Genomic DNA, 69,308 nt, shown 5'->3' on the forward strand with positions numbered 1-69,308 from the left:
GCTTGGGGGTGGGGGGAGAGGAGATATTCTCCTTTGGGTGGCAGGGAAGACTGGGGAAAGCCGAGAGGATGAGAGCTGTTGGAAGAGGGAGTCACGTTTACTGTCTGTCCTATGGTGGGTGCTGCGGAAGGTCTACGGGTCCCCTGGGATCTCCTTTCACCTCCCGCCCCCCCCCCACAGTCCTGTGAGTTATTCGCCATTCACCGTTCACCGGGAACCTGCAGCCCAGAGGGGCCGAGTGTGGAGGCCGGGTGTGGAGGCCGGGCGCAGCTGGCGAGTGGATGGGCAGGATCAGACCCGTCCTGTAAGGATCGGTCTGACTCTGGCGCCCAGGGTGTATCCCTTACCCTGCCACCAGGACCCACAAATTCGGGACACCCCCCTTTCCCTAGAGGCACAAGTTTACCACGGGTCCTATCTCCTGGCCCAGCAGGAACACCCTAAAAGTTCCCTCGCAAGTGCAAAGCCTTTCCGCGCGGCGGGGGAGGCGGCGGCGACAGGGCACACAGTGGGACCGCAGCGCGGGCGCCGGGCACGCCGGAGGAGGTGTCTCGCGCCCCTGCCCGGCGGCCGCCCGGGCTGTCCCACGTCTTGGGGGGGCAGCGCCGCGGGGCTCCGCGCCATGACATCAGCCCTGGTGTGGTGCGGTGTGCAAAGCCCACTGGTTGGCGTGGCGGGGGACACGCCTTCCCCGGAGCGGAACAAAACGGCGCGCGGGCCGGGCGCACCCAGCAGCCACTTCCGAGAGCGCCTGCCGCCCGCGCGCCGCCGAGCCCGCCGCCAGGTGAGTGCGCCCGTGCCGCGCCGCGCCGGCTTCCCGCCCGCCCGCCACCGGCCCTAGGGTCGCCCGGCCCTGCCCCCGCGCCGCCCGCGGCAGGGGCGCCTGGGCACACGCCCTGCGCCTCCCGGCCTCTCCCCCGCGCCGCGCCCCTGGCAGCTGCGAGGAAAGTTGGAGGGAAAGTGGCGGGGTCCTGGGGGCCGTCGCGGGCAAGGAGTAGGGAGAAATGGCCACCGTCAGCCTGGGCGGTGCTTCTCTTTCCAGAAGGCGCTGGGTCGGTCCCTCCCCACCCGGAGCTTCCTGGACACAGTTGGCTTCCGCGTGCCGCTGACCCAGGGCGACCCGGCTCCCGCCACCCGCCGCCTGCAGGTCGGGCAGAACAATTGGCGATTCTGCAGCCACTGACGCTCATTGTGTGACAGAGATGAGTGCATCCGTGCCACCCCTGCGTCACCCTCCCGTTCTGGGAGCAAACGGGGGGGGGGCGGGGGGAGGGGGAAACATCTGGCTCACGGGGCTGGCCTTGGGCATCTGTGCCCCTGGGTGCAGGTGTGGCGACTTCCTTCTTCTGAAAGAGCCTGATGGAAACCTACCCCCTCCCCAAGTCTCTGTCCTAGATGGCACCACTGCAGGAACCTGGAAGATCCTGCAGTTGATGTTCTGTGGTCTCGGCCCTTGCAAGCTGGGGAGCAGACAGGGGCAGGTATTGAGCACAGTTGAAAGCAGGTGTTTGATCTGTGGGCACAGGCCTGAGAATATTCCCCAGGCTCCTGGCGCGGGTGCTGTTGTAATCTAATCAGGCTGTGGGTCCAGGCTGGGAGCATTAGCCTGGGCTCAGGGCTCCAGAGAGCCTTGGGCTCCAGCCACCCATCCCCTGCTCCCTTGGGGTGAATGAAGGGGCAGGCCCTCCGCTTGATGACAGGGCCCCGCCTTGGTATACTGTCACCAGTGGCCCTGGGGCAATCCACTGGGCTCTGGGAGAAAGTATATCAGCAAGAGGTGGCCTGGAGTCTTGGTGAGAGACTGTTTGGGAGGCAAAGTTGTGACTCCTGGGTTTGCCACTTAATACACAAATTTCCTTGGACAAGTGACTCCACTTCTCAACTTCTTTCAGGGGTGGTACTTGGGGAATGTATTGCAGGAGGCAGTAGTTCTCAGTCACTGTCTTCTTCCTTGTCCTCTCCACATCCTTACCCTTTTTCCTGGAACGTGGGGAGGCTGGAAGTGCCAGCTGCCTCTCTCTGTCCTCTCAGAGTGCAGGTTGAGGACTTCCCCCACGTGGGACTGGGGACAGAGGGCTGAGCTTCCCCTGCTCCTGCTCAGCGGCCGCCCCCTGACTCTGCAGCTGGTCTGTCTTCTGAGAAGTTCTGTGCTCAACCCTCCGCTGCTGCTGGGCAACTTTCATCCCATCGTCGTCTAAATCCAGCCTGCTGCTGCTCACGGTCTCCCAGTGAATGACCCTTTGCCTTAGAGAGGATATCCGGGGCAGGGGCAGTCAGGCGGGGAAGGAAGTTTCCCCTGCAGAGGGTGTGGTGTGGGCCAGGGAGTAGGAGGGGAGCACTGTCTGCAAGACCCGAGATGCCCAGTACATGCCCAGTACCGAGGGTCCGGGGAGGATGCCCACCAGCTCTGAAATTGGCTGGCTAACAAAACGAGAAAAACAAAGGTGCTGTGGCCTCTTTGCTTCTGGTCTGCCCTGGCGCCTTCCTTCCTGGCCCAGGTAGTTTGCTTTTTTAATTGCACACATCTGCCTCTGGAGCTGGCAAGTCCTCACTGGGTCAGAGTTGCGGCCTGGGAGTGTGGTGACACTTGACTGATGATCGGTAAACATTTGGTGAACGTTTACTGGGGCGGCAGCAGGCTTTTGGCTGAGTTGCTCTCCTGGACATTCGTGAGCCTTGCAAATAGTGACTGGTGTACCGTGTGAATAGACTGACGAGCAGGTGAGAGGAAAAAGGCATAGTTTTTATTCACTGTGAATCTCCTGGAAAGGGAAAAAAAATTGGGAAGGCTTTTCTGGTAAGTTGCTAAAGTTTTAGATGTTTATGTAAGCCCAGCTTTTTGTGAAAAGTTGGCTTGCTAGAGGACTATAAAGAGGCATGCATTAAACGTTTTGAGATCCTAAGAGGTGCTTGTGAGAATGAAAAGACCTTTTCCTCCAAGTCGGCCATTTACCATTGCTCAGGCATGTTGGCAAGTATCACAAAAGACACGAAAGTGAACAGTGAGTGTAAAAAGTTGGCCTTTCCTTAAGATAATAGTAAGCAGATATCCGCACTTGCTGCGTGCCAGGCACTGGGCTAAACTCGTCACGTGTTTGATCTTGGACAATTTATGAGGTAGGTATGGATGCTGTCCATTTTGTAGATGGAGAAACTGAGGCTCCGAGGTGGTGGCTTGCGATTGCAGCTGGTCGGCTGCGGAGTTGCCATTCAAACGTCTTGTCGGGCTGACTGCTTCTAAAACCCACGCTCAGTCACTACCTTATTTCTCTTTGCACTTTCTCTACACTTCCTTTTTCCAGATCAACTGCTAGGGAAATATCTGCCGTTTGTCAGCTCTATAATAAGGTGCTTTACAGCGGCTCATAAACTGTTTAAGGAAGAAGTGGCTTTGCCGGTTTTAAGGTGGTCGGAGCAGGGTTAGAACTCGTGACGTCTAGGTTTTCACTCTGCTGCATGGCCAGGGAGGAGGAGAGGTGACCCCTGAAGTTAGTTCCCAGGCCCCAGTGGATACACTGGCACTAGATCTGATACATGTTTGAGCCTCGGGGCAAGGTTTGCAGGAAAGAAAAGAAGCCTGGAGGAGAGAGAGAGAGAGGAGGGAGGGAGAGAGAGAGGAGGGAGGGAAGATATGGGAGGTGGGGGCGGGAGGGCGGAGTGGAGGGGAGAGAGGGGGTCTGGGTTGTGACAGGAGCCGCCTGGCCTGCCGTTTCTAGTCGCCAGGAATTTATATGGTCATGACGTGTCTGTGTTACGCAGCTCCCCAGGAATTTGTCTGACGCCAGCACTGAGCAATCCCCATGTATGGTAAAGTGTGTAAATACGGGGGCAGCTAGCATTTCCAGACGGCGCTCCCAGTGCCTCCCGAGGGCCAGAAGGCAGAGTCAGAGTCCTTGAAGGTGACAAGGGAGGAAGAAAGTGAAGGTTCACAGCTGGAGCACCGGCTCAGCCCCAGCCTGGGCCACCAGACCCCCTGCACCTCCCGAGCCCCTTTTGCCCCTGGCGGTCTTTGCTGTGTGGGTGGGGGCCTCCCCAGGTGTCAGCTGCAGGTGACCTGTGTTTATACAGCCTAAGTGCTCATTTCTTTTCACTCTAAAAATTAATTTTAAAAAATCATTCAGACGTTTTTGTTCAGCATGGGATAACCAACTGTTACCTCTCTAAGTTAATATCATCCCAGAGAAAAGCAAAGAAATTCTATCTGTTCATTCATCTCTGAGACCTCATTATAATATAGGATTTCCTGTAATAGTTTCGAAATAATTAAAGGAGGTCCTAGACGCCCATTTCTACATCTGTTGACATTCAGACACCTGAGCTGCAGGGGCAGAGACCTGTGCTGTAGAAGGCGCTGGGACAAGTGGGGAAGAGGAGAGACATGCACTGCCCGTGTCAGCTCAGAGTCCTGCAGGGGCCACGGGGCGTGGGGCGTGGACTTGGAAAGAGAACACTCATGCCGTGGAGAGAGGGGCCCTGAGCTAGAATGACAGTCAAGTCCTGGGGTCCCATGGGGCTTGGAATGACCCATAGTGATGCTGGTTGACTTCCACTGACAACCAGTGATGCTGGTTGACTTCTCGGAGGTGAGTCACGTGCAGGGATCTAAAGAAGTCACGTGGTGGGACGCTGGGGCCAAGGCTGCCCCATCTCCCTGGTGGCCATTCCTCCCCCACGAGGGACCATGACCTTCAGGGAGGTGTGTGTCCTGGGTCCTCAATTGTCACCTCCAGAACATGGGCTCTGATCCTGACCAGCAGGGACCCCTCCTTCCCTGTCTGTCCTCAGCCGCTCTCTGGACGTGGGGGTGTGGAGGCCGAGGCTGAGCGGGGGTTGGAAGGGTGGCGGCACTCTTGCGCACCTGGCAGGTGCCAGACAGCGCAGGTAACGTGAGCAGTGGATAAACACGGACAGGTCTCTACCGGACCAAGTGGGCGGGGACTTAAGTCCTGTGCCTGTCAGCCGCCTTTGGCCCTAGGGAACAAATGACTTTGGAATGGGAGAAAGGGGATTTTTCCACTGGAGAGATAAAGACTCAGGGTAGATAAAGAGGCCATCAAGGGTTTGGAGAGAGCCGGCCCTCCTTCAGGCACTGGTGGCTGGCAGCTGAGGATCATTCATCTCTGGGATAGTTCCTTGAACTCGAAACTTGACCACATGGAGCCCGTCACCTCACCCCAACTTTGGAGAGATTGGGGGTGGCCGAGAGTCTGTGCCCTGTGTCTACTCCTCTCCTGCTGCTGTCAGAGCCGCCCTCTCGGGTCTCTCCTCTCGGGGCTGAGGATCTGGGGACAGCTCCTGGTGGGACGGCCGGGCAGGAAGGCGTGGGCAGCGGACTCCTGCTTCTGGCTTCCTGCCAGCCCCCGGGGATCCTGACAGTTCAGGTAAACAGCTGACCCGACCTTTCCAGCCATTCAGTGCAAAACTCAAGCTCTGTTCTTTGTTGAGATTATGGAGGCAGGGAAACAGGACAGACCAGAACTCAGACAGCATTTCCCGCTGAGAACGGAACTCCCTGAAGGGAACCCGCTGCAGGTGGATGATGTGATTGCAGAAGATAGTGAGGACTCTCGATGAATATGAAGACAGAGGTCCCTGCTTGTGGCCTCAGGTAGCCAGGGGGAACGAAACCCCAAAGAAGGGCAAGTAACTTGTCCCAGGCTCATTACCTGGGCCGGCAGACAAGCCAGGCACTCCTGGTCCTTATTTGGCATGCGGCTTCTCAAGCCTTGTTCCCTCCAGCTGTGCACTAGCTGGGAAGGCGAGGAGATGCCTGGCATCCTGGTGGCAGGGCCTGGCTGGGCCAGTCCTGTTGGTGGCAGTCGGAAGGCTGAGCGTTTGCAGCGTGCCAGCACTGGGCCACCTTTTCCACACACGCCCACTGAATCCTCAGAACACGAAGTCAGGGCCCTTGCACAGGCCATTTTAGAGACAAGCAAACTGAAGCTCGCAGAGCAAAGCGACTTGCCCGAGGTCATTCAGCTGGGCAGGGGCGAATCACGTCTCAGCCCAGCTCCCATTTCCTAACCACGAAACTGCACAGCCTGAACTCTGACCTGGGAACTTCTCTTGTCCCAGCCTCCTGCAGGGCCTCCTCCATCCCCCAGACCTGGAAAGGCAATAGAGAAGGAGCCCAGTGTCCCTCTAGGCGCTCCACAAATGGAGAAACAGGTTTCCTTTTAAGGCAATTCAACCTCCCCACAGCCCCGAAGAAGTTGGCCCTTGGAGAGAATGGGCCGGGCAGAAAGGAGGGGCGGGTGGGGAGGGAGCCCCGCCCCTGCGGGGAAGGAGGGGGCGGGGCTCCCTCCAGCTGAGACTCCCCACAGGTGGGTACCCTGGAGGGCACAGGGGGCCCAGCCACAGGGGCTGCCTGGAGCTCTCCCTGGCTGTGGACACGGCCTTTGTTCCTCAGCTCCAGGCTCTGGAGTCCTGTCCCTTTACTGGGTTCTTGAGGGGAGACCCACAGCCAAACGGCCAGGCTCAAAGGAACAGCCCTGCAGGGAGGTCCCGAGCAGATTTCCCTTCCTGGCAGGTCCTTGGGTTTCACTCCTTTCTCCGCCCATGTTCCTGATCCCCTGGGGCCCCTGTCGTGCAGCCAGGGAGAACAAGGGAGGCCTGTGCGAGCTGTGGGTCTCCCCAGAGGGAGAAGGGCTTTTGTGTCTGGGAACAAACACGGCTTGGAACTGGCTCCCAACCTCGTGGCTGGGGGGACTTTCCTCCCTGAGGGGTGTTCCTGGGGGCTCGAGTAAGTCTCCTGCTGGCCCTTGGGGTCGGAAGAGGAGAGGCCAGGGAGGAGAGCCAGCACGGATGTGCTGTGTGCCCACTGGGCGCAGCCACTCCTAGCTGTGCCAGGGCCACAGCACAGTGACTGGGGGCACAGAAGGACGCAGAAACAGTGGGACCTGCTTTAGAATCTCAGTTCTACCTCTTCCAGCTGTGTGGCTGCAAGCAAGTTGCCTGATGTCTAGGAGCCTTGTTTTTCTTATCTGTAAAGTGGGCACATATTCTTTGCCTTCAGATGCTGAGGGTGAACTGGGAGGGTGTATGTAAACTGATGCGTGGCAGGCATGTAGGCAGTGGCAGTCTGGCTGCCTTGGCTGTAGGAGTTTCACCAGTCACATGGAGTCACCTTATCAGAGGGAAAAGAGCTTCACCTGTGTGGTGTCATATGGCCGGACACATTGTCCCCAGAAGCTTCCAAAGCAGAGGACCCCTCACTTCTCACTGTCCAGAAATGGTCTCGGCCTACTCCTCGACCAGCCGCTGGCAGGAGAATGACAGTCCCATGACTGGCTTAGGTGACTCTGGCTCTGGCCCTAGACCTGGGGATGGATGGGGCCCCTCTCCTGGGTCACTGGGCTCCCTAAATAAAATCGGTGTTGTGTAGGAAGGACAAGGGGGAAATGGCTGATGGTCAGGCAAACAGTAACACACGTTGCTGTTCTTCTGAACGGTCCTCCCCGTGGTATAGTTTTGAGTTTTGCAGCCCTGAGTCCTTGTTCGACAAGAGCAGCTGGCCCCTGGGATCCTCGGGACACAAAAGGGCACAAGGTGGCCGGGCGAGGTGGCTCACGCCTGTAATCCCAGCACTCTGGGAGGCTGAGGCAGGTGGATCGTTTGAGCTTAGGAGTTCGAGACCAGCCTGAGCAAGAGCAAGATGCCCATCTCTACTATAAATAGAAAGAAATTAATTGGACAACTAAAAATACATAGAAAAAAATTAGCCGGGCATGGTGGCGCATGCCTGTAGTCCCAGCTACTTGGGAGGCTGAGGCAGCAGGATTGCTTGAGCCCAGGAGTTTGAGGTTGCTGTGAGCTAGGCTGACGCCACGGCACTCACTCTAGCCTGGGCAACAAAGTGAGCCTCTGTCTCAAAAAAAAGAAAGAAAAAAAGAAAAAGAAAGGGGCAGATGGAACAGAGGGACATCAGTGGCTGGAAATGGGGACTGGCCCCCAGACTTGGGAACTCGGCCCCCTGGCTTATCTGAGGAAGGCAGAGAAAGGACACGGCGGTCAGCGGTGAGCCGGCCCTGAGCGGTTGCGGGCGGATGGTCTGGAATCCGGAACGGGGAGAACTGGGCTGGTGCCGTGGGCGCTGGTCCACCTAGCCCCACCTGGGAGCGGACAGCGGACCCCAGCCCCGGCCCCTCCTCGGCACAGCGTCCCCCGCTCTGCGCACGGCACTGCCTGCGTGCTTCCCCTGTGCCAGGTCAAGCCTCCTGCCCTGATCACGTGTGAGGAGGAGGGACAGACACGGAGCTGGGCACACGTGAGACTGCGCGGCGAGCATGTCGAGTGCCGGGCGAGGGGTTGGCTACTCGCAGGCAGGGGGAGCCACGGACTCCTTTGAACAAGAGAAGACCCCAGAGGCAGGACAGCCTGTCCCCCCTGCGACAACAGCATCAGAGCCGGTCGCGCCCCTCTACTCGGCAGACAGCGTCTTGGGGGGAGCATAGTTTGGGGGACACATCTAAGGACAGGGAGGCGCTCTTCACATTCTAGGATTTGCGGTCGGATTCCTCAGCGATGGAGAAGATGCGGCACCACAACAAAAGTGGAGCAGTCAGGAAAAAGAACAAGTTCGAGAAAAAAGAAAACGAGTTCAGATCGCTCATGTTAAAATTGAGATACCTGTGTGCCCGCCTGGTGGAGACGCTCACCTGAAGTGAGCCTGGGCTCAGAGGAGAGGTCGGGGCCAGAGACATGGGGGAGTCTTGGTAGGGAGGTGACAGCAGGGGGTGGGATCGCAGGAGATTGGGGAGAGAGAGGGACCAGGATGGGACCAGGGGGAACCCCAACTTTTAGGATATGGGAGTGAAAATGCATCTCTCTCTGCTCCAACAAAGCCTTGCTGAAGACTCCCGTCACCTGGGTGATAGTCTAGTCTCAGTAACCGGTGGTGAGCCAGCTTCAACACCAACTCCCCCCCATTGTAACCTGCACACGGTTACCATGGTGAGCCAGCATCTCCAACACCACCACCCCCAGCCCTGATTGTAGCCTGCACACAGTTACCATGGTGAGCCAGCATCACCAACACCACCACCCCCAGCCCTGATTGTAGCCTGCACACGGTTACCATGGTGAACCAGCATCACCAACACCACCACCCCCAGCCCTGATTGCAGCCTGCACACGGTTACCATGGTGAACCAGCATCTCCAACACCACCACCCCCAGCCCTGATTGTAGCCTGCACACGGTTACCATGGTGAGCCAGCATCTCCAACACCACCACCCCCAGCCCTGATTGTAGCCTGCACACAGTTACCATGGTGAGCCAGCATCACCAACACCACCACCCCCAGCCCTGATTGTAGCCTGCACACGGTTACCATGGTGAGCCAGCATCACCAACACCACCACCCCCAGCCCTGATTGCAGCCTGCACACGGTTACCATGGTGAACCAGCATCTCCAACACCACCACCCCCAGCCCTGATTGTAGCCTGCACACGGTTACCATGGTGAGCCAGCATCTCCAACACCACCACCCCCAGCCCTGATTGTAGCCTGCACACAGTTACCATGGTGAGCCAGCATCACCAACACCACCACCCCCAGCCCTGATTGTAGCCTGCACACGGTTACCATGGTGAGCCAGCATCACCAACACCACCACCCCCAGCCCTGATTGTAGCCTGCACACGGTTACCATGGTGAGCCAGCATCACCAACACCACCACCCCCAGCCCTGATTGTAGCCTGCACACGGTTACCATGGTGAGCCAGCATCACCAACACCACCACCCCCAGCCCTGATTGTAGCCTGCACACGGTTACCATGGTGAGCCAGCATCTCCAACACCACCACCCCCAGCCTTGATTGTAGCCTGCACACGGTTACCACGGTTACTGAGCATCTCTGGCCAGTCCCAGGCTCTGCAGAGACACTCCTGTGCAGAGGACATGGCCCTGGCTGTGACTTTCAGCATTGGGGCATCTTTTATTCATCCTCGACTGCTCACCGACCATCCACGTGACACCTGTGTGCCCAAGGCCGTGCAGGGTGTAGGAACATGGTGGCGATCACCACCCAGACCCTCTTCTTGAGCTGAGGCCCATACCTCCAGCAGTGGGGACCGTGTCTCCCTCTATCCTTGACATCTTTATTTATTTTTCTTTCCTTAAAATGTATTATTATTATTATTTTTGAGATGGGTCTCACTATGTTACCCAGGCTGGTCTCAAAATCCTGGGCTCAAGCGATCCTCCTGCCTCAGCCTTCTGAGTAGCTGGGACTACAGGCATGCGCCACCATGCCCGGCTAATTTTTTCTCTATATATTAGTTGGCCAATTAATTTCTTTCTATTTATAGTAGAGACGGGGTCTCGCTCTTGCTCAGGCTGGTTTCAAATTCCTGACCTCAAGCAATGCACCCGCATAGGCCTCCCAGAGTGCTAGGATGACAGGCATGAGCTACCGGGCCCGGCCTCAGCTTCTCTTTTTATCCCCATTGAACAGATGTAGAAGTCGAGGTTCGGAAAGAGCAACTGCCTTGCCCGTTGCCCCACAGCCAGCGAATGGCAGGGTCCAGCCCCCAGGTCTGAACCAATACCTAGAGTGTCTCAAAGCTGGTCCAGGCTGCCTGCTCTGGACTTGCCTGGGGTGCTTGTTAAAAATCCAGATTCCTGTACCTCAGACACTGTGATGTATCGGGTTCGGGGTGGTGCTGCCAAATCTGATTTTGCAAACGCCCTCAACCTGATTCGAATGTGCTCTAAAGTGGGGAAACTGAGCCCCGGGTGCCTGCCTCCTGGTTTTTCTTAAAAAAAAAGACAAGTATTTTTTTTTTTTGTGGTGAGCTGTATTTTACATACAAAAGAGTGTATAAAGCCTATGTGTGCGGTTCAGAGAATAATTATGAAGTGAGTCCCTACGTGACAGCCACCCAAGTTAAAGAGGACACAGTCAGTGCCCTGGCAGCTCCCTGGTGACCCCGTCCCATCACGGTCCCTTCCCTCTGTTGGGGGTGGCTCCTCCAAGACAATGGTTTGTGCCGACCATCCCTTGCAGTAACTTTGCCGCCCGTATTTTCATCCTTCACAATATGGGTTTTGCCTGTTTGTGAACGTCACACAAACGCACTTGTGTTCTACCAGCCCTAGTCTAGCTGCTTCTTTCCTTGCGTGTCCTTCTGTTAGCTTCATCCATGCTGGTGCATGCAGGGGCACGAGGCCCATTTTTATTGCTACTGCAGCCTCCTTTGGAAAGCCCCTGTCTCATGCCGATCTCTGTCCTGCAGGGCGCCTGGCACAGGGCTGCAGACACAGCAGGTGCTCGGTGCATCTCTGTTGGTTAGACGGGGGAGGAAGCCCCCGAGTGAGAGTGAGAGGATGTCGCCCAAGAACAAGCAGGAAGAGCTCTGCCAGGCCTGGTCGCCCCCTCGGGAGTTGTGCCTTCGTCTTCCCCTGCTCGGTCTCTGCCTGCTGCTTTTCTGTCCTGGGCAGCCTGAGATGTTTCCGTCTCCCCCTGCAAAACTAATTCCCATTGCTGTGTCCCTTTCCAGAATGCCGAACTGGGGAGGAGGCAAGAAGTGCGGGGTGTGCCAGAAGACGGTTTACTTCGCCGAGGAGGTTCAGTGCGAAGGCAACAGCTTCCACAAGTCCTGCTTCCTGTGCAGTGAGTACCCCCAGGCCGCTGTTGCCGTGGACACCAGGACGGGGCCTGCCCCCGCAGGCTGGGCCTGTCAACACCCCGGGAACTGGTCCCCTGGGATGTAAACAGTTTGACATTTGGCTGCAGCTGCAGCTGGGGAGGAGAACACTTAAGGGCCTCTTTGTTCCATTCAGAAGCTGCTTTCTGAGGGCCGAGCTGGCGGGGTGGGGGTGGCAGGCGCTCAGGGGCCGGGAGCCAAGCTGCGAAGACTCTCGAAGACTCGGCTAGGAAAACTTTCCACTCGGCTCGCTCTTCTCGCGGTCTGTGCCACAGTGCCATCATTTCAGAGGAGACGCCTTTAGCACACCAGTGTCCCAAGGCTTCGCTGGCCTTTGTCCCTTTGCCTTGTTAAAGGGCAACAGAGGCCACGGCCTTACAGGGAAGCCGAGCCCCTTGTAAACCGGCCGTTCCTTCCCCTCCCTTCCCATCCTCTGGGACGAGAGGAGGAAGGAGCGCAAGGTTCTTTGAAATCCACTCTTAGCAATCCAGAGGAAGATTCGCTCCAGCAGCCCGCCGGGATGAGTAGGAAACCAGGCAAAAGACACCAAGCACCTGGCGGGGGTCAGGCCGGCCCAGGGATCCTGACTCCCTGACGCTGCCCCACTGGTACCTGGCCGGGCGATGTTTCCGGGACGTGGCAGCTCGGAGAAGCCTCTCCTCAGATTCCTAAATGGTTTGGTTCGCCGTGATCAGAGCAGAAGGTCTGGGTGAGAAGGAGAGGCGGCTTTAAAGCAAGGTCATTTTCCTTGAGAGCAGGCAGAGAGTGGGAGGGGGCAGAATGTCTTGGCGAACCCCTGGGTTTCAAAGCCGGTCTGATCAGGGTTTGAATCTGAACTCAGTTTTTATTATCTGGGTGATGATGGACAAGTTACTCAATTTCTCTGTGGTAGAGCTCTCCTATTATTATGGTAAAGGTAATAATACTTACCTCATGGGGTGGTTGTGAGACTTGAAATGAAAGGAGCTTGTAAAACAAATAAAGCACTTAAAGCGATTGTGAGTGTACAATAAATGATAAACACTCCCCTGACATGCACACGCACACACATGCACACGCACACATGTGCACATGCACACGCACACATACACACATGCACACGCACACATGCACACGCACACGTGCACACACTCGCACACAAGCACACATACACATGCACACACGTGCACACACATACACACACACATGCACACGCACACATACACACATGCACATGCACACATACACACACATGCACATGCACACTCGCACACAAGCACACATACACATGCACACACGTGCACACACATACACACACATGCACACACATACACACATGCACACACATACACACACATTCACACGCACACATGCACACACATGCACATGCACACTCGCACACAAGCACACATACACATGCACACACGTGCACACACATACACACACACATGCACACGCACACACTACCAGGGGATCCCTAACACGAGGGTGTGACACAAAGAAGACCTCCCTGGGGCTGAAGTCCCAGCCCACCTGGCGAGCAGGTCGCGTCCACCCCGCATCACAGGAGCAAAGTCAGGAGATCTGAGGTTCCTTCGTCCCCAGCTGACTCGAGCTCCGGAGTAGGATCCAGATGAGCCAAGGCCCACCTGCCCGCGCGTGTTCCCCACGTTCCTACCCATTGCTGGGCAGCCCAGCCTGAAGCCACCCAGCGCAGGGCAGCAGGGGCGCCACCCCCTGCCCAGCCCAGCCGGAGCGACAGCCCCAGCCCTGCGTCTGGTGGACGGAGAGTAAACAGGGTTTGCCGGAGCTTTCCTGGCGTCCAGCCTGCAATGGAGCCCGGAAACAGCAGCGTCTTGTTATCAGCAGTTCGCTGCTCTTAAGAATTTTCGAGCCGTTTATGTTTTCAGAAGGCGTAAGAGAGGGCTTGGTGCTGGCTGGGGAGAGAGTCCAGGCTGCCGGGGTCCTAAGGGCCCCTCTCTGCTGTCAGACGTTGCTTAATCATCGCCTAAAATTGTGCTGAGAGCCCTGCCTGCAGCGGCTCAGGGGGAGGAGGAGTCATTGGTGAGGGAAGCCAGGAATGCAGGGGGTGGCAGAGGAAGGAAGGAGCAGGGCCTGGGGCGGGCTGTGCAGAGTCAGGCCGGGGAGCAGCGCTGGGGCGGGTGTTATGTAATAACACCACGGGGAACAGTCTCGTTCTCCCTGGGGTCTCAGGGCCAGCGCAGTTCCTGGGTGTCAGAGCTCCAAGTGGACCCCTTGGCACCCCACGCATCCCAGCAGCCTGAGGTATCCACACCTTGCTTTTTTTCTAGTGCCTAGAACAGTGCCCGGCACATGGTGGGTTCTGGGCAATGGTTTATTTCTGAGTGGAGGGAGCATTATTTCTCTTTCTCAGTGCAGTGGGTGACAAATATCCAGCTTGAATTCAGGGCCACCCACAGCACCAAAGGCCTTTCCCTCCTAAGGGCAAGCGGCTAGCAGGGTCCGGGCCTGGGGGGCTGTAAGGGCCATCTCCCTTGTTGGCTGGGCCTGGGAGGGTCCCCAAAAGTTCTTCCAACCATGTGGGTCCTTGGCTCTGGATTCTACTTTAGTGCCCCTTCCCCGAGGATCTGGATGGACAGGAAGAAGACAGGGCAATGTACTAGGCATAGTCAGGGGAGAACCACCTCCCCCGGGCATGGCCTTTGACCTGGGGGCAGGGAGCGGGCAGGCCTGCAGCGACTCGCATGTCTCAGTTCCCATCGGCGGACGGTGGGGCAGAGGCAGGCAGGAGAGCTCAGCTCTGCAGCTGCGAGCCTGCCCTGAGGCTGTGTGTCCACCTCTGAGCTGTAACCGCTCCCTCCTCGGGCAGGTCAGGGTTGAGCAGCCGGCCCTGTGGACAAGAAGAGCCGCTCCGTACTAACCCTGTGGTGGAGGCTGATGGAACAGGGCTCAGAGGGCTGGCCCTGGGCCGCTCCCCAGGATCCCAGAGCGCCGGGACGCTCGCAGAAGCCCTGCACGCCTCTGACATCAGCGTCTCCACGCAAGGCTTCCTCGGGTTTTCACCCTCCCACCCACGTGCTCAGCCTACGCAGAGGAGCCGTGGGCTGGCGGAGAACAACCGCGTCTGGAAGTCTGGCTGGTTCTGGCCTGGCCCTGCTTGTGGGCCCATTACCTGAGCTTGAGCTTTTTCTGTGATCCTCAGTTTTCCTTCTAGAAGCAGAGAGAATCAGTCTCCACTTCCAAGTATTTCCTCTTCTCTGTATTTCCAAACAGCATCACGAGGCCCTGCCAGGGCAGGGGGCATCTGGAAGTAGATTTTCCCAGCAAATGCGATAGTGAATCCAATCTGGCTTTTTTTTTTTTTGGCTTACCAGGATTTGGTAGAAATTTATTTAGGCCTTCCTTCAAAATTGCGCTTGATTGAGTCTTTGGTGGGCCTTACAAGTGAGTTGAGGGTCACTTGGATGGAGGGGCAGAGGGCCACCGTGGGAGGACTGGGCCTCTGGGGGACAGGAGGCCAAGCCAGAGCAGAAGGGAGCAGGGGGCTCTTCAGCAGGGCAGCCACATGGAGGCTGTCAACCTGCAGGCCCTGATGTCTCCTCCAGGCTCAGTTCCTGGGTCTCCCGTTGGAGAAACCAGTCAAAAGAGAACCAGTCTGTTCCCCTAACCACTCTTATCTCCACCTTCTGCCTTCCCTCTGGTCTTGGAATTCCAAGTTCATTTCAGGTCATGCGAGGAAACAATTCCAGGCCTATTCCTGACTTCCCACCCTAGAAGGGAATGCTGGAGCCCGAGGCCTGTCGTTCCCTCTCCCTTCTTCCTGGGGGCCAAGCCCCAGGGGACGTGGTGGGAAGTTCCATATTTGGGCAGCCCAGCGGTGCTGGAATGAGATGGAGATCTCCAGGGCAGGGCAAGAGGGTCCTTATTTAGCCTGAAGCTTCCAACCTGGGGCTCGGGGTGAGAGAGGAGCTGGCAGGGGCCTAGACCCTTTAAAGGCAAGAGGATGGCGGTTGCAAGGAGCTGAGGGGAGAGCCTTCTGCGAGGGAGACAAGAGGCGTGGCTTCTCCCGTGGTTTCCGTAGGTTTCTATCTTCAGAAGGACACGTTTGAGGATGCAGTCTAACGGGGGCACATTGAACTCCAATGTCATAGAATATCATAGAACCAAATTATGGTTACCGGATGAGACCTAAAGAAACAGGTGGAGTTGAGAGGAGTATTTGGGGGTTAGAAGGAGTGATCTCTTGAGGCCTGGGCCTGTCCCTCCCCTCCCTTGTCTCCCAGTGGTACTAACTTTATATAGTACTAATGCGAGTGGCTGGCATTTATTATGGACCTATTGTGTGCGGGGTATTGCACTAAGTAGTTCACATGTAAGATCTTATTTGATTCTCAGAACCGCCTTTTGGGGCAGACATTATTATCTGCATTTACAAATGAGGACAGAGGCCGGGAAGGCAAAATACTTTGCCCGAGATCACACAGCTGGAAAGGGAGAGAGCTGGGATTTGGTTCTGGGCAGTGTAACCCTCCGTGATCCCAGGCTCTGAACTGTTTTTCTCCGGATAGCCGGGCACAGCTCCCCTCTGCGACTAACCCGAAGGTGTGTGAGGCCCGCAGGCTTTCTAGCTCATCCCATTCCAGCCCCTCATACCCCAGGAGTCAGGAATTTCTCCCCAGTGTCTGCCCTATTTCTTCATTTTGTGGCAAAATGATTCCTGAGATTAGAAAGTTCAAATCCATTTGTGATTGGCATGACCTGCATCGCATGTCTAAGCCCATCATGTGTGATGTCAATAAATGTTAAACTTTTCTTTTGGGTGGTATTGCTTCGCCTGCACCCCTCCCTCCAGCATGCACCGACCGTCTCTTCTGGATGCCAGTGTCGGAGGCAGGAAAACCCTGTCCTTCTTCCTTCCTCTCTTGATTCCCCTGTTGGGATACATGGTCTCGGTCAGGGACAAAGAACCTCAACAGGTGTCCCGTGGCTTAGGGCTAGCCTAGGCTGTTGCTTCTGAACCTGGGGTGCAGCCTGAGGAGGTACAGGGGTGCAAGGACTGAGGAGGGAGACATACACATGGATTCCTGGAAGAGGTTGCTTGGCCAGCATGCTGGAGTCAGACATGCAGCTGTCATGCCTCTGTCGCCCAGCCCGTTGGCCGCCCCACCTGCCTCCATTTCTGGACTGTTTCTGAAAGCTCAGGGACTACGTATGCTGAGTGCCCAGAGAGCGTCAGCTGCAGGGGCTTGCAGTGAGCAAGCAGCTTGCAGTGACCCCAGCTTCACTGCACCGCCCCTGCTTCCCCTCCGCAGTGGTCTGCAAGAAGAACCTGGACAGCACCACTGTGGCCGTGCATGGCGAGGAGATCTACTGCAAGTCCTGCTACGGCAAGAAGTATGGGCCAAAAGGCTACGGCTACGGGCAGGGCGCAGGCACACTGAGCACCGACAAGGGGGAGTCGCTGGGCATCAAACACGAGGAGTGAGTAGAGACCCTCCCGCCCTGTTCATGCGCTCTCTCCCCCCTGCCCCAATGTCAGACGTGTCTTCAGCCACTTTAGGTTAAGCAGTGCAAGGCTCAGAAAGCCACTATCTCAAAGGAAGTCACAGAGTACCCCTGTGTGCCAGGCTGCTGGAGGGGCTGGGGTTCAGGGGTACTGAAACAGGAGCTGTCTACACTGGGTGTGCATCCTGCGTTTGCATAAAGTTCAGAGCTGGGAGGGGCCCTAAGAATTACTTAGTCCAATTTCCTCTTTTTATGGAGGAGAAAACCCTGCCCAGGCTCAGGGACCTGCCTGGGCCCACGGCTAGGGGGCGTCTGAGCCCGACCAGGGCAGCACCGTGGCCACACCAGCCCTGTCATCTCTCGCCCCTGCTATGGGGAAGTCAGTTCCCGTGGAAATGATGCCACAGGGTGTCACTGAGTCCCCTCATCCCCGCCCCCATGGCACCCCCGGCCACTGGCCTGCAGTAAACAGTGGCTGCTGGCAATCGGCCTGGCCAGCTCCTCGGCCCCAGGGGCAGGACGGAAAGGACGGATCAGTTACCAAGATTCAGCCAAGGTCATTGCCCCAGTGGGAATGATTTGTCAGCAGATTTCTCCTGCAAAGAATCTGTAATAGACCAGCTACAGGAATGAGGGGCAGAGGAGGGCGATTCTTAGCAAATGAGGTGTCAGTCAAATGGTTCCAGAGTTTTTAAGGGGGCGACTGAGGGAAGTTTGATGTTTCAGTGGAGATAACATTGTGCTGAGCCTTGGTTTGTCCAGCTGTGAAACAGGAGATGACCCTAGAGGCCCTGGTGGCCCTAGCCTTTGTAACTCAGGTAGAGGGAGCTGCTGCTTGCCCTGGCGTGAGAGGAAGGTGGGCTCACAGAGGAAGGTGGCGCCAGCCCCAGCCGTGTTTCTCCGTCTGAGTCATCTCGCCTTCTCCACGCAGGGCCCCTGGCCACAGGCCCACCACCAACCCCAATGCCTCCAAGTTCGCCCAGAAGATTGGCGGCTCCGAGCGCTGCCCCCGCTGTACCCAGGCGGTCTACGCCGCGGAGAAGGTGATCGGCGCTGGGAAGGTACGGTGGCTGCTGCGTGTGACATGGCAGGGAGAGCGGAGGGAGACGTCTTCCTGAAATGTGGACTCCAGAACTTTGCAAGTGTCCACACTAGCTCTGCTTGGGGCAGCCTGGGCTTTAACCCTTCCCTTGTAGAGAAGGAGTAAGCCATTGTCCCCGTGGGCTGTCTGCACCTGTGCCTTCGAGTCTCCAAGGAGCTCATGGCAGCCATGAACAGTGACATCCCCAGCATCGATAGACGGCCTGGTGGTCAGTTCGTAGGGAGTTGCAAGGATCCGTCTGTATCTCTAGTGTTGGGGACTGCAGAGGCTAAGCGTGCACGGATGGACGGGTTTCAGAGGGTCCGCAAATGCCCTGAAATTATACGCAGAGTTCTGTGGGATCACATCGCTTTCTGGGAAGAAGACCCGTAGCTTTCATCAGATTTTCACAGGGATTTGTGATCCCCACTATGTTAAGAACTACCCAAAAATATACTTTCTGTTTCGTGGGATATAGACTCCCAATAGAGCTGGACTAAATGAGTTGCCCAGATCTGCTAGCTAGGAAGGGGCTAGGCCAGGACCGAGCCCAGGTTTGTCTGACTCGGAAGCCCCTGTTCTTACTGCTCTGACTACTGTTAACTCTACTTCGGGCCATGCAACCCCTTTGAACCCGCGTCCACAGCTGGAAAATGGGCAGGAATTGATCATCCCAGCACGGTGATGAGCTTGGACCCTAGACAAATGCTGGTCTGAATCCTAGCTTTGCCATTTACTAGTTGTTTGACCTCGGGCAAATTTAGCCTACAGCCTCCGTCCTGCATCCAGTGGGCCTGGATGGGGGAGGAAATGATGGTCCTCGACACACAAGGTGGTTTTAAAGAATTAAATGAGATGATGCCTGTATGTATGGTGCACGGTGTAGCACCTCGTGTGTGCTAGCACGGGCCAGCTGTTGTTATGGTTCTTGTTTGCTTTGGGGGGTTGTCGTGAGGTCAGAATGAGGATTGCTATTGATTAAAGGATGGAAACAAGGGACATTAATGTTATTATTATTATTTTGAGACAGAGTCTCACTCTGTCGCCCGGGCTAGAGTGCCGTGGCGTCAACCTAGCTCACAGCAACCTCAAACTCCTGTGCTCAAGCGATCCTCCTGCCTCAGCCTCCCGAGTAGCTGGGACTACAGGCATGCGCCACCACGCCCCGCTAATTTTTTCTATTTTTAGTTGTTTGGCTAATTTCTTTCTATTTATAGTAGAGACAGGGGTCTCACTTTTGCTCAGGCTGGTCTCGCACTCCTGAGCTCAAGCGATCCTCCTGCCTCGGCCTCCCAGAGTGCTGGGATTGCAGGCGTGAGCCATCGTGCCCGGCCAATATTATTATTATTAAGTTGGGTTTTTTTTTCTCTGTCTCCCCATGAGAATGGAATACTATGAAAAATACTTAAGAATCACTAGTTCTGTTATTAAGACAGGGTATATAAGGTGAAGTTAAGGCCGTACTAAGGAGAAGGATAAGAGAACCTTGCGTTCAAGTGGAAAAGCTGGGCAAAGCCGTCACCTCTATTGCCTGTGTCAAGAAGGAAATATTGAGAAGCTGGGAGTACTTTTAAGTGCTGTATGAATGAGCAAAGGGATTGAGCTTATTTAGAAGGGGGGGGGGGTTGCCTAGGCAGTGTGGTCTAGCCGGGATCCAGTCCTTCCCCAGCCTGGAGAGCTTGGGGGAGCAGCCCCTGCTTTACAGAGGAGGCACGAAGGCTGGTGACTGCTGAGGGTGCAGCTGGTGCTAAGGGGACAATTGAGACCCAGGTCCCCCCCACCTTAGCTTTCTGGACCCTACACTGTCTCTTGGGCACAGGAGGAGGGGCCAGCGTGCGAGCTCAGGGATCCAGTTTCCTTTCTTATCTTCTCGCCTGGACACCGGGCGGGCAGCTGGGCGGAGGGAATCTCTTTGCCCTTAAAAGGCCTTGTTTTTTTCCTGTCGGACTGCTGTCTGCCTCTTGCTTTTCCTGGGCTTAGCAGAGCTGTCTGCCTATCAGCCTGTTAGCCCGCTCGGCTGCTGCTGACGGGAGCTGGCCGCAGGGCAGTCTGTCTGTGTGAGGTCACATCACTGCACACACACCCGGGCCCCACTTGTCCCTGGGGGGCCTGTGTTGCCCTGGGGCACCTCTCCGAACCCCATGGGGCCTTCTGTGGCCTCCGGAGAAACCACACTCCTCAGGCCTTTTCCTGCAAGGATTAACGCGTTTCATAGGCCCTTTCTCCTTCCAGTGTAACACTAGCAAATGTTGACTCAGAGCCCCCCCCCCATGCCAGGCCCCACACACTGGTGACATCGTTTGATGCTCACGGCTACCTGGTGAGAGAGACGCCCACTGCCAGAGAGGCGGTGGCCTTTGGGCAAATGAAACACTCGGTTCTAGAATCTCAGAGGCCCGGCTGGTTCAGGAGAACCCCCGTTACACACGCCCGCTCCGTGGCCGGGCCTCGTGCGTGTAATACCTGGCCCGACATCCATTCTGCAAGGTGGGCAGGTCTCGCACCCGAGGAAGCCGTGGAGGCCGGTCAGCTAGTGAGTGGCAGCACCGGGGAGAGCCCGGAGCGCTTGCTCACGCCGCTAACCCACGGCAGGAGAAGGCTGGTCCGGCCCCGCCTGCAGGAACAGCTACCTTGGCCGCAGTCCCATCCCCTCGGCTGCCCTTTGTGGTACAGCTGGTGCCACTAACCATCGAGCCACTGCGACGCCTCATTGGAGATGGGGTGAAGTGGCGTGTGGCCCCTGGCCTGCTCCCTCCACTGCCTGGCACCACTGTACTCCCTGCAGTCCCGGCTGAGCAGACTTTGGCAGTGCCTTGGCCCTTCCTCCGTGGTTCTGTCAAGGGGAGTGGCGCTGTGGGTGGAGGGGACCCTAGTCGGCCGGCAGCATTAACTCTTCCCTTCCCTACCTAGTCCTGGCATAAGTCCTGCTTCCGCTGTGCCAAGTGTGGCAAAGGCCTTGAGTCCACCACCCTGGCAGACAAGGATGGCGAGATCTACTGCAAAGGTGGGCGCTTCCCTTGTGAGTGAGGGCTACGGGGCCCAACGGGGAGGGGCCCTGAGAAGTTGTGTCTTTGCTGAATGTGGGCCGATTCCTGGCCTTGGGGCCCCAGAGAGCCAGAGCATCTAGGACTTTCTTCTCTGGAGGTCAGGCCAGGCACGTGGGGTGGGGTCTCTCCCGTGGGGGTGGGCGTGGGGCTGGGGCAGGGGAGCGGGCTCTCACCTCCCCCCTCTCTCTGCAGGATGCTATGCTAAAAACTTCGGGCCCAAAGGCTTTGGCTTTGGGCAAGGAGCTGGGGCCTTAGTCCACTCCGAGTGAGGCCGCCGCCGGCCGCGCCCTGCCCACTGCCGCGCTTTTCATCGCCATGCCCTCCCCAGCGGCCTGGGAGGCCTCCAGGATGCCTTCTCGCTCTCTCAGCCCTGCCACACACCACTAATGACTTGCATTTGGTCGTCTGGCTCCCTTTGGTTTGGGGGTCTGCCTGAGGTCCCGCCCTGCTAAGGGGCTCCCCCTTCCTGGCATCCCCAGTAGGAGACGGCGGCGGTGGTTTTGATCTGGGTGAGCCCAGGCTGCCCCTGCTGGCTCCCTCCTCTCACCCCCCAGCCCTCTGTCCCCAGCCTGCTGGGCTGAGTGTCCCTCATCAACCGGCCAGGACACCCAGGACACCCGAGCCCGCATGGTGGAGCCACAGGAGCAGCAGCAGCAGCCTGGAGGGGGAAGGCGGCAGGACCCGATGGGGCGGAGCGAGGCTGGGGCTTATTGGATCCCAGGGAGTCTCCCCTGTGAGAAAGAGGGGGGGCTTCTTGGTGTCCCCCCAAAGAAGGAGTCCCGGCTTGGGGAGTCGCTGTGGGAGGCAGAGAGGGTGCAGGCAGGACTGTAGGAGGCCCCGCTGCTCTAGGCCACCTGCCTGCGGGTCTCTGTGCACCTGGTGTCCCCTGACTTGCAGTGGGAGGAGAACAACCCAGGTCTGAGGACCTCAAAGTCGGAATGTTGTCTGGCCTCCTCGGACAGGCTCGGTGGCCGGATCCCAGTGAAACGCACCCCCCCCACACACACACACATTCACGTTTATCGGTGGCCCACATCTCCCGGGAGTTAGCTCTGGGCCTGCCCCTGGGTCCTGAGGCTGCGGTTGGGAGCTCCTGCCTGTCCCGGCACCGCCCAGAGCTCTGTTCTTGCCACACCTGCTTGATCCCAGATGAGCATGGAGGCCGACACAGCCTCAGTCTTCCTCCAGACACCTCTCCCTCTGCCCCCCGTCCTCGGGACCTTCCCTCCTACCCAAGACCCTGCCCCTCCACTCCACTCTTCTCCAGGGACCCTTCTCTGGCCACAGCACTCCATCACTCCGTCCCTTCCAGGCCCCAGGTCAGGAGCAGTGGGGGAGGGGGCAGGGGCTGGTGACTGAACACCTGGGTGGCAGGCATGGGCCATGTTCAAGCCGATTTCCCATCTGGTCAATAAAGCTGTTTAGACCAAAACCTTGGTGTCCGATCTTGCAATCCTGTGTCCGGGGAGCACCGCCACTCCCCTGGGGCCGGGAGGGAACTTGATGGGAACAGTCAAACGAGCAGGAGGCTGCCGGGAAATGAGTCACAGTGGGTTTGTTCCTGCTTTCACTCGAGGACCGATTGCTTTTCAGTATCGATTCTAACTGAGCGCACCGCCCAGAGTGACCTGACCAAGCAAATGCCACCGCCTTGCCCTGTCTGGCCTCCTCCCCCACACCTGGAATGGGAACCGTGTGGGCTTTGGACGTTGAGGAGCTCAGCCAGACCCCAAAATTGTGCTCAGAACTTCAGCCTGCTTGGAAAGCCCCAGTGAGAGAGGGAGACTCAGCCGGAGGAACTTGCGTGTCAAATCCAGAAAGCTCGCTTCTGCCTCGGAGGGGTGGGCTGCAGGGGCCTAGCTCAGCCCTCCACGCGGTTGGGGCCCCCACGGCCCAGTCCTTGGAAGGCCTCGTTGTTCTGGAAATAGGCTCATTGGAGGGGTTGCAGTGCCCTTCACCTTGGAGATCCCTGCCTGACGCTTTGGGGCTGGGCTTCTCTGCTCCAGCCCTTCTTGAAACCGTGCCCCACGGAATTTTGAGAACAACAGGAAGCAGATGCTTTAACGAGGCCTGTGTGCATGTCACCCAGATGAGCAGATGCAACAGTGGCCTGGACAGATCCCCCTCCTTGACTCTGGGAGTGGGCCCTGCACGCGCGTGAGACAGGAGCACGAGCGGAGCAGTAGGAAAGCGCCAGGCGACAGGTAGAAGAGCTGGAGGAGTCAAGGGAGAAGGCCAGCAGCCAGGGTGGGCGCCGGCTGGGAGCCCCCCAAGTGGGGTCCAGGGCCCCCTCACCTGGCGTCCCCTCTAGCTCCAGCACAGGGCGTGGCCGGGGGTGCTGCTGGGGGAAGGGTTTGGGCGCGGAGGACGGACGGATGGTCCCGCAAACACAGGTGGATCCTCCTGCTGTCCTGGGAGGGGCCACAGGAGCGGCCCGGATAGGAGACTTCGGGGCCCAAAGCGGGAATAGGCTGCCCTCTGCTGGCTGCTCGGGCGGGCCTCTGGGCGCCCCACCCTCCCCGCCCCCGCCACACTCGTCGTCCTGCTGGGGTTCTTGCAGGGCAGCCCCACAGAGGGGAAGGGGCCTGGACGCGCCTCCTGGGGGTGAGACCGGGGAGAGGCGGCGGGGCTGGAAGCCACGTGCGCTGGGCCGGGACGCACCCTCTGGGCCCAGGCGGGTGGGGCGGGCGGGGTGCACCGGGGAAGGGGGGTCCGCTGGCCGGGAGCGGGGCGGGCACCCGCAGGCGCGGCGCTCGCCAGGAGACACCAGGGGGTGCTGTGGGGCCGGGGCAAAGGCAGGCGCGTCCCAGCCCTCCACGCCCGGTGCGCCCGAGGACCCTTAGCTCCTGCGCGCCGCACGCTCTTCCCTGACGCTGGCTTCTCCGGGGAGGATTTGCGCGCACGGCCCTGTGCTATACCCGACCGCGGACTCGACCGACAGGTGAGCAAGGATATTTATGTCCGTTCAGTGTGTCTTTCCTCGTTTCTGGGATCTCTGAACAAGGTGTCCAGGGCGTCCCCAGGAGAGTGCGTTTGGTGGGAGTGTGCCCAGTTGCAGGAGCGGCTGTGCCCTGGGCCTTTAGGGTGTGGCGGGGAAGAGCTGACCCTTCCGCTGGGAGGCAGGCCCAGCCCCCTCGGGCTGCCCTCCGGCAACCTGTTTGGGCCACCTGAGAGGCCGCGGAGGGCCAGGGAGACCGGAGGGAGGCAGGTAGACTGGCGGAGCGAGGACAGAGCTCCTCCGGGGAGTTGCTGTTAGGTGTGGGAGTGATCTCCGAATCGAGGGCACGGAAATTCTTTGAGGGGCAGAAACCCAGCGAGGCACGGTCCCCACACCCAGCTCAGGTGAGTGCGGCGGAGGCAGGTGGGGCGGAGTGAGCAGCTCTCTAGACTACCGGAGACTCCGGCCCCGCCCCGCCCCCAACCGCCCCCGAACTGTGAGAGTCGGAGAAGGAAGCCTTTTAAAGTGGATTTCCAGCCCCACCCCTGGAGATTCGGATTCTGTCGGCGCGGGTGGGGCCTGGGAATCTGCATTTGAAAGGCTCCTCCTGTGATTCGCGCGGCCAATGGGCCAGGCTTGAGAACCTGCGGGCTGGTGCAGCCTCCCAGCCCGGCCGCAGCCTCCCAGCCCTGCCGCTACCCGCCCTTGCGGCAACCGCTTAGCTCAGCGCCCCGCCCGGCAGCTGCCTCCCAACAGGTCTGGTGATAAGAGAGGACTTCCTGGAACTTCCTATTTCTGTCTCCTGGAGTCATCCGGAGCCGGTCTAAACCCTCTCTCGGCGCTGCAGAGATCTGAGGGGCGGCCCCAGGCCCCGCCTTCCCTGCACAAGCGTAGCCTGGCCTTTCAGTGGGCCCTGATGGGGCACGGGGAGCCCAGTGAGCTCAGTTCATCAGTCGAGGAGGAAAAGCGCAGTCAGGGCGTGCAGGCAGCTGGGTCCAGGTCCCATCCCTGAACTCTCTCTCTTTTTTTTAGACAGAGTCTGGCTTTATTGCCCCGGCTAGAGTGAGTGCCGTGGCGTCAGCCTAGCTCACAGCAACCTCAAACTCCTGGGCTCAAGCCATCCTCCTGCCTCAGCCTCCCAAGTAGCTGGGACTACAGACATGCACCACCATGCCCAGTTAATTTTTTCTATATTTTTAGTTGGCCAATTAATTTCTTTCTATTTTTAGTAGAGACGGGGTCTCACTCTTGCTCAGGCTGGTTCTGAGCTCCTGACCTTGAGTGAACCTCCCGCCTCGGCCTCCCAGAGTGCCAGGATTACAGGCGTGAGCCACCTCGCCAGGCCCATGCACTCTATTCTTAAGAAGAAACTGCCACATACTGGGGGCATGAGGAGTGGTGCCAGAACAGTAAGTCAGGACCATAGCTAACATTTATCGAGCACATGCGCTATCCCTGGCACCAGCCTAGATGCTGTCCTATTTGATTGTCACATGACCACTAGGAAGTGGTTAGATTATCTGTTTATCATAGAAGAGGAAACAGATTCAGTGAATTTTTAAGTGACTTAAAGTCCCTGGTGAGTGGTGGAGCCAGGATTGGAACCAGCTATGTGACTTTGGGCCATCCACCTCCCCTCTGGGTGTCAGCTCCTCATTTGTGAAATGAAGACGTTGCCCTAAATTAGTTCCAGGGAAGTGCTTCTCAAGGTTTAATGTGCATATGAATCTCCCCAGGATCTTGTTAAAATGCAGATTCTGGTTCAGTAGTTTTGGGTGTGGCCCAAGACAGGCATCTCGCACAAGCTCCCAGGGGAAGGTGCTGCTGCCACTTCTCCGGGGCCCCACCTGTGCAGCTGGGCTCCAGGGGACCCGCCCAGCTCTGATGTTCTGAGTTTATGGGCCTAGGAAGACTCGCCCCAAAGGCCATGGAAATTCAGGAAGCAGACCCGTCATGAACAAAGCCCTTAGTGGGCATTTTTCATGCCTGGACAAATCCTCGGTGACTTTTCTGAAGCACCTGCCCCTGAGCCTTCCGCATTTCCACGCCGTTGACCTCAGCCTGACTCTTCCCGAGAGTTCAAGGGCTTGGTCCTGGGCCAAGGGGGATTTTTGCTCCCTACTGGAGGAGGGAGAGGAGCCTTTGTGGTCCTGCCTCCTGGGCGCCACCCACCAGTCCCATGGCAACCGCGCTGTCTGGTCCTTTAGCTACTCCTCATCTTCCGGGCTCATGGCAAGGTTACGTTTCTCCTCCTTCCTTGAATTGAGATGTGGCCATGTGGCTTGCTCTGGCCTCTAATTGAGACCAGGAGTGACTCACCCCTTTTCTCTGTTGTGGAGAGGGTGGAAGTGATGTCAAGATGGAACTGCCATCAGCCTGGATCTGTGTGTACCCCACTGAGCAGAGCCTCCCCTGCCAGCCCAAGTAGGACATCTGGTGCGTGGGACAACTTTGCCGTGTTCAGCTATTAGGTTTGGGGGGAGTCCGTTGGTGCAGAATAACCTGGCCCATCTCGACTAGTACGCATGCCAACATCAGCAGTGACGTGGGGATAGCACCTTGAACAGGCCACGTCCAGTACTGGGAGACCATGTTTCTGCAAAGTCAGCGCTGTGGCCTGTCAAAGATCTAGTACTCACCTCTGGGACCTTCTCAGCAGGAGGAAACATCTTCTTGCCAAAGGTAGGAGGGGATTCCCAGAGGATGTGAACTCCACCGCCCCCCCGTTTTGCCAGTCCCTATTAAGAAGAGAACTCCGACTCAGCAATTTGCCTAGAGCCTCGCCCAGGGCTTAGCTCACAGCTACCTAATTCACACACAGTAGGACTTACTCCAAAGTTCCTTCCCTTGAATCTCCCCATAGATCACATCTAAGAACGTGCTGGGAGCCTCCCTCTCCTCCCTCTGCCCCTCACATGTCCCTCTGCCTTGAGCTACCTGTTCTTCACTTCCCCTCGGCCCCACTCCCAGGCTGGACAGCTCAGAGCCTCCTCCTCTGCCTGATCTCAACAAGGACACTGCAGAGAAACTTCCCTGTTGTCACAGTAACACTCAGGAAGAATAATCTTCATACACTCTCACCATGAAGCATTTGCAAATCAGAGGCAAGCAGGAAAAGACTCAGCCATAATCCCCTCCTCTCAGTGAGAAGGAACTGCTGTTGCCACTGTTACCTGTGGACACACTGTTCCTTGCGTTCCTGCTCCCCTATGCATTCTCCCTCCCTCCCCCTGCAATTTTAGAGAGAGTCTACAAATGTCTGTTCTTTAGGGGAAAAGGGAAGAGCCAACCACAAATGCAGAAGATGTCAGAACTAGAAGGGGACTTATCCCCTCATCCTCCAACCAACCCCCTCCCATTGCCAATGAGAACCCTGCTTTGTACTGGTCCGGCTGCAAACATGTGAAAAGTGTAGACAAATATCTGGCAAGACCCCCAGCAACCTAAGTGATTGTTGTCTCTGGGGCTGGAGGGACAAGAAGGGTGTGGAGTTCTGCTTGCATTTGAAGCACATTATTATTAAAAGGAAAGAGAAGCTATGGAACAGAAAGCAATCGCTGTGTCAGGGTTGCACAGCTATTACTGGCCGGTTGGTTAAGGACACTAGTTAGTTCCTTGGGCATCAGTCAGACTCCTTCTGGTATCCTTGCCCCTCGACCCCAGCGTCCCCAAGGAAGAGTGTCATTCCAGGGCAGCCCCTTTGCTCCTACCACATGGGCACCCAGATGCCAAGATGGCATGGGGAAAGGGAAAATCCTGCAGGCCCCAACCTGACCCCCGAGCCCACAAGTCCAATCTCAGACCCAAGCTGGGATCAAATGCCTTCAAGCCCAGACTCAGCCCCATCGGAGAAGGGCAGTGGGCGCTCTCAAGACGAAAGGGATCCCTGGTGAATCAGGAAAGTTATTGGGCTGGAAAGTGATTAAAGGGCTGAGCATGGGAGGGAATTTCCACCGAACACGCCAGGCCCGGGAGCAAGCCTGGGCGGGTCGGCTGCAGGGTGCTGCCCACTGAGTTCTGTTGCAATGGTGCCCATAAAACCTAAGTCATTAGAGACTTCAAACCCCGGCTGTTCCCCCCCCCCATGTTTCCCTTTAGAACAACAGAGATCCAAGGAAACCCCAAAGCTCTGGAACAAAGAGCTGTACATCAAAGGGGGTGAGCAGGTCAGGAGGAGTTGGAGGGAGAGGACAGCTGGGGGGTGGGTCTCCCTGCCCCCCGGGCCCCCAGGGAGAGGAGAGCAGGGGGGAACCTGTGGATTGGAGGGGGCGTGCAGAAGCCCAGAAAGCGGGGGGGGGGGGGGGGGCGGGGAGAAGCAGGGCTGTGGACCTATTTTCCTGCCCCATCCAGGTGAGGAGGAGATACCTGGCCTGACGAATCTAGGAATGTGGGGCAGGTTGAGGAGGGAGTAGCTACATTTTTTTCTCACCTATATAGAGAGTTCCCTGACACCCATAAACTAGCCAGGCTTTCTTGCAAATCTGTACTGAATTTGTAAGACAGAGCTAGACAGCCTGCATTCGACAGATGAGGAAACTAAGGTCAGAGAGGGGGACTGACTGTCCGAGGCAACACCAAGTGTCACAGCTGCGGCCATAGCGCGCGTGGCCTGTCTCGGAGCTGAGTGCGCCTTCCCCAGTACCACCGGCTCTCACGCATGTGCATCAGAGTCACCCGGAGGGCTTGTGAAGCATGGATCGCTGGGACCCAAACCCAGAGTTTCTGACTTGGTAGGTCTGGAGTAGAGCCTAGAATCTGCATTTCCAACAAGTTTCCGCCTGGGCAATACCGACACCACCCTTTGAGAACCACTGCTCTAGACCCTTGCTATCTAAGGTGCGTAACACAGACTAGCAGCATCAGCGTTACACGAAAGCTTCTAGAACTGCAGAATCTCAGCTCCTATCCCAGACCTGCTGGATTAGAATATGCATTTATAAGATCCCCAGGTGATTTGTTTGCACGTTGCCAGGGGACAATGGGGAGCCAGCCCCTTTTCTACAAGGTTTCCCAAGGTTGGGGAACGGGCAGAGCACTGCAGGGGCAAGAGGGCCTGCTCTGCTCTGGTGTTCTCCCCTACACTGGGGGCTCCCCAGCGCCCGCCCTGGAGAACCCCGGGAATGCCCTGACTCCAGCAACAATCATGCAAGCCTCTACCTCAACCCCTGGTTTCACGCCAGCCCCTGCATTTGAAATTTTATTTTAAAAGTATGTGTAATATGTGTGTGTTTATTTTATTTAAAACGTGTAAGACATGAGTATGACATCCAAACCACACGGAAGCATGCTCACCAAGTGACAAGCATCATCATGCTGTCCGGCCACATCCTGGAGATCCCACAGGTAGCATATTGATCACTCCTTCCAGATAACCTGTACAACAGAGGCGGACTTTTATTCATGCGGGGTCATGCTATATACCACGTTACACTTCCTACACTGAAACAGATCCCCACGAAACAACACATCTCAGACATCTCTCTCTATTAAGACCCGCAGATCTGTTTGATTATTTTTAATGGCTCTACTGCATGGACATTTATGTACTGTGCATTGAATTAGATTTTTAAGGGAAGCAATGCATGCACAGGATTAAAAAAAATCAAGCAATACAAAATGGTGAATAATGAAAAAATACAAGTCTCTATCTTCCTTCCCCATTTTTCCCCAGAGGAACCACTTTAATCATTTATTTTTGGTGTTAATTAATAGACTTAATTCTTGTAACAGTTTTAGACCTATAGAAAAGTTCAGCAGATGGCACAGAGTTCCTGTATACCTCCCTCTGCCCCCCATATTTTCCCCATTATTAACATTTTGTATTAATATGGTATATTTGTTTCTATGAATGAACCAATATTGATACACATATTACTAATTAACATGCATAGTTTAAGCTCACTCTTGATATTGTACTCTTCTGTGGGCTTTGACAAATGCATAATGTCATGCATCTGCCACTGCAGTATCCTACGGGACAGTCTTACTGCCCTAAAAATCTCCCACAACTGCCCAGTGGTTTCCATTGTTTTAAATGATATACTTAGACCTGTTTTTATTAGTTCCTTAACTCTAGATTGCATTTGTTGGCTCCCGATAATGACAGAAGGGGAAACTATTGCATTACCCTCCCAATTTTTGTCAGGTACATTGCCATTTCATTTGTTCGTTCAACAATTTTTTATGGAGGGCCTGCTGTGAACTAGGCAACATTCCAGCTGCCGGGGCCACAGGGGCGAAGGAAACAGATAAGACTCCCTGCTGGCACCGCGCCTGCATTCTAGGAGAGGAGCTGAGCCATGAATAAGAGAACTACGGAGCTGAGGATGCTAACATGTGCTGGAGAGAAAGCCACGCGGGGAGCAGGTACGGTGAGAAGTCATGTCTGAACAAAGGGCTGAGTGAGGTGAAGAACCACAGGGCAGTCCTGGGGAGAATGTTCTAGACAGTGAGAAGAGAAAGTGCACAGCCCCTGAGGAAGGTTTGTGGGATTCCAGGGATGGTGAGGGTTAGGGCTGGAGCCAGGGGAGGGAGGGGCGAGTTCGGGAGGTGAGGTCAGAAAGTGAAGGGCCTATCTGGGGGTGGGGTGGCTTGCAGGTGGCCTCCCTGACTTTGGCTTTACTCAGAGCGAAATGAGAGGGCTCTGGTGGATTTGGAGAAGAGGAGCGACGTCATCTTCAGTTTTAAAATTTCTACGGTGTTAATGTACATTCTATTTTGTTAATAAAATGATCATCAATGCTTTAGATTGAGTCTAACAATTTATGAGCCGTACGTAGAATTCATGGGAATAAGTATTGCAAGAAACAGAAGCTGTTACTTTTTGCATCTCTCTGGGTGCCATTCTTGCCTCCGGCCCACCTTATTTCCACTTCTCCTTCCACCTTGTCCTGGGCAGCCCCCAGAGTGGGTCCTGCTCCCCACGCGGCGTCCTCCTCCCCATCCAACGTGGGGTGGCTCAGGCCGAGCTAGAACCATTCCCAGTATACTCTTTCCTGGGGCTGTTTTGCAATCCGGCCTGTTCCAGCTGGACTCGGATCGGATCGACTGACAGTGCATATCAGCTTCCCTGTGGGGCCGGCAGAGGAGGAGCCAGCTCTGGGCTGCTACCAGGGGGACATTCTGTCCATCACTGGATCAACAAGTCATTAAGAATTGAGTATCTGTGGGGCCGACGTTGCCTCGGCCGAGTGCCCCGGAAGGCCGAGTGGGAGCTTCTGTCCCTGGGGAGGTAGGGGGACACCCCACCAGGGAGGGAGCACCAGCACCAGCCCCCTCTGCACCCTCTCCCCCTGGCTCTTGAGCACTTCTTTATTCTTCTCATGGCCCACATAACCCAACCTGGGCCCGAGCCTCTCCCAGACGGGGCTACCAGGAAAGATGCCAGTTCTGGGGGAAGATCCAGAATGAGTCATCTCCCCTCGCCCCAGGAGGTCATGAGACTGGAAGACAGGACTCCAGGTTTCCAGGACCTACCCAGGCCACCGGGAAGAAGTGCTGCTGAGAGTTGGATGTTTCATTGGCGAAGATCCTTCTAGCAGTAGAGTATGCCCCGCTGAATTCCCTCCTCCCTCTTTGCCTACTCGCTCTTGCTATCCGCAGTGCATTCCTGTTTTGCCCTTCTCCTGCGTCCAAATGCCCGGCATGCCTCCACTCAGTAAGCTGAAGAGAAAAGAGTAGGTGGCTGGGCCATTTCTAAAGGGAACTGTTTATGTTCAGGTGCTTACGCAGAGGTGTTGTTGGAATCATCAAAAGATCCTGGGCCCTGTTAGCCACCCCACATGCTCATCCTGGCTTTGCCATTCACAAAGCTGTGTGACCTCACTGAGGTTGCTTGGCCTCTCTGAGTCTCATTTTTCTCAATAATAATACTGATCTGGGCCAGGCACGGTGGCTCACGCCTGTAATCCTAGCACTCTGGGAGGCAGAGGCGGGCAGATTGCTCAAGGTCAGGAGTTCGAAACCAGCCTGAGCAAGAACGAGACCCCGTCTTTAAATAGAAAGAAATTAATTGGCTAACTAATATATAGAGAAAAAATTAGCTGGGCATGGTGGCACATGCCTGTAGTCCCAGCTACTTGGGAGGCTGAGGCAGCAGGATCGCTTGAGCCCAGGAGTTTGAGGTTGTGAGCTCGGCTGACTCCACGGCACTCACTCTAGCCTGGGCAACAAAGTGAGAAAAAAAAACAAAAAAAAACCACTGATCTGTCATAAGAATCTAAAACATGTGAGAGGGCTCTGTAAACTTCAAAAGTGCATACAGTTGTGAATTAACGTGGAACTGGGGATAGCACCAGCGGGTCCCAGGCCCCGTGGGGGAAGGGCGGAACTGATTAAACAGAGTCAGGGGCAGAGCCTGGTCTAGAGCCCTGTGTCCTCAGGGAGAGAAGTTGGGATCATGGCAGGACTGTGCCAGGTTGGTGCACTCGGGACACTCCTATGGAGCCACGGGAGGGCATGACTGGCAGACAGGCTGAGGCCTTGGGGTGGCCTTGCGCAGGGCTGTGGCCACCTCCAGCTGCCTCCACCGCTGCCCCCTGGGCCTCAGGGACACCTGTCTTGTCTACCTTTCCTCTCTTATGGCAGTGTCCGCTCCCTGTCCCGGAGGGGCGCCCTGGGAGTCAGGAGCCGCGCGGTGAGCGTGTGAGCGGAGGACGACTACCGATGGGAAACCGACGGCTCCGTCCTGCCCCCTGCCTCGTGGGCTGGGGGGCGGGGAGGAAAAGGCACCCTTCCCCCACACCTGGGCCATCCCTGTGCCCGTTAGGTTGTGCTCGTTGGGCAGGAGGATGGAAACACAAAGTGTCCGTACAGAGAGGTCTTATTACTGTCATTATTATGTATCATTATTCCCATAATAATCTATTATTAACATGTGGATGAATAGGCCTTGAAGAAACAATAGGCTTGGAGGAACTGACCAAATGGGCAGAATGGGACCTAGGAGAGCCAGTGCCTGGCCCAGCGCCAGCGTCCCTATCCTTCCCTAAAGACAAGAAAGCTGGGGAAAGGGAATAAGGACACCCCCCCGCCCCCCGCCCCGCCGTCCCCCGCAAGCAGTGCGGTCTAGGAGATGCGCCTCCTCTTTCCTCCCCATTTCTCCCCCTTCGTCCAAGCAGCGGCCGGCCGGCCAGCGGGCTCGGGCTGTGGGGCCGCAGCGCCGCTGTCCGCTCGGCCTTCCCCGCCCCGCGCCCCGCGCCGCCAGTGAGCGCCCGCGCCCCGCCGCGGCCCCGCCCCCGGGCCCTGGCGAGAGGGCGGCGGCGCCGAGGGAGGGAGGGCCGGCCGGGGCAGGAATGCGCGGCGGCGGGCGGGCGGCGCAGGCAGCGAGCGGCGGGACATGTAAGGGCACATCCCGCAAGCGGCTGCCCAGCGCACACGGGGCGCAGGAGCGCAGGGGCGCGGGCGGGCGGGCGGCGCGGAGGCAGCGGGCAGAGGCGGTGCGGGCCGAAGCGGAGCGGCGGGCGCGGAGCGGGCAGGGCCACCAGCGCGCACCGCCCGGGCAGCGGTGTCCCGAGGGCCGCGGCGCGCGCGCACGGGGCAGTGCGGGCTCGGGCGGGCCGGGCGCTCAGCCAGCGGCCCCGGGCGCCAGAATCCCGCGCGGCGGGGCCGGGAGGGGCACCGCGCCCTCCGCAGCCTGCAGCTGTCTCGGACCCGCGGGGCGCCCATGACGGCCGCGGCGACCGTGCTCAAGGAGGGCGTGCTGGAGAAGCGCAGCGGCGGGCTGCTGCAGCTGTGGAAGCGGAAGCGCTGCGTGCTCACCGAGCGCGGGCTGCAGCTCTTCGAGGCCAAGGGCACGGGCGGCCGGCCCAAGGAGCTCAGCTTCGCGCGCATCAAGGCCGTGGAGTGCGTGGAGAGCACCGGGCGCCACATCTACTTCACGCTGGTGACCGAGGGCGGTGGCGAGATCGACTTCCGCTGCCCCCTGGAAGACCCGGGCTGGAACGCCCAGATCACCCTGGGCCTGGTCAAGTTCAAGAACCAGCAGGCCATCCAGACAGTGCGGGCCCGGCAGAGCCTGGGGACCGGGACCCTCGTGTCCTAAAGCGCCAGGCGCACCATCGTACCTTCTTCATGCTTCTCACCACCGCGGTGCCCAGAGGTCATGCCAGGTAAGACCCCAGGGACTGCGCCCTCGCTTTCTCCTTCCTTCCCTTCACCTCTTTCCCCTACTGAGGGAGGGAACAGCATTCCACTTCACAGCGGGACAGTCCTAGGGAGGGTTCCTGTGGCCATCAGAGACTAGGCACCCAGGAGTCTGAGCATGGGGGGACGGGGCCAGTGGCCTACTGAGCAGAGCTGGACCTTCCCCTGGGCCGCCAGGCAGGAGGGTCCTGAATGCGACCCAGGTGTCTGAGAGGAAGAGGGGAGCCCTGGAAGGGGAGCCCAGGGTTGGGATGGGCCTTGCCACGAGAGGGTTCAGCCCTGACTCAGCTGGAAGGAGGCTGGCCTGCACCCCCGCCCCAGCTGCTGGGCCCCCGCCCCAACCCAGGGCAGCTCCTGGGGGAGAACCAAGGCTGGAGATGAATGGCGGAGACCGACCCTCCTTCCTCTAGCATGAACGCTTGCCTTAGAGTTTGAACATGGCATTGATGCAGAAAGACAGTATCCCTGTTGGCAAAGGAGTCACCAGAGGGCTGGGGACAGAGCCAAGGAGCCCCAGCACCCAAGGCGGGGCCTCAGTGGGAGGGCTTGGCCCGACTGGGCCTGAGGCCTCCAGCTCCCCATTCTTTTTATTTTCCTTTTAAAATTATTATTTAATTTTTGTTTCCACATAGCCTAGGTGTGCAGTGTGACTACCCGTTCTTGCCAGTGGGTTTTGGGCCCTGGGGCCGGGCTGCTGGGAGAGCAGGGGGCGGGCTGGGCCAGGAGTGCAGTCAAGGCCTGGCTGGGTTGAAGGAGAAGCCGGAGGAGGGGACGGGGCACTGAGGCAGGGGCAGGATGGCGCTGCGAGTTGTTGTTTGTGATGTCCTAATCCTCTGTGAGCAGTAGGGCAGGGGTGGGGGTGGATTTGTGGTCAGGAAGGCCCAGGGGAGGGACAGGAATAGAACCTAGAAACCCTGGCTCCCAGCCCTGTGCCCTCTTCCCCAGATGCCATTTGCTCCCCGTGGGAACTAGGAGCGGGCGGAGGAGGGAGTGGTACCACTCTCGTCTTAATTCCTACACCCCCCTCGCCCCAGAACCACCTCCCACGGCACTGCCACCGCCTGCAGGCATCTTCTCCGCTTCCACAAGTGGGGAGTCCAGTGAGGGGGGGCCCAGTTAGCGCCCCCTTTCATCCTCGGGTCCACCCCCTCCCGCGGGGCAGTGAGGGCTGGCTGGGAGGCGGCGCCAGGCAGACCCCTGTGCTGAGGATCGAACCACGTGGATCCCGCAGGCCTTGGGGGGCTGGGAGGACGCAGCGCCCACTGAGCACAGAGTGCACAAATGCTTCCTGCTGGGCCGGTCCCCATGTGGGGAAGGCTGGGACGCCAGCAGGTCCCTTTCCCCAGTGCCGCCTTCCGTAACTGCCGTTCTTTCTCGCCAGCTCCCCTGCCCTCTTTGGCTGGAGGGGACGTGACTGCGCCTCACGTGGCGAGGCGGAGGCTGTGGACGCGCGGAGGAGGCGCTGGAGCTGAGGGCAGGGACAGGCCCGGGAGGAGGGCAGAAGGCTGCGAGGGGCTGAGGATGAAGATTCAGCCCTTGGACGTCTCCAACTCTCAAGACAGACCTCGCTCAGGGGCCTCTGGCCGCAGGCCTGGCCTCACAGAGCATGAGGGAGAGCTGGCCTCAAAGCGCCCTCCCTGCCGGGGTCCTGCCATCTGTCCCCCAGACTGCTGCGCGCCCCCGGCTTTGAGCCACGCCTGGAGGAGGCCGGTCCTCTATGGGGGCACACGAGGAGGCCAGCCTGGTGCCCAGAGGGGGCCTATCCTGGGACGGCTTCTGGACTCACCTCCGGGAGAGGGGACTGCTGGGCCTGAGGCCCATACTTGGGGGTCTCCTGCTGCTTAGGTCCTTTGGGGACCCCCACCCATCCAGGCCTTTTCTTTGCACACTTTACCCCCACTCTACCCATCTTCCCCCCACTGCAGTGCTAGGCCTGGAAGTGGTGGGGGTGGGGTGGGTCTGACCATTACCATTTCATGTCTGTCCCAAAATGAAGTTGCCCCGCAAAGGGCAGTAACCGCGCTGTCTGGTCTGCCGAGTGAGATTCTTTGCCCACAGAGACCCATGCCCTGGGGCGTCTCTCTCCCCACCGCCACCTTCCCAATCCACAGCCCATTCCTGAAATCTCCGGTCTGGGCGGGCGGGGACATCACAGCCCCAGTAGGTTACAGCCTCAGTAGTTCCAGGAAGGAGGGGCCTTTGGGCCTGGACCAGGGGGCGTCACACGGCCAGCTCAGTCCCTATAGATGCCTCTTCTACGGGAGGTCACCCTGCCTGTGCTACCGTGGGAGGAGGCTCAGCTTTCTGGACAGGGCTGGTCTCCCTGTCACTTACACACTCAGGCCAGTATTCCTTACTGGTTGGTTTGAAAGGAATAATTTCAACACAGGGGAAACTGAGGCACAGAGAAATGGCTGCCCTGACTTATACAGCAACCGTGGGTCAGGCAGCCCCTGAGAGCTTTCCACGTGTTGAGCAGTCCGCTCTGCCGTCCTTCTGCTCCGTCCTCCACACACGCATGACCTTCCGTGTGTGGAGCAGCGGCCCTTCACAGTGACCCTGAGCAAAGAGGCCGAGTGGCCCCCCTCGGGAATTTGGGGTCCCTTTAATCACGTCTTTGTGCTCCCAGCCTGCTTAGTTCCCCTTCAGGTTGTTCTTGCCTTCCCGTCAAAGCTTCTCCGTCCCATGTCCCAGTCTCTCCGGGCCCACGGGGGCCTCTCGTGCATCCGACACGTGAACCGCACCTCCCAGTGGGATAAGGGTTTCTAAATTACAAAGGAGCTTTTACAGATACCTCATTTAGTGTCGTGTCAGGCCGCACAGCTCTGCGTGGACGGCACAATCCCACCGTGGCACCTAAGCTTCTTGCATGTCGACCCTGATCCGTGCTGAGAAAGATCTGGGCTCACCCCGAGTGCTGGGATCAATTGGTGATGTCTGCCATGGGCGCTGGGGAAACGGTGGGGGCAATGGCGGCATTGCATGGGAGGCAGGGTGGTGGTGGAGGAGGGAGGGCGTTTGCCCACCATTCAAGCAATGTTAATAGCTTGAGCGTCGCCATCCTCCTATAAAACAGCAGCCTCTAAGATAGAATCCTTGCTGCTCCCATCCAACCCGGGGTGGGTGGTGATGGGGGTTCAGGGAGGGGGGCATAGGGAGGTACCCAGGCACTCACAAATGGAGGAGTGTTTGTGAGCAGGTGGCACTGGGAGGCAGGGCCCACTTTCAGTAAGCGAAACGCCTCTGTGGCCTGGGCACCATGCTTGGCCCCCCTGGGATGCAGAGAAGGAAGGACACGATCCAGTCCCTGCCCCCAGGAGCCCAGATGCTGGCAGGGAGATTAGTGCCAACTGGTGCCAACAGAGCTGGCCACCAGGAGCCGGGCGAGCCCTGGGAAAGACTTCCTCTGCCCAGCACTAGGGACCTTCTGGGAGCTCGGCTGCCAAGGGCAGAGGGGGCACAGCCAGCACGGGGTGACAAGGGCAGGTGGCAGGTGCAGGGCGGAGGGGCAGGCAGGCTCCGGTGCCGGTGCTCCCTGCTCTTCTGGAACACGCAGCCCCGTCCGTTCCAGTGTGCTTTGGGTCCTGCCCAAACCCAGCCTCGGTTTCTCCTCTTCCTTGGAGGGTCCCAGCCCTCTGAAGAGTGTGCTGCTCTTAGAACCCCAACACAGACCCAGAATGTAGTCGCTCACAGCGTAAGTATAGGCGGTGGCTGCTGCAATGGGCCATCATGTACTGTCATTAATCTCCGAGCACCCTCACAGCACAGAGGTCTGGGGCTCAAGACCAGGTTTTTTTTTTTTTTTTTTTTTTTTTTGGAAACATGATCTCTTTGGGGAGTCTTTGCCTCTCTGATGGGGCAGAGGGCACCCTACTTCCTGCGTTCGTGGCTGTCCTCGCTGCTCTGAATTTCGAAGAAGGAGCATAGGCCTTCACCCTAGGAAGGCTTGGCTGGACCACAGGGCAGGGTCAAGGCCTCTTTGGGGTCATAAACACGCCCAAACTGTGCCGGCAGACGTGCATGCGATGGAAAAACTGTGCTCAGTTGGGCCTGAGCACGCCGTGAGGCCAGGGAGGGGCCATTGCCACCAGTTCTCCCCCTGCCCCAGCAGCCCTGGCCTCACCCTCGCCCGATGAGTGAGTCATGCATGGGAAAATGAGACAGGGCAAGTCTCAGCTGAGCCGCTGGGAGTCCGAGGTGGGGTGGGGAGGCCGAGGGGGGAAGGGATGGGCTCGATCTGGTCAGGGCGAGCTGGGGTTGGGGCTGAGCCTGTGGCAAGAGCGAGCCTGTTGGGAGGTGAGAACGGAGACCAGTGGGAAGAGCCGGAATGGGAGTTCGAGAGCCGCAGGGACAGCGGGAAGGCAGGAGGGCAGGTCTCCGGGGCACTGCGGTGTGTGATCTTGAACCCTACGGGGGCTGCATAGGCTCTGCGGGCAGCTGTCCTGCCAGGGCCAGGACCCGAGGGCCCCGGCCAGACCATGCCTGGCAGGGTGCCAGGCTGCCCTGTGGCCGCACAGAGAGCCCTGCCTCGGCCCCCTGCGATCCCTGCTCCAGTCTGCCCTCCACAGCCAACCACAGTGCTCCTTCCAGAATGTAGCTCGTTCTTCCGCTGAGATGGCCAGCAGCCTCCCCACTGCAGTGGGAGGAGGCCGAGCTCCTCAGAAGTGCCTGCACTCCACAGTCGGGGTGCAACCCTCAATCTAGGGTCTGACTCCACACCCAGGGCCCCGGCACGCGAACTTTCCCCGTTCCAGGACCTGCGAAGGCTGCCTCACACTGCCAGGCCTGTGTACCCTGCTCTCCCTGCACGTTTCCGTACAATTGGCTCAGCGCTCTCTCTCATGTCGCCACCTCCGAGAAGCCTCCCCTGACTGCCCTGCTCTTCCCGCTGTGCACAGCCATGGCTGCTCCATTAGTCACACTGTGTTGCAGTTGCTGGCTTGTGTGTGTGTCTGCCTGTCCAACTAGACCGGTCAGTTCCTGGACTTAGCGTTTGCATAGTCCCGGTGCCTCAGACTATCTGGCACACAGTAGAGTCTTAATAATAATAATAATAATGGTGTGCAGTGTTTGCTCTGTGCCAGGCATTGATCTAGGAACTCTATAATTATTAAATCATGTAATGCTCCAATAACCTTGTGAGTTAGGTGCCGTCGTTATGACTCCCATGCTTAAGAGATTGAGGCCCAGCCAGGTTAAGTGAGTTGTTCAGAGTCACACAGCAGCTAACGTGTGGTGGAGCCAGGAGTCCATCGGATCACAGTGGGACTCTAGGTAGGCGCGCTTAACCCAATACCAAATAGATTGACTCTAATTGAGTGAGTGAATGATTGAATGAATGAATGAAGGAACCATTTTGCTGGGAGAAAGGAGCTCAGAGGCAAGACAGTTGCTGAGGATTAAGCACCAAGGAGCGGGGACCACGAGGGGACAGAGAAGGGGACGAAGAGTCTGGGCTGAGGATGGGGGAGGCCACGTGGAGGAGGCGACAGTAGCCAGGCACCTAAACAAGGGCGGGTGTCCCTGCAGGAGAGGACGCAGGGAGGCATCCCATAGGCTGGGAGGATCAGTGCATGCCCACGGGAGCAAGGCCGGGACGGAAGGAGCCAGGAAGGACGGAGGGACCCCAGGCTGGGAAGGGGCCATGAGAACTTGGGGGACAAGCAGTGTTCCAGGCTCAGCCCGTCCCTGCTGCATTGGCCTGAGATGCTCCTTGTCGCAGAGCCCGGGCCACTCCAGTCTGCAGAGACGGGAGCTGAGGGCTCCGCAGCTGTAACCCTAACCCTAACCCTAACCCTAACCCTAACCCTAACCCTAACCTGTGTGGCAGCAGCAGCCCTGGCCCCAGCCAGCTCTCTCACCCTGCGTGCTGACCAACCATCCTAGATTGCCTGGATTCTTCGGTTTCGGATGGAAAATTCTGCATCCTGAGAAGCCTTCCCGCCCAGGGCAAGCTGGGGTAGCTGGCCACCCTACCCCTGCCCCAGGGATGGGAGCCTTGCATCTCCCGGCCTCTCCGTCTCACCAGCCAGCTCATCCATAGCTCAGCTCCGCTAGAGGGACCCTGCTGAGTCCAAGCCCTGGAGCAACAGCCCTGCGGCCCTGGGCATGGCCCACCCCTGACTCAGCACTGTCAGCTTCCTGCCATCTGGGGGAGAGACCCGGGCCCCAGCTGCAGGGAGGAAGGGAGGGAAGGGCCTCCTGGAGTCTCTCCAGGCAGCTCCGGGGCCTCCCCTGGATGTTAAATGCGGTCTGTCCGATGCAACCCGCCCTCAGGGCTTTGCTGCCCGCACAGCATTTGCGGCACAGGGACAAAGGTAGCTGAGCAGAGAGGGCAGCAGGGAGAGGGGGACTGGACGTGCAGGCAGGACATCGGAGCCGGCCCTTTAACTGGAGGATAGGATCCTGACCGTGGTGGGGACAATGTTCCAGGTGGAAGAAATCACCTGTACAAAGGGGCCAGGACAGGCCGGGCACGGTGACTCACACCTGTAATCCTAGCTCTCTGGGAGGCTGAGGCAGGAGGATCAATCAAGGTCAGGAGTTCGAAACCAGCCTGAGCAAGAGTGAGACCCCGTCTCTACTATAAATAGAAAGAAATTAATTGGCCAACTAATATATATATAGAAAAAATTAGCCGGGCATGGTGACGCATGCCTGTAGTCCCAGCTACTCGGGAGGCTGAGGCAGGAGGATCGCTTGAGCCCAGGAGTGTGAGGTTGCTGTGAGCTAGGCTGACGCCACGGCACTCACTCTAGCCTGGGCAACAAGGTGAGACTCTGTCTCAAAAAAAAAAACAAACAAAGGTGCCAGGACTACAAAAGGTGAGGCAGGATAGGTTTGCACAGAGCCTGGGGGTGGGACAGCCAAGCACAGAGGAAGTGGGCTGGGGGGGGTCTGGCTTCTTTCTATAGGCAGTGGGGGCCATCACAGAGCTCTGGTCCACACACACACACATGCACACATACATACACACACACACACGCACGCATACACCTCTTCATTTTTATGATAATAAAAATATGTTCTTTGAAGAAAAATTAGAAAAGAAAGCGCAGAAAATTATAAGGATGAAAACAAATAATCACCTTCAGGTTCCCCTCTCTCACAGATCATCTTTGTTAACATTTTGGTGCATTTGCGTCCACATTTATTTCTATGCAAATGGGTAATATGTAACTATCACATATATGCGATATGTAATTTTTTTCACACGTGGGGTCATCCTACGTGTACTCTATTATTTCCCTGTTTTTAACGCGTCAATATCTTGCGGTTATGAGGCCATGCCACTAAATGGTTCTTTTACTGTCTGCATGTTATTTTATTATATTTGCTATTTTTTATTCAGCAGACTCGTCCTTTATTGTTGGACATTCATGTTCTTTTTCATTTCTTTTTGTCTGTTACATATAAGGCTTCTATGACCATTTGCATGTTTCGATCTGTTTTCGTCTCTGGTTGTTTCTTCAGGACAATAATTCTTCAGGTGGAACGGCCGTGTCCCCACTGGAGGACGGGCAAAGGTGTCGTGAGCTCTGCGTTTTAGGAAGAACCTGGGGTGGTAGCGGTGACGGAGAGGGGAGAGCTGGGAGCAGGGGAGTCAATGAGCAGTCTGGATACTGAGTTAACGGGAGCTCAAGGACCAGCGGTGGAAGGGAAGGGGAGGTCAACATTACTGATGAGATAGTTAGCAAATGCCCACTGGGGAGCAGATGGGTAAGCACCCCTGGAACCCAGGCAGTGGCATTCCGGTAGCAGCGAAGAACTTGGGCTCTAATCACAGACCTGAGTGTGCGTTCCCACCGTGTCTCACGCCAGCCCTGGGACTTGGGCGAGTAACTTGGCATTCCATGAAAATGGAAATGATAACAGCCCTTCTTCCTAAGATCATTGCGAGAACTAATTGGGAGAATGCCTGCGAAGTAGATAAAGTACGTAGATAGTGCACGATAAATGTTTGTTATTACAGGAGTGCAATCATGTCTCAGCGACTTTTCCCTGTTTAGCAAACTGCATGCAATTAACAACTTAAATTAGTAGCACTTACCGAGCGCTTTTTTTTTTTTTTTTTTTTGAGACAGAGTCTCGCTTTGTTGCCCAGGCTAGAGTGAGTGCCACGGTGTCAGCCTAGCTCACAGCAACCTCAAACTCCTGGGCTCAAGCGATCCTCCTGCCTCAGCCTCCCAAGTAGCTGGGACTACAGGCATGCGCCACCATGCCCCACTAATTTTTTCTATATATATATATTAGTTGGCCAATTAATTTCTTTGTATTTATAGTAGAGACGGGGTCTCGCTCTTGCTCAGGCTGGTTTCGAACTCCTGACCTTGAGCAATCCGCCTGCCTCAGCCTCCCAGAGTGCTAGGATTACAGGCGTGAGCCATCGCGCCCAGCCTACCAAGAGCTTTTATCTAATCTTAATCTGTAGTTTTCATGAAGTATGGTCTAAATTTCAGACTTTATGCTAGACTGACATCCCTTCAAGATAAGCATCCTCATCTTACAGAGGCTCGAGCTGGAACTCAGAGAAGTCAGGGCAGCTGCCTGAGATGCCCCAGCCGGCCAGGGGCTCAGCTCGGACTCCGACCTGGATCCCACGTGCTGCTCGCCACCTCTCTGTACCTCCCTGGTGGTTTTTGTGTGTTTGTTTCTTAGGTGCTTCTGCTTTCGCTTTTGTTTTCACTGCAGCTCTCAGCGCTCACTCCTTGGCATTTCGACTCCCTGGTTAGCAGGGAGGATGGAGAGAGCAGGCATCACTTGGTCAAGAGCTCTGCCATCAGGCTGAACAGCACTGTCCTTCTCTTTGCCAGAACCGAAGCCACGCTCCACTGCAATGGCTCAGAGCCCTTCGCCCACGGAGAGGCCCATCCCCCGGCCAGGGGAGAGAGGGCAAGTTGCACAACTCATCTGCGTTCACAGAGCACGCTGCCAACCGCGCCAGGAGGGGAACTCTCAAGTTTGGCCCCAGAGAACCCTTGGCTGAGTCCCCGTTGCGAGGGAGGTGGGCCTCCACGCTAGCCGAGGCAGGGCGGATCGCCCAGCTGTGCTCAGAGAGCAGCTCGAAGGAGCCAACAGCATCTATTAATTATACTTGACTGGGGTGGTCAGGGGTGCGGTTCGGAGTTTTCAGCTATTCATGCAGAGGGAGGCTGCCGGGCGCCCTGTGCTTACACCATTCCCAAAACACACAGAACCAACCGGCGCTTCTCACAGTCTGGGTGGTCCCCCACATGGGTCCTGCTGGCCCAGTATGGTCTATTTCTCCATCAGGGCAAAACATAGGCCCCTTCCTGTGAGGGGCTCTGGAAAACCCCTACCCTCGTCTTCACCTTTCAATCCTATAATCTTCGTCATCACCCTTGTGTTGCTTTCCAGGGCTCTGACTCGAAGAACCTTCGGATGTGACTTCATTGTATTATCACAACGGCCCCGTGAGTTTGGAAGAGCTGGGAATATTTGCTGGTGGATTAAAGATGGTCAGTCTAAGGCTCTGGGGAGTAAAGTGTCCTCCCTGTGGTTGAGCCAGGGTCCCTGATCTACCACTGAGTCTGGAATTAGAAAGACAGATGTTCCCATCCAAGGTTCTCTGCTGTAGGCTGTGGCATGCATGCGTCTGGGCCAGTTGGGAGTGCAGGGAGGTGACAGTCTCCCGGCTCTTTCTCCCTGGCCCCTGCAGGACATCTGGGGCTCCTGCCAGCTAGCCTGCCGGTCCCCTGTGCTGTCGGCACCTGCTGCCCGTGCCCACTGCTGGGCAGAGACGATCTTAGTAAGACCGGGGTGCCTGGGAGCACGCAGGGGGACCCAGGTCCACCTTGCTCCGCTCAGGGCCTCCTGAGTTCCCAGATGCAAAGCTGAGGGGCCTTCTGCCTGCATAGTCTGGTGAGGGGTCCACCCTGGCCCAGCCGCCAAGCTCCCGCTCCTTTGCTCAGCTGCTGCCAGGCCAGGGCGGAGCCGGCTGCTGGAACTGACGTGAAGCAGCCCCTGATTCATTGCCCTGGACTGGAAGGTGCAAGAGGGCGGGGCCGGCATTTGCTTGCTGTGCTCACTGCTGGGTCCTCAGGCCAGCGGCTGGCACAGGGTGGGTGCGGGCTCCGTAAAGACTTGTGGAATGAATGGACGTGGAGTTGTGCATGTGAGTGTGAGTGCGCACGCGTGTGTATGTGTGCACTGTATGGTGTTGGGGGCTTATTGGCCCCAGGGCAAGTGCCTTCTGCGTGTGGGCGGGCATGGGCTGGCTCCTGGGAGCTCTCGGCACACTTCACGTGAGCGGGGCCTGGAAGGAACCACGCAGGTGTGCGGTCAGGCAGAATGCACCCAGGGGACTCCCAGGTGGCTCTCGGCAGGAATGCAGGCGGGAGGCGGCCCTTCTGGGCCCTCATTCACGCTGGGCCCTTACCCAGCTCTGTGACCGTGGGCAAGTCCCTCCTTGCTGGGCCTCACTTTCCTTGCTTGTAAAGCAAAGGAGTCGAAGTGGGTCAGCAGGTTCCGAACCCAAACGGGGGTCAGAATCTCCCGCGTGCTTATGAAAAGGCCAGACCCCTGGCACCCTGGCGCTGCCCGCAGCCCACGGATCCTGAACCTCGGGAGGGAGCTGGGGCCCAGGAATCCGCATTCTGAATAAGCTCCCATAGTGATTCCGAAGTTGCCAGCCCCAAGGGGATGACGCTCAGTGAGCTCTGACGGTGACATTCATCAAGAGCTCAGGGTACAGAAGAATCAAGGCCCTTGCCTTGGCCCTAGGCTTTAGGCCCAGGTGCTTGGGGGAGATTTATTGAATGGAGCCTGCTGCAGCGAATGCTCGAATGCTGTCACACACACACACACACACACACACACACACACACACACACACACCCTGCCAGCTCACATCCGTCCACCTCGCCTCGCGTGCCAGGGTCCTGGGGAGAGCCATCTGGTGACAGGGACAACCTCATCCCCCCATTTCCTGTCTCCCTCAGACTGGAGCTCAGCTTCTGTGATTTTCTGTCGGATCCCACCCGCATCACAATGCCGCCCCCCCCAGAAGGGAGCCGCAAGGGGCGATTGGCGTTTGGCCACACTCTTACCGGCCTGGGCCTCAGTTTCCATAAATAGAATAGGAGCTATCACCCTGGCCCCTGCAGGAATACTGTGTAAATCATTACAACACAAGCGAGCACGCAGTGCAAAGCAAACCGGCTGCACACAGGTAGAGTGCTGTTTTATTTTTTACTATTTTTTTAACTTGAGAATATTATGGGGGGGGGCTACAAGCATTGTGGTTACATATAATGCCTTTGCCTCGTCCAAACCAGGGCTAGGAGTGTGCCCTTCCCCCATGTGGGGTGCGCTCTGCACCCATTAGTTGTGAGTTTACTCACCCCCGCCACCTCCTCCCTCCTGACCGGCACCCGATGAATATTACTTCCAGGTGAGCACCTTATTGTTGGTCGGTTAGTACCGATTTGCTGGTGCGTGCATGTGGTGCTTGTTTGTCCATCCTTGTGAAACTTCACTTAGAAGGATGGGCTCCCACTGCATCCAGGGTAATACAAGAGGCGCCATATCACCACTGTGTTCTGTGACCGAGTAGCACTCCATGGTATACACATACCACCTTTTATTAATCCACTCGTGTATTGATGGGCACTTGGGTTGTTTCCACAACTTTGCAATTGTGAATTGTGCTGCCATAAACATTCGAGGGCAGATGTCTTTATTATAGAATGTCTTTTTTTTACTTTGGGTAGAAGACTAGAGATGGGATTGCTGGATCAAATGGTATTTTTTGTTCTTTGAGATATCTCCAAATTACTTTCCACAGGGGCTGTAATTTGCAGTCCCACCAGCAGTTTAAGAGTGTTCCTATCTCTCCACATCCATGCCAGCATTTGTTGTTTGGGGACTCTTTGATAAAGGCCATTCTCACTGGAGTTAGGTAACATTTCATTGTGGTTTTGATTTGCATTTCACTAATGATTAGAGATGTTGAGCACTTTTTTATGTTTACTGGTCATTATTCTGTCTTCCTTTGAAAAGTTTTGGTACATGTCTTTTGTCCACTTTTTGATGGGGTTGTTTGATTTTTTTCTTGTGAATTTTCTGTATCGGGTGTGTAGCATGCAAATATTTTCTCCCATTCTGTAGGTTGTCTATTTACTCTAATGATTGTATCCTTGGCTGTGCAGAAGCTTTTTAATTTGATCACATCCCATTTATTTATTTTTGTTGCTGCTGTGATTGTTTTGGGGGTCTTCTTCATACATTTTTTTTGCCTAGGCCAATGTCTATAAGAGTTTTCACATTTTCTTCTAGAATCCTCAAGGTTTCACACCTTACATTTAAGTCTGTTATCCATCATGAATTGATTTTTGTGAGAGGTGAGTGGTGGGGATCCACTTTCAATCTTCTGCATGTGGCTATCCAGTTTTCCCAACACCATTTATTGAATAGAGATTCTTTTCTCCAGTGTATATTCTTGTCTGCTTTGTTGAAGATTAGATGACAATATGAGGATGGTTTAAATCTGGGTTCTCAGTCCTGTTCCAAAAGTCTATATCTCTGTTCTTGTGCCAGTTCCTTGCTGTTTTGGTTACTATAGGCTTATAGTAAAGCTTGAAGTCTGGTAGCCTGATGCCTCCCAATTTGTTTTTGTTTTTTTTTTTTTTTTTTTTTTTTTTGCTTGAGATTGCTTTGGATATATTAAGTCTTCTCTGGTTCCATATGAAGCATAGAATTGTTTTTTCTAGACCTGTAAAGAATAACGATGGTATCTTAATTGGAATTGCATTCATTCTGTAGATCACTTTAGGTACTATGGACATTTTAACAATGTTGATTTTGCCAATCCAAGAGCATGGTAGGATTTTCTATCTGTTTACATCTGCTGCAATTTCTTTTCTCAGTGTTTCATAGTTCTCCCTATATAGGTCTTTCACTCCCTTCATTAAATGTATTCCTGAATATTTAATTTTCTTTGATGCTATTGTGAAAGGTGTTGCATCTTTGATTTGATTTTCGGCTTGACTGTTACTGGCATATCTGAATGTTACTGATTTGTGTGCATTCATTTTGTGTCCTGAGACTTTGCTGAGTTCACTTATCAATTCCAGGAGTCTCTTGGTTGAATCCTTGGGATTTTTTAGATATATTATATCAACAGCAAAGAGTGAGAGTTTGATCTCTTCTGTCCCCATTTGGACACCCTTAATTCCCCTCTCTTGTCTAATTGCTCTAGCAAGGACTTCCAGTACTATGTTGAATAGAAGTGGAGATAGTGAGCAACTTTGTCTGGCTCCAGTTATAAGCGGGAATGCTTCCTTTTTATTTTATTTTCTTTTTTTTGAGACAGAGTCTCACTCTGTTTCTGGGCTAGAGTGCCGTGGTGTCAGCCTAACTCACAGCAACCTCACACTCCTGGGCTCAAGCGATCCTCCTACCTCAGCCTCCCGAGTAGCTGGGACTACAGGCATGCACCACCATATCCGGCTAATTTTTTCTATATATGTTTTCATTTGGCTAATTAATTTCTTTCTATTTTTAGTAGAGACAGGGTTTCACTCTTGCTCAGGCTGGTTTTGAACTCCTGACCTTGGGAGCCACCCACCTCGGCCTTCCAGAATGCTAGGATCACAGCTGTTCTGTGCCTGGCCTTGGGAATGCTTTCAATTTTTCCCCATTCAGTATGATATTGGCTGTGGGTTTATCATATATGGCTTTAATAATTTGAAGGTATGACCCATCTATGCCTATTTTGTTAAGAGTTTTTATCACAAAAGTGTGCTGGATTTTGTCAAATGCTTTTTCTGCAACTATTGAGAGAATCATGTGGTCTTTGTTCTGGCTTTTATTTATATGGTGAATTGCATTTACAGATTTGCGTATATTGAACCATCCTTGCATCTCTGGGATAAAGCCCACCTAATCAAGATGAATTATTTTTTTGATGCGCTATTGAATTCAGTTTGCTAAGATGTTGTTGAGGATTTTTGCATCTATATTCATGAGGGATATTGATCTGCAGTTTTCTTTTTTTGTTGTGTCCTTTCCTGGCTTTGGGATCAAGGTGATATTGGCTTTGTAGAAAGAGTTGGGGAGGGTGCCATCCTTCTCAATGTTGTCGAATAATTTCTGCAGTATAGCTATGAGTTCTTCTTTGTATGTTTGGTAAAATTCAGGCGTCAACCCGTGTGGTCCAGGACTTTTTTTGTTGGAAGATTTTTAATTGCTTCTTCAATTTCTGTGCTTGATATTGGTCTGTTCTGGAATTCTATTTCTTCCTGATTGCGCCTGACACGCAGGTAGAGAGTACTGTTGATTCCCTTAGGCTGCTCCCTGCAGTGGTGGCCGTCTCTGCTCTGGTCTTTCCTGTAGAGCTCCACACCCTCCTTGAACCTCTGCTCCTGCCTTTACCTAGTTAGTCCCTGCTGCTCCTTTGAGACTCTGTTCTGGAGCCATGGTGGCAGGCAGACTCTCAGATGCCCCTGCCCCCATGAGCTCTTCCCCCTGGAATTCACACCTTTGTGTGAATATAATCCCCTCCCCTTGAGAGTGCACTGCCCTTGTTGCTTGCTTCTAACCAATAGGATGGGATGGGATGTCACTCCTGTGATTAGGCTGTACAAGATTGTGATTTCTATCTTGCTCATTCTGACTCTCTCCCTTGCTCATTTTGGTGAAGCAAACTGCCACGTTGGAAAGACCCACTTGGCAAGGAACTGAGGGTGATCTCTGGGCAAAGCCCACGAGAAACCGAATCCTACCAACAACCATGTGAGCTTGGAAGCAGGTCCTTCCTCAGTTGCACCTTCAGATGAGATCCCATCCTGGCTGATACCTTGACTGCAACCTTGAGAGGGACCCTGGAGCAGAGGACCCGGCTCAGCCATGCCTGGATTTCTGACCCAAACCGTGAGACCAAAATGTGTGTTGTTTTACGCCACTAAGTTTGCGACACTTTGTTACACAGCCATGGGTGATAATTAATATGGACACCTTCTCAAGGAAGCCTTCCTGGGGTTCTCTCCCTACCCCCAGGAAGAGCCAAGTGCCCCTCCTCTGCTCACGTCCTTCAAAGCCCTTCACACACTCCGAATGGGGTAACCCTGGTTTACTTGTTTGTCTCCCTTTCTAGGTAGGGACCGAGTTCTGTCTACCGTTTATCTCTAGTGCCTGGCCCTGTGCCTGGCACACAGTAAGTTCAGTAAGTGTTTGCTGAGTGACTGAGATTCTAGAATCTCCATCCCTCTTTACCTCCCCACCTCTCCCCAGATTTGGCAGTTTGCCTCTTTAGAAAGTGGGGGCAGGTCGCCCTGAGATTACTGACTACTAGAAGACACCAGAGTGCCCTGGGCTGGGGGCATCATCCAGCCTGGCGCAGAAAAGATGCCCAGGCTCAGTCCGGTGGTCTTGGAGGCCGCGTGAGTCACCCGGAGGCCGAGGCCGAGAGCTGGGAGGAGGAAGGGCGGGGCGCTGCTCTCTCCCGCTCGGGCGATGCACCCTCCCTGGCTGGCCTGCGTGGCACAGGGCGCCTTCCTTTCCTACCTGGGGACATCCTGGAGGTTCCAGGCTGGAACGACGTCCTTGGCCAATTACAAGGGCTATCCACGGCAGGGCCTATGAACTCCTCGAAAAGGAAGTTCTCCCACACAACGTAGAAAAACGGCTGCTTCCCGAGGGAGCCGGGCGGCCCACACGTTCTCCTCTGTGCTGTCGGGCAGCAGGTGCACTGGTTTCCTCCGGCTGCTGTAAGAAATCAGCACTCACCTGGTGGCGTCGGACAACAGCAGTTTCTTCTCTCACGGTTCTGGAGGCCCAAGGTGTGGAATCGGTACCACTGGGCTGCCCCCGAGGTGTTGGCAGGGCGTGGTCCTTCGGGAGGCTCTGGGTGAGAGCAGGTTTCTCGCCTCTTCCAGCTTCTGGCGGCTGCAGGAGCCCCTGGCCGACGGCACTCTTCATCTCTGCCTCTGTGGGCACACTGCCTGCTCTTCTGCCTGCAATCTCCGCGCTTCCTCTCTCGCAGATGCCTGTGATAACCCGGACCGCCCAACACGTTAATAATCTCCCCACTGCAAGGTCCTCAGTGCAATCCCATTTGCACAGTCTTTGTCATGTAAGTGACAGTCACAGTTCCCAGGGATTAGAAAGTGGACGTGGGGGGGGGCATTATCAAGCCACTCCAAAGGATGTGTCCAGAAGGGGAGAAATGGTGGCACAGGGCAGCACAGCCTCGTTATTTTCATCTGCAAATGGAAGCCTGGTGTCTGAGCTCCCAGACCCACTTCTCTGCCACACACTGCTGTCCCCGACTGCGATGACACCCAGCACGGGCAGGGCCAGCTCCACCTTTGCCCATTTTGGTATCCAGAGCCCAGCCCGCCTTGTCATGGATGCCCTGGCTCCTCTGTCCTGCCCCCTCCTGTCTGCTGGCGCCTGTGTGGGAGGCCCTGGCCGGGTGACAGGGGAGTCTGGCCGCAGAGCAAGGGCTCTTCTTTCTCTCTCCCTAATAGATGCATCTTTTCCCAGCACAGGCTCCGTAGCCCCACAGTGGGGGAGGTTGCAAATCCCCCCACCCCCCCACGGGAAACAGCTGGGCCTGGGCATGTGCTGCGGACTTAACCCTTTCCAGCCCTGCACACCCGCTCCCTGCGCCTGAGCTGGGAAGGGGTTGGGGGCTCGTGGGTCCAAGCAGGGCTTCTGCTAGTGTGCGTGATGCTGGCAAGTGGCCCCGGTATGGTTTACCGAGGGGACTGAAGACTGCCCATCCTGCCAGCAGCCAGGAAGGGCTGGGTCTGGTTTAACCCCTGGCGTGGCTGGCCAGGACCTCGGCAGGAAGGGTGTTGCCTGGGCCACGTGAGCCTTCTCTGCGGCCATCACTCGAATCCAAAGGCCTTTGTTCAGAGTAGACTGTATCAGGCCCTGGGATGAGCCCTGGACCTGCTGGAAATCCACACACTGGCCCCAGGGCGGGGCTGCCGGGACCCAGCTGTGTACTTGCTGCTCTCCTCACTGGGCTGTAGTCTCTGGGGAGCAGGGAGCCTGCTTATCTTTGGCGGATGATACATTCTCTGTAAATGACCCCAGCCATGCTGAAAGTTTCCGGCTTCCCAAAACGATTCTCCCTCTCCACCTCGTCTGACACCAGAGCTACTTGGGAAAGTTATATTGGTTCCAAGGGTGTGAAAATGCTTAGTAAAGTTAGGACGTTACACACCTCAGGGATAATTATTATTATGGTCTCCCAGAAGCTGGAAGGGGGGCACTCTTCTCTCCAGGCAGGTGGGAAGGCCATTCATTACCATGTTGATAATTGTAATCCTCTCTCTGCCGTGTGGCCTGGTAATAAATTTTTATGGCGTTTCCATAACCACTATCTTATTTGATCTTCCCCACCACCTGGAGCGGAGATGGTCCCTTCTCACTTTGTGGATAAAGAAATAGAGAATCTGGACAGGTTTGGTATGTAACTCGCTCAAAATTGCAGCTTGTATGGAGTGAGAGCTGGGATAGGGACACAGGGGCGTGGCGGGGGGCGGGGGAGAATGGTCCCCAGGGGAGCTGCAAGAAGATGTTGAAGGAGATATAGAAAAAGTATGGCCAACAGGAGGCAAAGGGAACAAAAATTGGAATATGGGGCCCCGAGTCAAGGTGTGGGAGTTGCAAATCCGCATCCTGAATGACTTAGGGTGGTGGCTAGTCAATATTAGCATTTTGTTGAGTGCTAACCGTGGGCCAAGACTCTGCTAAGTGCATCGCATGAATTACTGAATACTAGTTTCACGGAGACAGCAAAGGGACCGGGATAGGATGGGGGTGGTGAAGATAGAGGACGGGAATTGAGCTTTTCTGGCAGGGGCAAGGGGCAGGAGGCATGGGCAGAGCAACCTTGAGTAACAACGGTGCTTGGCAGCGCAGAAAGCTACAGGACAAGTCCTGGTCACTGTGGGGTTGGGGCAGGTTTCAAAACCTACAGTCACAGCACTCCAGGAGGTGGGCTGGGGCAGGAGCCTGGTCACTCTGGCCTGGCCCTGATGGGTCATGGTCTGCCCCTCCCCCGAGCCACAAGAGAAAGACAGTAGTCCCAGAGAGCCTCCTTGGGACAGGACAGCCCGTGCCAGGCTGCCCGGCAGGACAAGGGGCCCTTGTGCTGGCCTGGGCTTCAGATCCTGCTCCACCCTCCCTGGCCTTGAGGGGTGGTCGGAAGTTCAGATCCTGGGGTGGGAGGGAGGCTGGGACCTCATACTACAGGGCCAGTGCTGGGCCGGGGTCACCTGGAGGTCTCCACGGAGCCAGGGCTGGGACAGGGTAGCAAGTTCCGGCTTTCTGGAGTCTGGAGGAGGCAGGGTATTGGCCGCCCAAGGGTGGCTTCTGGTGGGGCGTGAGGAGTGGCCTCCTTTGAGCAGAAAGGAACAGAGAGATGCTGAGGTCTCCAGCTCTTTCTCCTTTGATCCTTGCAACAACCCCGTGGGGTATAAACGCAAAGGCTGATCACGCCCGTTCTACAGAGGAGAAAACAGAGGTTCTAGGAGGTGGAAGGTTTTCCGTGAGGCCACCCAGGGAGTAAGAGGAAGCTCCAGGACACACAGCAGCCCTGGGAGCGGGCGTGGAGGTGTGCAGCGGGGAGTTTACTCCAGGCTGCGCGGGTGCAGAGGCGGGGGGCCACGTGAGCGTGGGAGCCCGGCCCCACCTGCAGAGGGTCAGGCCCCCGGCCCGTTCTCCAGCAGAGCCCCCTCCCGCCTGTCCACCTTCTCCCTCCTCTCCCGCCCCTCCCCAGCCCCCACGCCGCGGTAGGCAGGCCGGGGAGGGCCCGGGGCCAAGCCCGGGCATTCCAGGGACGGGAGGCGCGGCCCGGCTGGAAGCTGGGTCCGGGAGGCCCGGCCGGACAGCCTGAGTCTACTCAGCTTTTCCTTGAAATTCCACACACCCTGGGCGTTTGGCAGGAGCCCGGAATGCGCTGCCTCTGAACAATTTGTCTTTCATGGTGCATTTGCATCAATTACCCCATTGTTCCGCTCGCCTTTCCCTGGGCCGCTCCGCGGGCGCGCCCCCTGGCGGCCGGTCTGCGCATACCCTCCCAGGTGTCCCAGCCGGGCGCCGATGCAGCGGTCTATTTTTTTTCCTTGCTGTTTTATCTATCTATCTATCTATCTATCTATCTATCTATCTATCTATCTATCTATCTATCTATCTATCTATCTATCTATCTATCTATCTATCATCTATCTATCTATCTATCTATCATCTATCTATCTATCTATCATCCATCTATCTATCATCTATCAATCATCTATCTATCTATCTATCTATCATCTATCTATCTATCTATCTATCATCTATCTATCTATCTATCATCTATCTATCTATCATCTATCTATCTATCTATCTATCTATCTATCTATCATCTATCTATCTATCTATCTATCATCTATCTATCTATCTATCATCTATCTATCTATCTATCTATCATCTATCTATCTATCTATCTATCTATCTATCTATCATCTATCTATTCCAGGGTATTCTAGGGGTACAAATTTAAGGTTACGTATATTTCCCTTTTCCCCCCCTCCCCCCTCGAGTCAGAGCTTCAAGCGTGTCCATCCCCCAGTTGGCGTGCATCTCACTCATCATGTATGTATATACCCGTCCCCTCCCCCCCACCTGCCCGACACACCCGACAGATGTTACTCCTATATGACCACTTCGGTGTTGATTAGTTAATACCAATTTGCTGGTGAGTATATCCGGTGCCTATTCTTCCATGCTTGGGATACTTCACTTAGTTGAATGGGTTCCAGCTCTGTCCAGGAAAATACAAGAGGTGCTGCATCACTGTTGTTTCTTATAGCTGAATAGTACTCCGTGGTATACATAGTCCACATTTTATTAATCCGCTCATGCATCGATGGGCACTTCAGTTGTTTCCACATCTTTGCAATTGTGAATTGTGCTGCTATAAACATTCGAGTGCAGGTGCCTTTTTCATAGAGTGACTTTTGTTCTTTTGGGTAGATGCCCAGTAGCGGGATTGCTGGATCAAACGGTGGATCCACTTGTATTGCTTTACGGTATCTCCATATTGCTTTCCACTGGTGCGGCGGTCTTGACAGCATCTCCCAGGTCACGCATCCCAGCGTCCCAGCGCCCGTCCTGTTCCCAGGGTCCCTGGGTGGAGAGGGAGAGCTAGATCACGGGAGGCGAGAAGGCACAACACAGGCAGGTAAGGCACTTCATAAAAGAAGGGGTGCTGTTGTGAAAAAATCAACAGCCCCTGAACTGCCCCCAACACCTGTGTGGCCTTAGGTGACTCAGCAACCTCTCTGGGCCTCAGGGCCTTGTCTACAAAATGAGAAGCACGGAGCGCAGGGTACAGTAGAGCTAAGATCCTGGCTGTGAAAGGCTCATCCGTGGGGTCTGAATCCCGGCTCTGCTGCTGGCTGCCTGGTGCAAGGCATCGCGTTTACTGCAATGAGCCAAAGTCTCTTGCCCCGTGGAATGGGGATTGTGATACAGCCGATGCTTGTTACTGGTGAGTTTCGTGTTTGCAAGTTAGCTTACTTGCTAAAATGTACCTGAAGCGCCCGAATCAATACTTGCGGAGCTGTGGTCATTTGCAGTCTTACAGAATGTCAAAAAATTGGAGTTGAGTAAGGTGACACTCTGGCTCCTCCTTTCAGTTCTCAGCCTGTAAGCAAGTGTCCTTTTCTTGGTTTATTTAGTGCTGCGTCTTTTGCATACCTGTGCTTTTACTTGTTTAAAACTGCTACCAAGAATAGGGCTGAAGTGCTGTCTGGTGTTTATAAGCACAAGAGGTCTGTGCCTTAGAAAATACGTAGTTTGGATAAGTGTCCTGTAGGTGTGAGTTATGGTGCTGTTGGCTGTGAGTTCAGTATTAATGAATCAACAATATATATTAAATTATTAGATAAAGTGTCTTTTTTTTTTTTCTTTTGAGCCAGGGTCTCTGCCACCCAGGCTGGAGTGCAGTGGAATGATCATAGCTCACTATAACTTGGAAATCCTCTGCTCAAGAGATCCTCCCACCTCCCGCCTCCCAAAGCACTGGGATTTCAGGTGTGAGCCACCGTACCCGGCCCGGAATAAGGCGTCTTTAAACAGAAGCACACATGAAACAAGGTTATAAATGGATGGACTGATTGATAAAAAAAAATGTTGCAAGAATCTAAGCCTGTACTTCCCCGAGGAGCAATCGGTCAGCATTTGCTAATCCCGTGTTTGCAGTGACTCCACAGAATGTCACTACCCAAGTAGCACGAATCGACTGCACTTGTCTCCCAGCCTTCCTCTAAGGCTCGGCTATGTCAAGTGTGGCCTTGTAGCTCTTGCGGTTATTGCTGTTCCTTGGTTTAGAAGTCCAGGTGTCCGTCTCCTGAAGCCCCCGAGCCTCCTGTGGGGTCAGCTGCCTGCAGGTGGGACCCCTGACACGCACACACGGAAACGTCACCCAGGCTTCGCTGCTCACGCCTGGAACTGCTGCCATGGACACCAAGTTCGTTCGGTTTCATTAAAAGTCCAAAATAGCTCTTGGTGACTCACAAAGGCTCTTGTCATGTATGCTATCTTATTCCATCCTCACAACAATGGGGCGATGGTGGCATCATTGTTCCCATTTTACAGATGAGCCTGAAGTTCAGAGGGGCTAAGGAATCCGCTCAGGATCACCGGAGTTGTTGGCAGTAGAGTCAGTTAAGCTTCAAATGCCACTGTCTTTCCACCACCAGGCTCTTCTCAGTTAAAACATAGGCTCTGGGAGAGGTAAGAGCCAGGTCTTGTTATCCTTTTCATATCCTGAATTCCTCCTTTGGATATGTACCTGGCAGTGGGACTGCTGGGTCGCATGGTAGTTTTATTTTTAGTTTTTCGATGAACCTCCAGACTGTTCTTCACAGTGGTCGCACCAATTTGCTTCCCTACCACGAGTGTACAAGGGATCCCATTTTTCCACATCCTCTCCAACATTCGTTATTGCCTGTCTTCCCGATAAAAGCCATTTTAACTGGGGTGAGATGATATCTCATTGTGGTTTTGATTTGCATTTCTCTGATGACTAATGATGTGGAGCATTTTCCATGCACCTGTTGCCATTTGCATGCTTTCTTTCAAGAAATGTCTATCCAGCTCCTTTGCCCATTTAACTCTCTTTCAACTCAGAGGCTTCCCCCAAACATCTGGTGATCCTCAAACACCCAATTTTTTTTGAGACAGAGTCTCACTCTGTTGCCCCGGCTAGAGTGTCATGGTGTCAGCCTAGCTCACAGCAACCTCAAACTCCTGGGCTCAAGAGATCCTCCTGCCTCAGCCTCCCGAGTAGCTGGGACTACAGGTATGTGCCACCATGCCTGGCTAATTTTTTCTATATATTTTTAGTTGTCCAGCTAATTTCTTTCTATTTATAGTAGAGACGTGGGGGGGGGGGTCCTCGCTCTCGCTCAGGCTGGTTTTGAACTCCTGACCTTGAGCGATCCTCCCGCCTCGGCCTCCCAGAATGCTAGGATCACAGGCATGAGCCACCGCGCCGGCCCCAAATGCCCATTTATACGTATGAATTTGAAGTGCCACAAAGCTGATTGGAAGCACGGTGGGTGTGTCTCCCTGTCAAACTCTAGGGATCCTTCTCCCAGGCTGGTTGTTCCCTGGGTCGGAACCCTTAAGTCTCCTGCCAGGCAGCGTGAGCCAGGCTGCCAGCGTTGCTGGAGCAGAAGCAGGAGAGGGCATGTGTCTCACCCTTCAGTTCTGAACTTCCCTTCATCCTCTGTGTCTCTCACAGGCTGCCCCTGCCCCCAGCTGTGCCTGCTGCCCCACACCCCAACACTCTCTGGCCCATGTCTCTAGAGGGAGCACCTTTCATTTTGCTGGCAGGCCTGGGCCCTGGGGCATGCTAGTGTTTATATGTCTGCATTGAAACTGCGCCCACTGTGATCACCAAAGACTTCTGTAGCCTAACACTGCGGGGGGCGGGGGGAGCTTTTAGGGGACGGCATTGCTGAGCCCCTCCTTTGGGACTTTTTCTCCCCTCGACTTCTGTGCCATGCAGCTCTTGTTCTAGCTGCATCTCTTTTTCTCTCTCCGCCTCTGAATTCCCTCCTCTGCCTCCCATTGCATGGCCCCCGCCTCTCAGGTTCATCCTCAACCTCCCTCCCCTCCCTCCCCTCCCCCCTTCCTTCTGTCTCCACACCCTGCCCCTCTCATCCAGGCCCACGGTTTTGAACTGATGAACCGATGAGTCCGGGTCTGCCTCTCCTGCTGCCAGCCGCCTACTGAGCTCTATGGAACCAGGTTATCCAACTAGCCAGCTTCCGGACGTTGCCGCTTGTCTGTCCCCTGTGTATCTTCCATTCCCTCTGTCCAAAATGGAGCTCGTCGTCCTCATCCCAAACCAGCTCTTCCTCCGAGATACATTTCCACCTGCAGTCTGAGGCACCCTGTCCGCCCTGTCGTCCACAAGTCACCCCGGGAACCTCAGCGTCCTTAAGTAGTGGGAAGGGCAGTAGGACTGTTCTTCTTGGCCTCTAAGGATCCGGGAGCTGTCTGCTCACTCCCTGCTCCGCACCGCCCTCTAGTGTCAAGCCTCTTCCTCGCGCCACATTCTCAGCGTCACCCTTGGCCGGGCCCAGAGAGGAGCAGGGGGTCCCCACGGGTGTCCCTTCCCTGCTACAGGATGTCTAAGTCCTTGGAGACAGTCGTGCACACGCTAGTGGTTCACGCACTCCCCCCACACGTGTCCCGGAGGGTCTCTGAACCCCTGCAATTGCTGTGTGTGAATCTTTGTGGATTTCAAAAGTTTTCAAAGGAAGTTCAACCCCCCTCCAAGAAAAAAAAAGTTAAGGGCCACACAACCACTCAGATCCTCAAGAGAATGCCGGGGCGGTGGGGAGGCCCCACTTTAAGGAAGAAGCGTGTTCCAAGCTGCTGTGTTGGGGTTGAGGGAACTGCATCTCAAGGTGCCTCTGCTGGGCGCGCTGCGTTTGTTGCTCTCCGAGCTTCAGCCGGGAGGGGACCCAGTTCCTTGTGAACAGGGAGCGCGTGCAGGGGAGGTTCGGGGGCGATGAACAAGGGGCCGGGACCTGGGACACTTTTGACTGTCACCTGGGTTGGGGGAGGGGAGAGGTCAGGGTGGGGAAAGGACATTCACATGTGATCAGCGCTCCGTTTTCAGGCAGCTTCAATGCACACAGCTGCTCACAAACAGGTGGCCCGCGTGTTGTCCCTCTGTGTCTCTGTGTGTCTCTGTCTGTCTCTCTCTGTTTCCCTGTCTCTGTCTCTCTCACGCTCTTACACACACACACACACAGACACACACACGGACACACACATACACATTCACACAGATACCCACACACACACATATACACAGACACACACAGACACACTCACACACAGATACCCACACACACACATATACACAGACACACACACACGGACACACACATACACACACAGATACCCACACACACACATATACACAGACACACACACAGACACACACACACAGATACACACATACACACACACACAGACACAGACACAGACACATACGGACACACACATACAGACTCACACACACAGATACCTCCCCACACACATACACACACACACGCTCACACACACAGTTACACACACACACTCACACACACAGATACACACACAGACACACACATGGACACACACATACACACTCACACACACAGATACCCACACACACACATATACACAGACACACACACAGACACACACACACAGATACACACATACACACACACACAGACACAGACACAGACACATACGGACACACACATACAGACTCACACACACAGATACCTCCCCACACACATACACACACACACGCTCACACACACAGTTACACACACACACACTCACACACACAGATACACACACAGACACACACATGGACACACACATACACACTCACACACACAGATACCCACACACACACACACATACACACACACAGATACCTCCCCACACACATACACACTCACACACAGACACACACACATACACAGACACACATGGACACACACATAAACACTCACACACACAGATACACACACACACAGATACACACACACACATACACACACACTCCCTCTGGTGGCAAGAAGAAGAACTTCATCTCTTCCTCCCAGGGACAGAAGCTCAGCTCGGAGGAGCGGTCTGCCAGCGCCAGGGTTCCCTCACACAGACACACACCGAGAGGGACTGAAACGAGCACCACAGTTCTGCAATCCAACTGTTTCACGCAGTTCCTTAGGGACGTTTTATTAAACCACAAAAGCCTCAGCGCTCACTAGCCATGGCCAATGGCACACTCGGTAACTTGAATATTAAAAATGTCTTGATTGATTACTGTTACTAGGACACAATTAAAAATCATGCTTTATTTTTCTTCATCATTTTATGCTTTTACTTTATTTTATAGATGGTGATGTGAATCAGGATGATAATCTACTAAAAGCATAGACTGGTGGTTCTCGAACTTTTTGGGCTCAGGACGCCGTTATGACCTTTACTGAGGACCCCCAAAGACCTGGAAAGCCAATTATATCAATATTTCCCATATTGGAAACTAAAACTGAGAAATTTAAAAATATGTATTAATTAATTTAATAATTATAAGTCCATCTTACATGTTAACTGAAAATATTTTATTATATGTTATGAATAAACAAATGCAAATAAAATAAAATATTATTTATCATCAATAAAAGGTTTTATCCTAAAATTGCAAAGCAAAAAGACCTAGCGAAAAGAGTGGTATTGTTTTGCATTTTTACAAATCCTTTTAATGTCTGCCTTCATAGGAGACAGCCATATTCTCATATCTGCTTCTGCATTCAGTCTGTTGTAGTATGTTTGTAGTATGTAGTATGTTTGGTTGAAATACATAAAAGTATCCAGTCTTACACAGGTATGTAGTCAGAAAAGACAGACGTATTTTGATAGACCTTTTTAGAGAGTTGTGGATATTCTTCTTGGGTACTACATCAAAACTCAACAAGTGGGAGTTTCTTAAAGATTAGCTACAGTGTACAATCTGAAACCTATCAATGAAGTTTTCATTCTCTGTTACATTAAATTGCATTGGTGTACCTTGCACTTTGAGTGGATCTTTCACCCGTGCATGAGTTTGTAACATTATGAATTGGTTTTGGAAGATGTTGATGTTCTGGGCTGTGCCCATCTTCCAAATGTTGACACATTTCATATGGTATATGATGATTAAAAATTCACATCCCTTAATATCACCACCGACTTTATCAGAAAAGTCTTTACATATTTGGGGGAACCTGTCAAGCTCACAGTGGCAGATAGAACTTGGATTCCGAGATTTCAGATTTTTGCTTGAAAGCTTAAATTTTATAGCTGGCAACACATACTCTCAGCTGTTTTTCTTGAAGTTAAAGGGTTACTTTGTTCATTTTTGATAAAATAGCTGCCCATATTGAAGCCAGGCTAACAATTGTTTTTCTGTTTTTTTAAATTTCAGAATATTACAGGGATACACATGTTTTTGGTTACAAAGTTTGCTTTTGTACAGTTTGAGTCAAAGTTACAAGTGTGCCCTTCGCCCAGATAGCGTGCATTGTACCGGTCAGGTGTGAATTTACCCATCCCCCCCCTCATAACAATAGTTTCTCAATCAGTTGTTTTCTTCAAGTAAAAATGACATTCCGTGATGGAAGAAAGCTAGAAATGCTGCATTCCATCATAGCTCGGTATACAGCAGAAGTGCTCTGTGTATGCCAAACCACATTTGATTTAATTCAATTAACCTTTTCTTCCTTCTTCATCAAGGATGCTTCTAAGTAAAATGGAATTATTTTTCCCCACAAAGAGTGCATGGCAGGAAAGAATAAGGCACCAGCAGTTTCACCCGCCTTTGCTTTTCACTATCAGCACAAATGCCAACCTGGTGAAACAGACAAATACTGCACTCCCAGGAGCAGGTGGGCCGCACTAAGAAGCGTCACCATGGACAAGCACGGGTGGTCCCTGCTGGGGAGGAGATGGGTCTGCCTCAGGAGCCCTGACCCCAGCTCCGTCTCCCGCTTCGGCTGGGGGAATTAGTGTCACCCCCAGCCCCCGAGCCCCCTGTTTGGTTTCCTACCTCTGCCCCAGCAGTTGCCGCTCTGAATGCGTGCGGTTGCCTGTCTACAGACCTGTTTCCCGGCTGGACGGACAGCGGGCACTTGGAGGGCAGGGCTTGGTGTCGCCAGTTCTCCTGGAGCAGAGTCCCCTGACAAGGGGCGGAGGAGGATCGGTGTGGCTGGAAGGTGGAAGGAAGCGGAGGGCACCTCTCTCTCTTGCACAGACAGGAGCGTGGCAGCTTCCCCTGCCTCCGCCCTAGCAGGAAAAGGCCCGTGGAAGCCCTTCCTGCGGAAGGAGGGTGGTCGGTCCAGCCTGGGAGTCTTGGAGCGGGTCTCCCATCGGCTGGGGTCGTGAAAGAGCTGCATTAGACCCGCTGGCCGAGAAGGGCCCTCCCCAGTCAGTCCCTCCCCACGGCTCAGGCTCCGGCAGATTATTCCGATGAGGGGCAGGAGCGTGAGTGGTCAGGGAAGGGGCCGGGACGGTGGAGGTGAGGGTTTTGGAGGAGAATGGCAGGGGGAGGGGGCAGGGAGGTCAGTCAGCAGACGCAAAGGCAGGGTCCTTTGTCTATGCCGCTGCCTGCTCCCCGCAAACACTCCTGGCCCCACCTGGGAAAGGGGGAGGGGGTGGTCTTAGCTCATGGTGGCCTTCCAGGGGCCAAGTTTAACACCAACAAAGGCCCAGCTGCCCGGCTGTTGTTTCCATGTAAGTCTGAGCACATTGTTGGAGGGGAGAGCTGCTTGTCACCTACACCCAAGGTCAGCGAGTGGCTGTGCCTGGTCCTCCCCGGCGGAGGGGGCAGCTGGTGACACTCTGGGTGCCAAGAACTTGCACAAGGTGGCTTCCCAGCCAGCCCTCTCCCGACACCCTTAGCCGTGAGCCCCCAACCTTGTTTCAGGGCCCTGGAGAAGCAGCAAGGACCCCCCCATCCCCGAGCCATCAGAGGCAATTTCCTGCACTGGCTCTGGTCTGAAGGTGCCTGTCTGTGTTGTCCACTTGTCCATCTGTTTATTCAATGAGCATTTATTGAGCACCTAGTATGTGCCAGACACTGCGCTGGTCACCGAGGATAGAAAATGAGTAAGACATGGTGCCGCTACTCAAGTTTCTTCCAGACTAGCAAACAGATGGCTTCAGGATTGTGGGTGCAGTGTAGGGAACGAGGGAAACTACTGGGGCTGCAGGGCCCGGAGAAGGAGCTCCCTGTGCAGTCGGAGGTGGTCAGGGAAGGCTTCCTGGAGGAGTCAGTGCTCCACTGAGACTGGGAGGAGGGGAGGAGGGGAGGTGGGGTGGGAGAGAAGGGCCTTTTGAGAAGCCTCTGCTGCTCCAGGGCTGTTGGAGGTCAGGGGTCAGGGAAGCTGCACGGAGCGTGACCGCAAAGGGCACGGGAGCCGACTGCAGGGTTTGCGGTTCCTCGCAAGGAGGCTGTTGCAATGGAGCCGGCAATATGCAGTGGCCCGAGCAGAGACCCTGGCGGGTCTGTGTGTGGGAGGCAAACAGGGAGACCCCGACAGGGCAGGACAGAGTTCAGAGCTGGACGGCGGGACTGCGGGAGGGAGGGAGGGAGGAGTGCGGATGACCCTTGATTTCTGGTTGGCCGGGCAGTGGCCGTGCCTTCTTTCTGTGACATGGAGAACAGAAGGGGAAGTGGGAGTGGGTAGACCTGGCCCCAGGGAAGGCGGCAGGCTGGGATGTGTCCCCAGTGACTCACTCTCCCCTCGTAGTCCTCTGACAAAGGAGCAAACGATGTCTGTTCCTCCCGCCTGCCGAGTGGGAAGGAGTAGGAGAGCCGGGGAAGGGGACGAGGAAAGGCAAGGGGCTGTGTCCAGGGGCCCGAGGCCACCATGAGGCCGGCACCGGGGAGGGGACAGGGTGTGAGGTTCACAATCGTATCCCCAGGGCCAGGGTCGGTGCCCGGACGCAGGGGCCTCCCAGGTGCAGGAGAATGAGTAGATGAAGGGCTGGCTAGTGGGGTGCTTGGGGGGGCCCAGAGTCTCTGGGTCTGGCGGCCGGGTCGGGTGGGCAGAGCGGCGGATGGGCCAGGGCCAGGGCAGCAAGCGGCTGGCGGCGTGGGCCCAGCTCGAGGGTGAGCCCAGGCTGACGTCGGCCTTTTGCCCGAAGGGGAACAGACGTAGAGCGACCTGTCAGGAGGAGGAGTGCCAGTGTCCAGAGGGCAGGGCCTTCCGCTGTGGGCGCTGGGCTGCATCTCCTGGGGCAGCCCTGCCCGCCACCTCTCTCCCTCTGCAGACGGGGGCATGGCTGGGGCTCCCTAGCCTCCTGCTGCCGGCAAGGCCTCCCTGTGACCTCTGAGAGGGGTCAGTGTCCTGCTCGTCCTGCCCCAGCCTGGGGTGCTGGCCCATGACAGGACCGACTATAATAGCCGCGGGATTAACATAGCAGGCATTGTCTTTCTCTGACTATAGATCGGGTATTATGTGTTCGTCAACCACCCTAAAAATACCCCGGGAACAGGTGCAGCCCCTGCGGCACCAGTCCCCTGGGATCTGCCGGCTTCTGGCCAAGACGAAGGTTAGGGCAGGGGAGAGGTGAGTGAGTCTCCCTAGTTCCAGGCAGGGGATTTGGGGGCCCTAGATTCCAGGAGGCCCTCACAGAGGGGACACAGAGCATCTGCAGACCCTGGACCTCCTCCACGAGCACAGAGGTGGGCCCTGCTGCCGCTGCCTCCAGCCAGTCCCAGGAACACTCACGGGGGTCTTCTTGCAACGCTGCTTGCGCCCTCCCCACACCCGGCCGTCCTCCCATCCCACGTGCACCAGAGCCACAAAGGATCCCTGCCACCGGGTGCTTAGCCCTCTTAGGCGTTTGCAGGCTCCGAGGCCTGGTCTCCACATTTCCTTGTGAGAGACACAGTGTCAGCACGACAGTCCCCGCCCCCAGCCGCTGCTGGCCCCTCCGGGCCTCCTGGTGCCCCTCACCGTAGCCCCTGCTCTCCCTCTCCACCTCTGTCCCCTCCAGACCCCAGTCTGGTCTGGCTGCTCCATCTCTCCCATTCTGTGGCTTGCGTCCCCCTAGGTGGGTGCTGGCTTCACTGAGTTGGTGGCCTCTGGGTGCACGGGCTTGGTGTGTGCCCCTGAGCCGTGTGCACACGCCTCTGAGCCCGTGTGCCTGTGTGTGCACCGCAGTGAGCACCGGCCCTGCGAGGGGTGTGCGTGGGGGGAGGGGGTGGTGGGGAGGAGGGGCAGGGGGAGGGGGCAGCCGGTCTGTTCTATTTTTACCGGCCAGTTGCTGCTGGCCACAGTTTTCATAGCCTCCCCCTGGCTCTGCCCCTCGCAGTCCACAGCCCACAGCGAGGCAGAGGCAGCCCAGCTCCAGGAGGACTGAACAAGGTGAGTGTCTGCAGCCCAGGACTTCGGACCCAGGATGAACCCCGGTGGAGAACCGGGAGATTTTTTTTTAGGGAGAAAGCGAGGTCTTGTCTGTGCAATCGATGTAAACTGCCCCCACGGGCTGTGTCCCATAGAATGGTATCTTGCCTTCTGCAAAACCATCGTGAGAGGTGAAAACTTTTCCTGGCCATTTGGAGGTGTTCAGCTGGGAGCAGAATTCTCCACCAGGAGCCCAGGGCAGAGCCTGTTGCATCAAGTTTTTCACACCGGATGCCCAGCAGGGGGTGGGAGGGAGAGAGCCTGAGGGAAAGGGGCAGCATTGGGGAGCAGAAAGCCAGGGCGGGGGCTGCTTTTGGAAGTTTAGGAAGAGCCCGTGAGCAATCAGAAGGAGCAATGGCTTCAGCAGAGCAGAAGGGAGGGGCTGTGGCATGCAGGACCCTCAGGGAGGCGAGAAGACAGGACCAGAGCCCTGCTGACCAGGAGAACCATCTTGCTTCCTTGTTCTTTGTCTTTGTGGGACATTCCTGGCTCCCTCTGCTCACCCATCTGCACGGGGGGACAAGAGCAGGGGAGGGCAGACTGCCAGCCCAGCTTGGCCCGGGGCCAACCCCTTTGCCCACTCCTGGCTCTGAGGAGTAGAAGCAGGTGTTGGGGGTCTCCCTGGGGGAAGGCAGCATTTTGGATTGAGGCCCAAGAGCCTGGAATGCACAAACCAGGGCCACATCTACAGCGAGACCCATGGCTGCCGGTGGGGAGGGTGCTGGTGGTCTCGGACTTGGAGGGAGGGGGGCTAAAGGTAGCAGCTGCCACCAGGTTTGGGAGTCTCAGTCCCACGGTGGTTCTGAGATTAGGCTGTGCCATTGTTCTCCAGATGGGGTGTGGGGTGTGGGGTGTGGGGTGTGGGGTGTGGTAGACAGCCACAGCCGCGGGGTTGGGAGCACGGCTTTGCTCCCAGTCAAGGAGGACAGGGATGCCCTTGAACTGGGGTCCAAGGTCACAGAGTGGGGAGCAGGGGTAAGAACATGAGCCTAACTAGATATTTGTGCCCTTGATTGTTAGGTGTGCACATAGATCAGTTCTTTCCCTACACACACACACACACACACACACGCACGCACACACACACACGCACACGCACGCACACGCACACACACACGCGTGTGCAGACACATCACTTACACACATATTTGTGCACACAATCTCAATCTCATAGTCTAGTGGGCCATCCTTTCCACCCTGCAGAGCCTCAGGGGAGGGAAAGCCCAGCTCTGAGCCGACCCACGGAGATTCTCCGCTCCTTCCCTGCAGTCGCGGATTTTCTAATCATCTCCTTGCACACAGTATCCTGGCCTCCTGGCCTCCAGGCCTCGGTGGCTGCTATCCGTATCCTGACTTCTTATCAGGTCCCGCTTATCTTCCACAGGACCTGTCAAGGGGTCCCGTCTGGTGGGTGTCAGCGCACAGGCTGGGCCTCTTGCCTGGCGCGGGACCCCTGGGTCTGGCATTTGTCAGTGGGGCAGGCCGGGCAGGCCCTGCAGCTCTGCAGGGGGCGTAGACCAGCCTCCGAGGGTGGGGCCCCACCCTGGTGACAGTGGGCTCTCTGAGGGACAGGGGGAGGCGTGACCATGGCCAGATGCCCACCAAGGACGAGGCACATGCCAGGGAGACAGACGCGAGACCTGCTTGGCTTGGCTGAGACCCCTCGCCCTCTGGAGACGGGCATTCCTGGAGGGTGACGAGGGACAGCCAGGCCCAGGGGTGGCTCTCCACCAGCTAGTGTTTCTTTTGGGCTTCCTCAGAGTCTCTGGGGAAGCGGAGCCCTCAGAACAGGCAGCTGCCCCGTACAGTCTAATTGCAGCCGGGCATCTCGGGAATGTATGCGTGGTGCCCCGGCTGACAGCTGAGACTCTGGGGTCATGCCCCTCCTCCTCCTCCTCCTCCTCCTCCTCCTCCTCCTCCTCCTCCTCCTCCTCCACCCCGGCCTCACTCTCCCCAGGCAGGTGGCAGAGGCAGAGGTGGGGGCCTAGAAGGCTTTGTGACAGGTGGGAGACTCAGGAGAGGTGGCAAAGCCCTGCTCACTGGGGCAGGAGGACACTTCCTAGGCAACAAAGGGGAAGGAGAGATTAGGGCAGAGGAAGGGGGGCTCTGGAATAAAATAACTGGTAGGCGCTTTAGATTCTGCCCTCCCTGCTCTGGCCAGGTTCCTGAACCAAGTATAAACTCCTGACCTTGAGCTCCATGCCTACCCCCGCCAGCCCCTCCCACCCCTCACTGCACCACCTAGCTCAGGGTCCTGTCCTGCCTGGCGCTCCCCACCCCATCATCTCCTTCCTTCCCCTGAGCTTTTGCACAACCCCCGGACCCCCCATTGGCATGCTGATGCCCAGGCAAGATGGCGAGTCAGGCCTGGCTTGGGAACACCTCTCTCTGTAGCCTCACAGACCCCCTCCTTGGCCTGGGCCCCAGGGGCCACCTGGTCAGGAGGCCTCCAACCATGCTTCATGGCCAAGTGTCCTCACAGAGGACCACGGGGCTCTACCGTAATCCCCTTCCGCCAGGGCCATCTGCTCTTATTGATTGAATTCGCTTTGCTTCCAAGCATGATTTGGTTCCAACAGAGGATGCAAGAGCTAAATGTTCAGTGGAAAACCACTGATCCAACCCCTCATTCTGCAGAGAGGGAAACCCTCCCCGAGAGGGTAAGCACATACCTGAGTAGAGCACAGGATCTGCCCTGCGTCCTGGCGTGACCTCCTCCGCCCAGGGCCTGCCCGCTGCCCTGCCCAGGGGTGCGGGTCACCCTGCCATCCGTGTGAATGAGGCCCTGGAGCTCTGCCCTGTGTCCGGCATGCTCTCTGCTCCCTGCCCCTTCCAGGTCCCCCCCAGACCTTCTGTGACCACCCCTCGTCTGCAGGATAGAGCCCAAACCGCCTGTCATTCAAGGCCCACGGAGAGTGAGCCCCGCCCTCGCCTTCCAAACACGCTTCCTACAGGGTCCACTCTGCTCCCCCTGGGGTCGATCGGAAGCTTTCCCAGAAAGGGCCACACAGTAAATGTTTTAGGCTCTGCAGGTGACATAAGGTTTCTGTCCCACATTCCTCTTTATTTTATAGCCCTTTAGGCAACGGCGGGCTGGGGGCTGGATCGACCTGGGGCTGCCGTTTGCTGGTCCCTGGCCTGCATCCCTGTGCTGTCCTGACTTGCTGGGACCCGCTCTGATTTCCTCTTCCCGAGCTCTCACCCTCTCTCCCAGGCCGGGCTCCTGGCTCCCAAGGCCGCACTGGGCCCGGGGTGGGAATTTCAACTCTTCCTCACTCACCCCTTCTCTGTACCTCCAGGTGCCACCCCGCCACCACCGCCATGCCGGAAGTGTAAGTAGTCCCCGTCTTCTGGGCTGCGGGCAGGGGCCCCTTGGCTGCAGGCTTCAGCCCCAGAGCCTAGGCACCGTTTGTTCAGCGCCCGAAGCTGCTCCCCAGGAGACCAGATCCTAACACAGGGACAGTCCCGAGTGCCTGGACCAGCATTGATGGCTTCCCCGGGGTCTCCATGTGTCCCCCCAGCCTTTGAGCAGAACCCGCACCCCCAGGTTGCCCTGGGAAGCCCTTTTCGGCCTGTGCTTCAAAGTTCGCCTGTTTGCACTGATCAGATGAATCGCATGTGCCGGGCCGTGATCCGACCCTGGCCCAGTAGAGAGACAAAGCTTTGGGAATGTACCCACCAGCCCGGGGTGGTGGTGGTGGTGGTGGTGGTGGCGGAAATTTCAAGTTACTGGAACCCCACCTTGAGGCTTCCCTGACCTTCCTCCACTCCTGCCCAACCCTCCATGACCAGTACCTCCCAGTAAGAATGTCCAGCAGCCCAAGGGGCTGTTGGGTTTTTATTCCACTTTGCTGGAACCCTCAAACTGGGCCCCCTGCTTGATGCCTGATTTCTTTTGGATACACTGTCGTCACCTGCCTCCTCCTCCCCAAGCTGCTCTGCATGGGTCTGCTGGGTGTATAAAACACGCGTTGCTCACACTCACTCTGTGTTTTGCTCTTCCCCTGTCCCGCCCGTGATGGCTGCCTGCAGCGAGGTGAGTGACATTTGAGTGTCCCTGTCCTGGTTCACTGTTCAGACTAGAGGATGGGGAGCTCTGAAGAGAGGAGAGGGCTTGGGTTGGGGCCTGGGGGGTGGGGAGGTGCTCAGTGGCTCAGCAGTTTCCCAGGAGATGGAAACCTTGGGGGAAGATTCTGGTAGTGGCGCTTCCTAGAGTCCAGGGAGTCGCAGCCCTGTGCACAGTGTCACGGGAGGGTAGTCCTGGGGCTGTGACTGCAGCAGAGCTGGGGGTGACTCTGTACCCTTGCTGAGCACAAGTCCTCCTCACCTGAGTTGACAGCTCATCCAGTCCTGGGGGGACCATCCCGGTCCTCACAGAGCTAACCCTGTGCAAAGTCGCATTTGAAGGGAAAGGGGAGTGTCACTGGGTCAGTCCACCCCAGTCCTCCCTGATGGCCGAGCACTGAGGGAGGAGCAAAGAGACGT

General features: G+C 55.9%; 2 protein-coding genes and 1 long non-coding RNA gene across 4 annotated transcripts; 2 read left to right on the plus strand and 1 right to left on the minus strand.

Annotated features, from left to right (window-relative positions):
* The first annotated feature begins 658 nt into the window (after positions 1-658).
* CSRP1 (cysteine and glycine rich protein 1) lies at positions 659-22,680 on the plus strand. 2 transcript variants are annotated; one of them, XM_012744387.3, is made up of 6 exons: positions 659-784; positions 11,508-11,620; positions 16,928-17,096; positions 18,052-18,181; positions 21,112-21,205; positions 21,441-22,680. In XM_012744387.3, exons 2-6 carry the CDS (start codon positions 11,509-11,511, stop codon positions 21,515-21,517), a joined length of 582 nt encoding a protein of 193 aa, XP_012599841.1. In that variant the 5' UTR covers positions 659-784; position 11,508; the 3' UTR covers positions 21,518-22,680. The 2 variants fall into 2 exon arrangements, with proteins under 2 accessions (XP_012599841.1, XP_012599842.1); XM_012744388.3 differs by lacking the exon at positions 659-784 and adding an exon at positions 1,062-1,147.
* Positions 22,681-29,401: 6,721 nt separating this feature from the next.
* Positions 29,402-34,034, minus strand: LOC142863856 (uncharacterized). The gene is made up of 3 exons (XR_012914491.1): positions 33,946-34,034; positions 31,663-31,848; positions 29,402-29,559 (listed from the first exon to the last, which is right to left on the minus strand). It is a non-coding gene; the product is annotated as an uncharacterized LOC142863856 (long non-coding RNA).
* On the plus strand, positions 33,477-36,352 carry PHLDA3 (pleckstrin homology like domain family A member 3). The gene is made up of 2 exons (XM_012744389.3): positions 33,477-34,295; positions 35,711-36,352. Exon 1 carries the CDS (start codon positions 33,851-33,853, stop codon positions 34,226-34,228), a length of 378 nt encoding a protein of 125 aa, XP_012599843.1. The 5' UTR covers positions 33,477-33,850; the 3' UTR covers positions 34,229-34,295; positions 35,711-36,352.
* Positions 36,353-69,308: the final 32,956 nt, after the last annotated feature.

The sequence above is a fragment of the Microcebus murinus genome, chromosome 23, assembly GCF_040939455.1.
Source record: "Microcebus murinus isolate Inina chromosome 23, M.murinus_Inina_mat1.0, whole genome shotgun sequence".
Classification (NCBI taxonomy): Eukaryota; Metazoa; Chordata; class Mammalia; order Primates; family Cheirogaleidae; genus Microcebus; species Microcebus murinus.

Coding starts and splice junctions, on each gene's coding strand:
- CSRP1 (XM_012744387.3), top strand. CDS start 11,509: ATGCCGAACTGGGGAGGAGGCAAGAAGTGCGGGGTGTGCCAGAAGACG. Junction 11,621..16,927: donor CAAGTCCTGCTTCCTGTGCA/GTGAGTACCCCC, acceptor TCCCCTCCGCAG/TGGTCTGCAAGAAGAACCTG. Junction 18,182..21,111: donor AGGTGATCGGCGCTGGGAAG/GTACGGTGGCTG, acceptor TTCCCTACCTAG/TCCTGGCATAAGTCCTGCTT.
- PHLDA3 (XM_012744389.3), top strand. CDS start 33,851: ATGACGGCCGCGGCGACCGTGCTCAAGGAGGGCGTGCTGGAGAAGCGC.